At 47.1% G+C, this 72,089-nt stretch overlaps 3 protein-coding genes and 1 pseudogene across 3 annotated transcripts; 2 read left to right on the top strand and 2 right to left on the bottom strand.

Annotated features, from left to right (window-relative positions):
- Positions 1-9,984: 9,984 nt before the first annotated feature.
- LOC125528603 (putative F-box protein At1g14315) lies at positions 9,985-11,431 on the bottom strand. Its single transcript, XM_048693050.2, has one exon. The coding sequence runs from the start codon at positions 11,312-11,314 to the stop codon at positions 10,202-10,204; it is 1,113 nt and encodes a 370-aa protein (XP_048549007.2). The 5' UTR covers positions 11,315-11,431; the 3' UTR covers positions 9,985-10,201.
- Positions 11,432-34,710: 23,279 nt separating this feature from the next.
- Positions 34,711-35,184, top strand: LOC147961491 (putative B3 domain-containing protein Os03g0621600). Its single transcript, XM_087534456.1, has one exon. The coding sequence runs from the start codon at positions 34,711-34,713 to the stop codon at positions 35,182-35,184; it is 474 nt and encodes a 157-aa protein (XP_087390582.1).
- A 767-nt stretch (positions 35,185-35,951) lies between these two features.
- LOC147961490 (F-box protein At5g10340-like) lies at positions 35,952-37,036 on the top strand (annotated as a pseudogene).
- Positions 37,037-66,864: 29,828 nt separating this feature from the next.
- Positions 66,865-70,784, bottom strand: LOC125524178 (uncharacterized). The gene is made up of 4 exons (XM_087533822.1): positions 70,666-70,784; positions 70,423-70,559; positions 67,545-67,947; positions 66,865-67,188 (listed from the first exon to the last, which is right to left on the bottom strand). Exons 1-4 carry the CDS (start codon positions 70,782-70,784, stop codon positions 67,062-67,064), a joined length of 786 nt encoding a protein of 261 aa, XP_087389948.1. The 3' UTR covers positions 66,865-67,061.
- Positions 70,785-72,089: the final 1,305 nt, after the last annotated feature.

The following is a 72,089-nucleotide window of genomic DNA, read 5'->3' as shown; positions in this document are numbered from 1 at the left end:
GTATAATCTCCATGGTACTAATGAAACAAGGTTCATATCAACATCATGCTTGTTATTAATCCGATGTTCAACAATGAAATTAGCAACAATTTGGCCTTTCATGGATTTTAGAGATTCATAAGCCAAATCATATTCAATCAAAGCATAAGCCCACTTGCCAAATCTACCACTAAGAATTGGCCTATGCAACATGTATTTAATGACATCGGTTTGAGAGGCTACTACACAAACACTCGGCACTAAATAATGTCTCAGTTTTGTGCAAGCATAATATAAGCATAGACATAATTTCTCAATAAATGTATACCTTGTCTCTGCGTCCAATAAGCGGCGGCTCAAATAAGTGATGGCATGCTCTTTTCCTTCGGTCTCTTGAGTTAGAACAGCACCAATAACTCCTTCCTCTGCTGCAATGTAAAGTCTGAAGGGTTCCCTATGCTTGGGTGCTTTCATCAACGGAGGAGTGCACAAATAATTCTTGATCATATCAAATGCTTCTTGCTGTTTTGCCCCCCAAGTGAAATCAGCATCATTCTTTAACCAAAGGATAGGAGTAAATGCATCAACTTTCCCTGATAGATTAGCTATGAACCTTCTCAAATAACTGACCTTGCCAAGGAACTTTTGCATATCTCTCTTGCATGTTGGAGCGTCCACTTCCTGTATAGCCTCTATATTTTTGGGATCAATCTCTATACCATCTTCATGAATAATGAAACCCAAAAACTTGCCAGCTGACACGCCGAAAGCACACTTCAAAGGATTCATTTTCAATCCATACTTTTTCATTCTTTCAAAAGCTAAACGCAAATCAGCTAAGTGAGATTCAAAAGCATCCGACTTGACAACAATATCATCAATATAAACTTCAAGTATCACACCGAGTAAATCATGAAAAATCAAATTCATAGCCCTTTGATATGTGGCGCCAGCATTTTTTAATCTGAATGTCATCACTGTCCACTCGAATAAACCAAGGAAACCAGGGCATCGAAAAGTTGTCTTGTACATGTCCTCTTCGGCCATAAAAATTTGATTGTATCCGGCATTACCATCTAGAAAGCTAATAACCTTATGTCCAGAAGCATCATTAATAAGCATATCGGCTATTGGCATAGGATACTCATCTTTGGGTGTAGCCCTATTCAAATCTCTGAAATCAATGCACACCCTCAACTTGCCAGATCCTTTCTTCTCTACTGGGACAATGTTAGAAATCCACTCGGCATACCTGCAAGGTCGAATGAAATTAGCTTCAAGCAGTCGACCGATCTCTTCCTTGATCCGGTCATATGTTTTCAGATTAAATTTTCTGGCCGACTGTTTATAAGGTCTAAAACCGGCCTTTATAGGCAACCGATGCTCCACTAGCTCTCGGCTTAACCCTGGCATCTCATGATATTCCCATGCAAAGCAACAAACATATTCTTTCAATAGCTCGATTAACTTAGCCTTACAATCGGCTTTTAAATTTTTGTTTATAAATGTCGGTCAAGTGACTGAACCATCTCCAATATCTATCTCTTCTAATGGATCGGCTGATGTAAAACCTTGTCCAAGTTTATCCATGTCATCCAACTCCTCTATAGACTGATACATATCGTTCTCATTGGATCGATACTTTACAAGACGTTTTTGTAACCACTCGGAATTAGGATCCATTTAAACATATCATACCTTGGAGCCGATTGCATTCACTTGGCTTTAAAGAGACGGGCACAAAACCATTCTTGGTCGCGCTGAGAAAATCAAATTCTGATAAGTCACGTCCCGTCAAGCAAGTAGCGTTGGGATGTTGCCAATCCACCGATGCAACGGCCAAAGCAACACAGGCCGAGTTATCCGCATGAATAACTTCCACTTCATCATCAACCCACTGAATCAAAAACTGGTGCATAGTGGATGGCACGCACTGGTTTGCATGAACCCAATCGTGGCCTAGTATGACGTTGTAGTTACCTTGCACCTCAGCAACAAAGAATGCAGTAGCCAAAGTTTTGCTTCCGACTGTAAGCTCCACATACATTACACCTTTGGCTTCAGTTTTCTCTTTGCCTTCAAACCCGTTGAGCACCATATTGGTCTTGATCAATTCTTCATCAAGCAAACCCAATTTCTTGAAGACCAAATAAGGCATAAGATTTACCACAGCACCACCATCAACAAGCATCCGAGTGAGCGGCGACCCATTGATATGACCTTTGATATATAATGGTTTCAGATGCGTTACTGGTTCTTTTGGTTTCTCGAATATTGCGTTTTTAGGGCCAAAATCCAGCTGAGCCACCTCCCCTTCTTCATCTACAGCACGAAACTCAGCAGGTAAGTAATACACCATATTGATATCCATACCTTCATGAACCGGCGTGGACTCATAGTCCAACATATCAGCCTCCTCCTCGAGTGCATCCACAGATTCTGAAATTTGTCCAAGTGAAGGAGAAGTACGAAGTGTCGCAGACGATGTCATATCTGTTGCATCGTCCTCCTTTGGTGATGTAGGTATTGCTGTGATAGATGTAGAAGTTGTTGTATCTTGTATTTGTTTAGGCCTCCACACTTGTTTTGGTGGAACCATGGGTCGAGTGTCATTGAACAACTTATCCCTTTGTTTCTCGGCCTCCTGATCTGCCATCTCTTGACTCCTTAACCTTTGTAGTTTCCTCTTTTGTGTCTTTGTTAGCCCTGGAGGACACCACTTTGGCTGAGTGTATTTAGGATCTCTTTTCTTTACCTGGCTGGTGCTTGCCTCATGGTCATTAGCCGAGTGCTTTGGCGCGATAGCAAGTATCAGCTCAGTCGGATTGCTATGCACAATCGGCTGCTGTATGGCGAATGTTTCGGTGCCCAAGATAAGTGAGTTGACATCCATTTTCTCCTTGCCTTTTCCCGACTCAACTGCTGCAACACTTGGTGATTTAACACGCCATTCTTTTCGACTTTCCAGATGCATGAAGTTTCCACTCGGGCGCACCTTTTTACTCTGATGGAATCCACTCAGATGGATATCACTCGAATGGAATTCAGTCGGATGGAATCTGCTCGGCCACATTTTTTCACTCGGATAGCTTCCACCTGGGTGCATTCTTACACTCGGATAATTTCCATCCGGTCGCATGTTTTGACCAGCCGGCCGATAGTTACCGATGTTCAGTCGGCCTCTATATGAATAGTCAAGTCAATCCCAAACAGATTGCGTATGCTCTTCTAGAAACGGCACCCTTGGTCCACTCGGTTTCATATACTGACTGAACATATCAGCTGATGGTGACCTTGGTCGCTTCAGATGAGTCGGCCGATTAAAGCTAGAACCGGCCGACTGGTTGGTGTACTTGGACAGCAACATATCAAAAGTTGGCTTGATCCGCTTGTGCTGTACTTTAACTTCATTCCTTTTCCACTTGCCAATTTCTGGACTCTTGGGCTTGACAAATCTCACACGAGCATTTTCTTGCACTTGCAGTTGCCCCCCGAGTGTAGGATTCTTGATGGTGATTTTGATCACTTCCTTGCCATCGGGTTGCTTACCAAGCACAACCTGTCTCCCCAAGACCTTGTTGTCCTCCTTGTCTTTCCTGGGCTCACCAACAATGACATTAGCTTTATTAGCAGATTCGGCTACCTCTGGCCGAATGAGTAGCTTCTTCCCCTCCAAATCCATGGTATTCATTGGAAAAGGCTGTTTATCAACTTGCATCTCAGAAAAGTTCAATCATCCGTCATTAATGGCCGATTGTATCTGTCGTCGAAAAACATTGCAATCGTTAGTAGCATGAGAAAAAGAATTATGATACTTGCAATAAGCACGCCGTTTTAACTCTTCAAACGGCGGTGAAGTATGAGATATTCTAATAATCTTAGCCTGCAGCAAAGCATCAAATATTCTATCACACTTAGCAATGTTAAAAGTAAACTTCATCTCTTCATCACGATTCTTATGAATCGGTTTCAGATCATTGCAAGTAAAGGGTTTGGCCTTACATGGCCAAAAAAATTCAATAGCAAAAACATCACCCTCATCGTCCGAGTGATCACTATCATATTCCACCATATTCATCTTTGGACGATCGGCTTTGTATCTATGCACTTCTTTGAGATCTTTGCTTCGGCTTTCCTGAGCCAAAACCCTTTGTAAGACTTGGTTGATATTTAAGAACTCATAACCTTCTAGCTTTTATCTAATGGGAGTTCTCAAACCACTCAGCACTAGGTCCGCCAAGTCTCTCTCGGTTATCACCAAACTAAAACACCGGTTTTTTGTTTCTCTGAATCTCTTGACGTAATCGGAGACCGATTCATCATGCTTCTGTTTAACCGATGTTAGATGTGATAACTTGAGTTCATTGTCGCCGCTATAAAAGTGATCATGAAATTTCTGCTCTAGCTGTGACCAAACCTGAATGGAACCATGTGGTAAAGAAGAAAACCATGAAAATGCAGTACCAGTTAAAGATAAAGGAAACAAACGCACTTTCAACTCATTTAGTGAGCCTGCTTCACCTAGTTGTGCTAAGTATTGACTAACATGCTCCCATGTGGTTTTTGTGCCCTCTCCATTGAACTTAACAAAATCTGGAATCTTATATCCCGAAGGCCACTGGATGGCATCAAAGTACTCGGGGTACGGCTTTTGGTAAATCCGATTCCGAGGTAACTCAACTCCAAAATTCTCTCTAAGCATCTTAGCCATCTCCTCTCTAAGATTATCTAGACCATCATCCGTAGTGGACAATGAAGCTTGTGGCAGTGATATAGGAAGAGTATGGTTACTAGCTATAGGTAGGAATTGTGGCATGTATGTCGACCCATAATTTGGTAGTGGTCGAGTGGTTGTAGCTGTAGGTAGAGTTTGGTTCGGCGTCGCCACCGAACCTGTCATGCTCGTAATAGGATTAATGGGTGTAGCCACAATCTGATTTGTTTGGGTAGGATAATAAGTCATCGGCACGGGAGGCGCCGATGCAATAGGTAAAGTCAGATTAGGGTTTTGCACACTAGCAGCTACACCATTATTACCACTAGACGATTGAGATATATTCTTCTGAGCATTTGTATTTTCTATAAAAGTTTGATGGACTAGATTGTTACCATCAGCAATACGACTTTCAATCTCAGCCCACTGCTCAGGAGAAAAGGCAGTACTTACAGAAGGCTTAACCTGTTCAGTTTGAAGAGGAGGGAACTTGATTTCTTCAATCGAAGTGATGTTGCCTTGGCGATCTTTCTTGAATTTTGCAAGGAACTCCTGCAGGTCCTTCTCCTCGCGCGCCTTCTTGTACTCCTCATAGACTTGGCGATGATCGGCCGATATCTCATCAAGACTAGGCTTAATGATGTTATCGACGTCTACCTCAGATGGCTTGGGAAGATCGGACATGGTGGATGATGACGATTGATCTTCGGTCCCCAGCGGAGTCGCCAAAAAGTGTGTTGCACACGAACACGTCACGTGTACCCTTGACGCCGGGGGTGATGCACCGCGGCTCACGTCGAAGGAGACCCGACCGACAGTGCGATACGCAAGACAGTCGACGGGCGCTTTTGCAGACCCGAAAACCCCACACCCCCGGGAGGGACCCCGTCAGGGAGTGCAGCGGCTATGGGCTGCCCTAGGTCGATTCGCTCGCCCCTAGAGCCTCGGGATTCGCAGCTCTCAAACACGAAGAACAGCGAAGAACGAGATAGAAAAACGGTGGAGAGATAAAACATAGATGAAAAAGTAGTATATTGATTTGTTCGATTGTGTGTTGTTCAATCGGCCGTCACCCCCAACATATATAAGAGGCGGCTGGACTTCCCGTACAAGTAAAGGATTCATCTAGGCTTTCCTTACAAGAAAAATTACATCAATTCACGTCCTAGAGTCCTAATTCTATTCCAACTCGGATTCAGTCTGAATCTGGCCCAAACTCTGTCTTCCTTCTTGCGCGGGCCGCCGGGCTTGCATATGATCTCTGATCGAGACGGCCCAAATATCAAACTTGTGTGCCTCGACGATACGAACAACTCTCATGTTGATCACTTTTTCAAATAGGGTCATCTTGAATACTTTTCGAGGTCATCTTTATTTTCCAGTCGGACTCAGTCTTGCAGTAGACTGGATTATCCGAGTCTCGTAGTGAATTTGTAGGCTATATATTATCTCTGATGATGATGACTCCAAAATCAAAGTTTACCGTCTTGATGATACGCACAACTTCTGGATTGAACACTTCTTCATCCAAGGTCATTTTGATAAACTTTCGAGCACATGTTCAATTTCACTCGGACTTGAGCTCATCCACTCGGATATTAGATACTTTTACTCGGATCGTCCGATTGGACTTTTTCACTCGGAAGACAATCTTTCACTCGAATGACTATATTTCCACTCGGATGACTATATTTCCACTCGGAAGGCACTATCTTATTCAATAGGCAAGTTTTCGTCCCGATGGTAATCTTTTCACTCGAAATATTTTCACCTGGACGACAATTTCACTCGGATGATCGTATTTGCACTCGGATGACTATATTTCCACTTGGATAATAATAATTTCATTCGGTCAGCAAACTTTCACTCGACCGGTAAATTTTCACTCGACCGTAAATTTTCACTTGGATGGTAACTTTTCACTCGGATTTCCGACTGAAAACATAGCCCGATCTTGATTTGTCTCTCCAGGCCTCATACGACCTTGGATTGAGACGAATTATATATGAAAATCGATCGGCTCGACGAGACGAAACTTTTCCGTGTTGAAGGTTTTTCGATTCAAGGCCGCCTTGATGGCCGAATTACTCGTGCAACCCATCAGACAAGTGTCTGGCACCTCGCGCCATATTTCCGTTGAGGTTCGGTCTGCAGTGTATTGCCTCTAACTTTTGCATATGAACTCGGATTGAGATGATTTATATATCAAAACCGATTGCCTCGACGAGACGAAGATAATTCCTTAAGAATGCTCCTTCATCCGAGGTCATCTTGAAGACGTGATTGGCCAAAAACCACTCGGAACATTGAATTATCCCACTCGGAGTATAGTTTCGGTCCGCAAGATAAAGTCGAATGAATATAACCGAAACATCAAAGTGGTTCCACTCGGAGACGTGAATTTTTTCATGCTGAAAACCCGTTCACCCGAGACCATCTTTATTGCAATATGTATCTTGCCAAAATCAGGTATCAACACCTTCCCCGGTCAGCCAGCGGCAGGGTGCTCCTCCTTGCGACATGGCCGTCCTGCTTGGTGATGATGAGCCCGAATCCTAACAACTGCTGCCAAAGTTTCAGAGAAAATATCAGTTTCGTAAGCCGTAGCTGTAGCTGTTCGCCCTGTGTTCTCTGTGTCAATTTAGCTTCGCTCTCCCTTGCGAGATTTGGCCTTGTTGTTTGTTCCTGTTGCTCTTTTGCTGCTAGCTGAAAACCTGAAAGAATTGGGGGAGAAACTAGGAGAAGAGTTGGTTGGTGTTCTCTGTACATATTCCTGTATAGGCCACTTACATACTTGTATTACCTTCTTTGTTGCCCCATTGCACATACTTGTAGCTGTAGCTGTTAAAGTTCAGTTTCGTCAGTTGCACTCACCGTGGGATTTTCTTCAGTTAGTGAAATAAGCCAAGCTGCGACTTTGTCCTAGTTTGTTAGTGTAGCCCGCCGCTTTGATCGGATCATGGGATGGCATTGATACTAAAATGATCATGGTGGTGATGTAGGGTAGCGGGCGAAATAGGGAAGAAGAAATATAGAAAAGCTGTAAGTTGAACACAGCACCAAAACATCGAGTCTCCTGTTCATTGTTTTCTAACTGAGTTTGAGCTGGAGCTGACACCTCCCTCCTTCCTGGCAGCTTGGTAGCAATCCATGGAATAACAATCTAGCAGCAGCAGCAAAGTCTATGGGATAGTGAAATAGCATGACTGATCTATGGAATAACAACAGCAGCAGCAGCAGCTTGCTAAGAATTCATGGAATAACAAATAAATAAATTGTTAAACAAATAAACCCATTTGAAGAAGCAGTTAGAGCTTGCTGACTGTCTATTGGGTCTTCCTCTGAAACAAATAAACAAGCAAGAAAACAAGCATATTCACTGCATTCTATATACACATGGTCTCACCTTCGGAGTTATACAGCTGGTGCTGGTGTTCCAGTCCCCCCTTTGTACATCTTTTAGGAATTGACGTGATTGTCATCTTTCTTTCAGGGAACAGTGTTGCTGATCATTTCTGGCCGAATTCCGAGAAATCCTTGATTTCTTCTGGCCATACATATATCAGGTCAGCCTACCATATCCTTTGTTGTGACAAAATATTCTGGACATGTGCATTATTATCCACAATAGACTTGTGTTGAGAACAAAAAATTCTTGGAGCTATCATTTTTGCATTCAAAATCATAATTCATGGGAACCTGCTGCTGTCTAGAACTTCCATTCCTATTTGAAGATGTTTATATTGCTGCCATGTTGTTTTTTTCATCGGGTTTTCTTCAAAATGACATAGTTACTTTAAACTTGAGTGACATGCTATGGTTACCTTGTACCATCTGGCTCCCCTTGCTAATTCAGGATTTTATGCTAATCTTTTTGACATACATGGTTGTTTTTGACATGTGTGGTTGGTATCCTTGTCTCGATCTTGAAGTGATTATTATAAGATGTAGATGCTTAAATTGTTCTTGGTGACTTGCTGGATGTAATCACCATACTTTTATGTGGTATAATATATACTCCCTCCGTTCCGATTTACTCGTCATGGTTTTAGTTCAAATTTGAACTAAAACCATGACGAGTAAATCGGAACGGAGGGAATATATATTTGTGACTTGTCCTCATGGCAGTCTACATACCAATATCTAATTTTTGAGGAAAATGTTGCTGAGTACATGCCAAACCAAAGTGATCATGAGATAGGATGGTGTATATGCTCAAGTTGCTAATGATGAACCAAAGTGGTCATTACATAGCTAATTTTTTCTTTTTTATTGTGCAATTTGTGTGGAAGTGCATGTGTAACTCCAAATTCTTTGTGAATGTTTTTCCTTTTTATTGTTACAGGGTGGCAGAAAAACAACATTCCAATCAGGCCCTTATCGTTTTTGGTTTTGCGTCTTGCACATGCAAGTGGCTGGACTGACCGCACCCAAATGAGAATCGGAAAGAGTCCAGGCCATAGGGCAACTCCAACGACTTTGCTGTCTGTAGACTTTGGCCATCCAACGCCATGCATCAAACGTCCGTGGCGTGGTCCGGACGTTCACAATCTCACAAACCGGAAGCAAAGCTGGAGGAAGTTTGTAGGCGTGCAGACATCCACCATGTAGGCCTCGTCAACCTCGGCCCACAAAAAACCTTCTCCCTCGTTGCACAGATTGGTGATGAGGGGACTGTCATGACCATTCTCACAGAGAAGCCCGGCTTCATGGGCGAGTAGCGAGCACTGTACGCCATCCGCCGTGAGCGGTGGCAGCTCTATGTCAACGAGGCTGAAGGACGGGAATGTTGCCAGCGTTGGTAGCTCCGTGTTGTTTGAGCTGGGCCACAACAACTACGAGGCTGGATCGTCGACTCTAGCTCCATTGGGGAGGCGGCGTCGACGACCAGGCGCGGACTCAAACGAGTAGGACGTGAAACAAGACATGCCCATGTCCGAGGAAGAGTAGATTAGGGTCGGATACTTTTGCTATGAAAAGAATTTATAATATTCACGAAATGTCGTGTATGCCTTTATTTGGTTCACTGGATTGGATTACGAGCTTTCCTAATTTCATCTTTTGATTGTAAACAAGGGATTAGCAAATATTATTATCTGGTTTGCATGAGTTTCATGTCTTTTTAATTGTCCATTTGAGCTGTCACGTTACGTTTGCTTATGGCATGTTGGTGGATGTTTGGCGTGTCTGATTTTCATGTCCGGACGTTGGTGTGTCGGATTTGATGCACCCAGTTGGAGTTGCCCTGGACCAAATGACATGACTGGACACAAAAATTGGCTTGTACTTCCTCCGTAAACTAATATATGAGTGTTTAGAATACTAAAATAGTGATCTAAACGCTTTTATATTACCTTACAGAGGGAGTACCTGAGAGTCCACATCGTCTTAAGTTTTCCAAGGAGACACATAGCCAGTTTCCGTCAACTCTAAAGTAGTAGTATGATCAACCTTTTCAATAAAACAATCCAGAACGAGCACATGCAGTACAATCTATATAGCAACTGACTAGACGTTGGCCGGCAGAAAACTATCCAGATGCAAGCTGCAAAGGCTGATACTGCCGCCGTTGTCACCCGCGAGCATCTTGGGCGCGTCCGTGAATGTCCGATGACGAGGGTCATAGATTTGCAGCACCGCGAATTCGTCGAATTTAAGAGTGATGTAGAAGAGCAGTTTACCGTCATCACCTACTAGTATCCTCAAAGGCGTGATGGGGCTATACGCAGACGGGTCCATGGGGATCGAGTAAACCTTGATCCAGACCCCCTTGCAGGAATCGATTAGGAGCCATATGCCCATGGTTCCGACCTCCGGCAGGAGCATACACAGGGCCCCGTTGAGTTCCTGCAAGCTAGCGTCACACCGCTGACGTTGGCTACTCGGCGGGCCTCTGATCCCCCCCTTCCACTCCTCGCTCTCAAGATCGAAGCAGATCACGCTGTCACCGTTGAGCTGTGGAACTAAAATCAAGTAGAGGACACCCCTGACCACGACCGGGCGGCTGTTATACGAGATGCTGCTGCTAGGCAGGGGCTGCGCTTGCCTCCACCCCACGCCGTCTCCCACCGTGAGGATCTCACAGCTGCTGGGATTTATGCTCACCATCTTGTAGGCGCCCGACGGGGCGGCGCGGCCGAAGCCCATGAAGCCAAATTTGAGGTGAATCACAGTCTCCTCTCCGGTTGCGAGGTTGAGCAATGTGGCTATCCCCATCGAATAGCCGACGACGCACATCAGGTTGCCAGGGCTGCTGCACACAAGCCTTAGAATCGGATGAGCGTTTTTCATCACCTTGATGATGTGGCCGTCCATGTCGATGAGCCGCAGGGTCGACGGCTCGTCGCACGAGTTGGCGGCGATGGCGAGGAGCGGCTCCGCGCGGGCCTTGTGCGCGGCGACGAAGGCAGGGTCGTTGATGAGGGCGCGCCACTCCCGGCACACGGATTTGAACCGGCACGCCGACTTGACCGGCACCCACGACAGGATGTCGAAGACCACGTCGTGCGGCAGCCGGACGGGAGTGCCGCCGCCGCCTTCGGTCGCAGCAGGGGGCACGGGCTTCGTGGCGGCGCGCGGCGAGTTCCATGGGGGTCGCAACGCGGACGGCTTGATCCCCATGGCCACCGCCTACCTCTCACCCCCAGATGAGATCCAGATCGGGTCTTCCCAGCGCCAAGACACTGTTCGGATTGTGATACGTGGCCCGTGCTTCGCCGGCTCACCGCATATAATATCTGCCGGACGGATCGATCTGTGTCGTTTCGATTTTTGTACTCGTCCGTCCGTCGTCGATTTATAACCTGGTACTCCTCCGGTTCTTTTACTCTCCATATTAGAATTCTCTATAGTCAAACTTAATAAAATTTGACTATATTTATATAAAAAAATATCAACATCTGCCATGATAAAGTTATATAATATGAAATTTTAAGTCAGGACACATCAGGTGGTATTGATTTTAGATTATGAATGTTGGCACTTTTTTACAAAATTGATCAAACTTTATGAGGTTTGATTTTAATCAAATTTTATATGCAAATTAAAAAGGACCGAAGGAAGTACATATATGATAGATAGATACACGTCCTTCTGTCTGTGTCCGGATTGGACAAGGAACCAAGGCCCAGGACCGACGGCTCTGTTCTGCGTACAAGTACGATCAGGTGAGGAGCCGGCCTCCGTTGAAGAATCAAGGGAAAAGTTTAAAATAAACTTTAAACTTGTAGATGAAAGCTAAATTGAATTCTCAACTTGTAATTTTGGAAATTGGCACATTGAATTATTCAATCATGATCTATTTTAAACTTTAAAAGCGTTCCCAAACAGCGAAATCATTAATTAAGGAGTATTCGTTGCAAAGAACACTCCACTTTCCCAGGTCGCGACAAGTGGCGCACATGCAACACGCCACTTGTCGCAACCTGGAAGTTTTCCCTTTTTTCGTAGATCCGTTTATTCAAAACGTTTTATCTCTTCAACCGTGCGTCCAAATTTCGAACCGTTTTTATTATTGGATTCCTTGCGTCGAGATCTTCAAAATTAGATCCCATATTGGTAGATTTTGACGAATTTTTTTCACGAAAAAAACCAGACGAAAAAAAGCGGGCGAAAAAACCGAACCGGGAGCATGTTTTTTTTCCTTTCCGAAAGAGGCACGTCCGTATCTCTCGCGAAATCACAACCGTATCTCTCGTGAAAGCAAAACCGCGACTCTCGTGGAAGGAAAAAAACAAAAACCGCGTTTTTTTTTCGTTTCCAAGAGGCACGGCCGTGACTCTCGTGAAGGCACAACCGTGCCTCTCACGAAAGCAAAACCGTGCCTCTCGCGAAAAAAAAAACAGAAAATGCGTTTTTTTCATTTCCGAAAGGCACAGCCGTGACTCTTGCTAAAGCACAACCGTGCCTCTCGCGGAAGAAAAACCGTGACTTTTGCGAAAGGAAAATAAAAGAAAACGCGTTTTTTTGCGCAAATTTTTTATTCAATTTTTTTTGTTCGAAAAGCTAAGAAAGAACGGGGGGGAACCAAAACGTCAAAAAAATCCAAAAAAAACCGTTTAAAAAGCCAAAAACGCGTGCCGAAAAATAAAAAAACAAAATTCAAAGGAAGCGTCCAGAGCGCGACACGTGGCGAATGGCTGAGAGTGCGCCAAGTGGCGCTGATCGTTGCGAGGCTCCCGAAGGAGCGCTCGTTAACTAGTTGCTCCCCCCAAACAAGGATCGGCAACATGGCAGATCGAATCCTCGCATTGTTGTGTGGGCCGACCCAACAGACATGAAACAAGATTTTGAAACAAGATTTTGTTTATTTTTTTCGTTTTTTGGGGGAATTTATTTTTTCGTACAACGCAAAGTAAAAATACCGAAAGGATACGGTCACAACTGGTCTGGGCGAATAGACACGAGGCGATTTTTTTATTTTTTTGTAAAACACGCATAGTAAAAAACACTTTTTGTAAAACATGCACCGTAAAAAACACATAAAAAGAAAAAAACTAGGATTCGTACTCACAACCTAACGCTGCTGAATTTCTCCCACTAGCCACTACAATCATTTGACGTTGATGTTATGATCCGAGGCCCGAACATTTAAACCACATAGAGCAGCGCCGAGATTTAAATCATTTTTTGAAGGGCAAATAAATATTGAAAACGTGCAGGCCCGAACAATCTTTGAAATATCCGTTTCTTAAGTGGGAACAATTTTAGAAGATTCTGAATAACTTTTTAAAAATACGAACATTTATTTAAAAACAACCAATTTTGAAAAAGGGAACACCGTTTGAAACATATATATTTTTAAACATGGGAACAAATTTTCGAACCTGATTTTTTTAAAAAATAAATAAACAATTGTAAGAAATTGTCGTATAATTTTCTGAAATCTTTATGTCATTAATAAAATGTAATACACGTATTTGGCAAAATGTTACGGTGTCGCATTTAAAAAATTGTAATTTCGTGAAATATTTTTGTTAAAAAACTATTATTGGTATTTAAAAATTGTTCATAATTTTTTTCAGGAATGTTTCGAAAATTTTCAGGAACCTGTCTATCAGTTTTTTAATATATGAACGCTTCTAACAGTTTTTTAGTGCGACTATTTATAATCACTAGGAGCCATCAGGGTTATTGGCTAGGTGCCATCTGTGCTAGTGCGTTTTCCTGAATTCGAGTCTCCTAGCGAAACTTAATTTTGCTGCTTCTTATATTTTTAGTTGAAAAACACACACTACAGAGTATAGAGCAAGCGAGCTACTGTGCTGTTATTTTTGCGGCTGCTTGTATTTTTTGTTGAAAAAAAAATCAACAGAGTATAGAGCAAGCGAGCGACTGTGCTAATGCGCCGGCCCAATTTGTCCTAATGTCCAGCCAGCCCTTGCCACGTCAACAAATACCAGCTAAATACCGTCAAGGTTTAAAATAGATCGGGATTAGGAAGTTTGGTGTGCTGACTTCTGGGATTGCAAGTTCAGGGTTCGATTTAGTTTTCGCCTACAAGTTCAAGGTTTGTTTTGGACTTTTTCCAAGAATCAAATAAGTCAAATTCAGTAGTAGTATCCTCCGCGATCACAGCACTACTAGAAAAAGGGCTATAGATGGCATTGACACTAATGACGCACCAAACAAGCGGTGCGCCATTAGTACTAATGGCGCACCACCTTCTGATACGTCATTAGAGTTGAAACTACTAATGGCGCACCAGGCCCAGGGTGCGCCATTAGTATCAAATTTTTTTTTGAACTAGTGCGCCTGTCCAAACATACTAATGGCGCATCCAGACACAGTGCGCCATTACTAGTTGTAACTAGTAATGGCGCACCTGTCGGAAAGTGCGCCACTAATGTTGTTTTTTTATTATATTTTTTATTCCTTTTTTTGCAAAACTATTAATGGTGCACTGTTCCACCGTGCACCATTATTAGTTTAAACTAGTAATGGCGCACTGTGGGACAGTGCGCCATTAGTATGTTTTTTTTTTTTGCAAAACTACTAATGGCGCACCACCAGAAGGTGCGCCATTAGTAACCTGGATTACTAATGGCGCATTTAGAGTTGGTGCGCCATTAGTAAGTGGGCAGCAACAAGATATTTTGGACAGCCTCTCCTACCCACACTCACTTTCTCCCCACTTCATTCTCTCCACCTCCTCCTTGTCTCGGGTGCCTCATCTTTTTCACCTCATTTCCACCATAGATTCATTCAATTTAAGTGGTTAAATTACCTTGTTTTGATAGGTAAGTAAGGGGGGAAGCTATATTTATGTTGTTCTCCCTACAACAATGTGCACATGCACTTTTTATGGCCTAGCTAGATCTATGTATGTTCGTGGTGTTGCATATGTTTGTGGTGTTGCATATGTGTTTGTGTTTGGAGGTGTACCGGTATTTGAAATACGATAGTTGCCAATATTTTGCCGGAATGTTGATTCATTTCCGTTTCGGCGAGAATTTTGGCATTAAGCATTCTTTTTGGTCCTATTTTTAGGGAAAGTCATGCCAAATTTTTTCTTGGTTCTAAAATATCGTTTTGCTCTACCCCGCAGGCGACCATGGTCCGCACGATGACCGAAGGCATCGTGAATAGGTTTTTGAAGTCCGCGAAGGCCGAGATGCTTCAAAAGAATGAGACGGAGATAAGATGTCCGTGTCGAAGATGCAAGCTGAAGAGCCTTATTGCGGACCCGGAATCCGGGCAGGTGCGGGACCACCTACTCTTGCGTGGTTTCATGGATGGCTATCGGTGGCAAGGTGATGAAGATGACTACGAAGTCGTCCATGGGGGCCGGGCAAGAAATGAGGAAGGGCAGCAAGACAACCACCGCGGCTCGGGCGGGCGAGAAGACGAAGAATCCCCAGGAGATGATCACGACGATGATGCTGTACACAGTCATCATGTAGAAGATGCAGGACATGATGATGAGGAAGATGCCGGAGCAGACGACGGGCATGATCATGAAGATGATGATGCCGGCGGAGCAGACGACGCTGGACCATCGATGGGCTGGGTGCAGGACCCTCATATTCAAGAGCTGCTTCTCAAGTAGACGGATAACGCAAGAGCTGCCGCCCGAGAGAAAGCCAAGATGGATCAACTTGAGTTAGACGTGGTTACTCCATTGTATGAAGGATGCAGGCCCGAGGATACCCGCCTGAAAGTAACGCTCATGGCTCTGGAGATGAAGGTAAAACACAAAATGACCGACGCATGCTTCGACGAGAACATGTCATTCTGGCACGAACGTCTTCCCAAGGGGAACAAGTGCCCAACCAGTTTGGAGGAGGTGAAGAAAATCGTGTGTCCTCTGGATTCCGCACGTGAAATACAATGTGTGCATGAACAATTGCATCATTTATCGGGACGAGCACGCGGAGTCTACCATATATCCGGTGTGCGGCGTCACTCGATACAAGAAGAGGAAGAAAGCTCCTGAAAAGTGGTGTGGTACTTTCCGATCACTCCTCGTCTGCAGCGGTATTTCGCGGACCCTAAGGTAGCAAAGCTCCTGCGTTGGCACGCGGATAGGGAGGAGAAGAAGCGAGAAGATGACGCAAATGATCCGGAGATAGATAAAAAAGACAAGATGCTGAGTCACCCTAAGGATGCGAGCCAGTGGCAAGCGTTGAACTTCGAAGACCTAGAATTTGGGAACGATCCAAGGAACATCGTGCTGGGCGCGAGCACCGATGGAATCAATCCATTTGGCAGCCAGAGAAGCACACATAGCACCTGGCCTGTGTTTGTGTGGATGTACAACCTTCCCCCCTGGTTGTGCATGAAGAGGAAGTACATTCACATGAGTATGCTAATTGAAGGACCGAAACAACCAGGGAACGACATCAATCTGTATCTGGGGCTGCTGAAAGAGGAGCTTGACACGCTGTGGAAAACGCCAGCCAATACGTGGGACGCCGCAGAGAAAGAATATTTCCCTATGAGAGCCGCGCTGCTCACGACGGTGCACGACTATCTTGGTTACGGATATGTCACGGGGCAGGTGGTCCACGGATTTTCTGGATGCGTCAGGTGCATGGATGACACAACGTATCGCCAGCTAGATAGAGATCCCGGGTCTTCGAAAACCGTGTTCATGGGACATCGAAGGTGGCTTCGCGACGATGACCTGTGGAGAAAACACAAGGATCTGTTCGATGGTGAAACCGAACCCCGAGGACGCCCGCGTATGAGGAGCGGCGAGGAAATAGATGAGCTGTTGAAAAATTGGAAAGATTGCCCACTGCCGGGAAAGAAGCAAAAGGCGCCAGAGCCGGGAAAGAAGCGAAAGGCGCCAGAGCCGCTGCTGAAGGTATGGAAAACGAGGTCTATTTTCTGGGACTTGCCGTACTGGAAGATCCACCGTGTGCCTCACAGCCTTGATGTCATGCATATCACGAAGAACGTGTGCGAGAGTCTGCTTGGTACCCTACTCAACATGCCAGAGAGGACCAAAGATGGGCCGAAAGCAAGGGCAGACTTGAAATCAATGGGCATCAGGCAGGAGCTTCACGCTATATATGATGATGATGATGAGGCGAAGCAGGACACGGAAAGTCGTCGCAAAGGCAAAAAGGCCAAGAAGACCGGAAATGACTACCCTCCCGTGTGCTTCACTCTAAGTCAGGAGGAGATCGAGCAGTTTTTCACCTGCCTCCTAGGAGTAAAACTTCCTTACGGTTACGCGGGGAAGATAAGCAGATACCTAAACCCAGCGAAGCAGAAGTTCAGCGGAATGAAGTCTCACGACTGTCACGTGCTGATGACGCAGATACTTCCAGTTGCAATCCGTGGGATCATGGACGCGCACGTCCGTGAAACGCTATTTGGCCTATGCAACTTTTTCGACGTCATCTCTCGGAAGTCTGTTGGCGTGAGGCAACTCAGAAGGCTACAGGAAGAGATCGTGGTGATACTATGCGAGCTTGAGATGTACTTCCCGCCCGCATTCTTCGACGTTATGGTGCATCTACTGGTCCATATCGTGGACGATATCATCCAACTCGGGCCGACGTTCCTGCACAGCATGATGCCGTTCGAAAGGATGAATGGTGTCATCAAAGGATACGTTCGCAACATGTCACGTCCAGAGGGAAGCATAGCCAGGGGCTTTCTGACCGAAGAGTGCATCTCCTACTGCACGAATTATCTAGGCATCGAGAACCCCGTTGGTCTACCCGTCAACAGGCACCTCGACAGGCTCGCTGGATGGGGTCACCATGAGGGTCGCCGCGAAATGCATGTCGACTTCAAGGGTCGACTCGCCGACTTTGAAAGAGCAAACCTAGTCGCGCTACAACACATAGACGTGGTCGATCCTTGGGTGGTAGAGCACAAAACCTTTATTAAGAGGACGTACAATGACCGAGGCCAACAGAGGATGGACGGAGATATACTCAAAGAGCACAACTCATGTTTCACGCGTTGGTTCAAGCAGAAGCTTCTGTCGTACCCTTTACATGAGGATTCTTCCGCGGAAGAACAACTCATATTCGCCTTGTCACAGGGTGCCGAGCACAACCTGATGACCTATGAGGCGTACGATATCAACGGCTACACATTCTACACCGAGGCCAAGGACATGAAGAGCGATGGTTATCAGAACTCCGAGGTAATGATGGAATCCTACACCAGTAACGACAAGGACAGATACTACGGAAGGATCGAGGAGATCTGGGAGCTGAGCTACGCTGGAGAGAAGGTCCCGATGTTCGTGTCAGATGGGTGAAGAGCGTCCTAAAAGAAGACCGGTATTTCACCACCATGGTTATACCGGAAGCCAAATCCAAGACCGCGGGCGCAAACGTCACCGCGAAAAATGAGCCATGGGTACTGGCTTCCCAAGTGGACCAATGCTTCTTCATTACCAACCCGTCAAAGCCCAGTCGTGTTGTCGTGAGGAGAGGCAAAAGGAAGATCATTGGAATGGATGGAGTAGCCAATGAGCAAGACTTCGACAAGTACGGCGACCCGAGGATCGAACATGACGATGATGATGAAGTAGCAGCATACACCACAAGAAGAAGCAGGAGCACCCTACCTAAAGGACGTCCGTTCCATAGAAGAACTCCATTTGCGAAAAAGAAGGGCAAGAAGATTGTGAACAGATAGCTAGCTAAGATCGATTGTATTTAAATCGTAGCCTTCATTTCTCGATTGTATTTCATGGGCACTTTTTGAACTATCATGAATATTTTTAAATTTCATGGACACTCGATCTCGATCCCCCTCCATCTCGATCGCTATCCCACCTCGCCAGATCCGGTCCCCCTCGCCGCCGAGCACCCCCCGGTCCACCGGCCGCCGCCGACCCCCCGCACCCTCGATTCCCCTACTCAACCGCCGCCGCTGACCCCCCGCACCCCTCCCCTACTCAACCGCCGCCGCCGACCCCCCGCACCCTGCGCACCCTCCCCCGCTCCACCGGCATTACTGTTTGATGATATTTTTTAAAAAAATTATTACTGTCTTATAAAAAAAATATTACTGTTATGATTTAAACAAGTTTGAACATATTTAAACACAAATAAGTATCAAACAACATTTTAAATGCATAAAAAAATTGTGGAGCCTGGGAATCAAACCCAGGACCTCCTAGTGTGAGAACTGGCTGCTGACCAGTCGAGCTAGTAGAGGGAACTTGGTGTGGATCAGGTCAGGTGGAAGATAACCTGTTGGCTCGAGCAGAAATCAAAAAAAATACTAATGGCGCACCAGGGTGAGGTGCGCCATTAGTATGGATGTACTTATGGCGCACCGAGGGGTGGTGCGCCATTAGTATTGTGCCGCCCCATCCATATTTCCTCCCCAGCCCATACCTATCCCCTCTCTCTCCCTCGCCCTCGCCCTCGACCCCCTTCCCCTCTCCTCTTCCGACGCCACTGCCCCGCCGCCTCGACGCCGCCGCGACGCCGCCCCGTCGTCCTCGTTGGACGCCATCGCCCCGCCTCGTTGGACGCCATCGCCCCGCCTCGTTGGACGCCATCGCCCCACCTCGTTGGACGCCATCGCCCTGAGGCCCCGACATCGGCGCCGCTCTCCCCGTCGCCCCACCTCGTTGGACGCCATCTCCCTGCCGCCCTCGTCGCTGGTGGCCCGGACGCCGCCCCGTCCACACCACCGTCGCCGGAGCACCACCACCACCCGGACCTCGTCGCCTCCCGGACCTCGTCGCACCACCACCCGGACCTCGTCGCCCCACCTCGTCTCCCCGTCCACACCACCGCCCCCGTGAGCTCCCCCTCCTCCTCTCCCCCTCTCCCCCTCGCAAGCTGGATCTTCCTGCCGGTAGGAGGATTTCAACGGAGAGTGGCAGTAGATAGATCTAATCCCTGCAGTGCACATTTTGATTCAGTCATGTACTAAGCATTCAAATGTAAATCTGTTCAAGTGACAAAATTTATTAGATCCCTTAGCTAGTAGATGGATCTAATCCCTGCAGATTCAGTCACATTCAGATTCAGTCATGTACTTGGCATTCAAATAGTATAAATCTGTTCAAATGGCATAATTTACTTGCTGATAGATAGATAGCATATCCAAATACTCAGACATGTACTACTAATTTCTTTTTGTTACAATGCTGCTTGCTGAATGGAGTGATGGCATCAAATTGAAACATGGATAGAAAAAAATTGGCAACGCCGTAAGCAGAAATGTAAATTGTTGCTTCTGTTCTGCGTATTTATATTATGCTAGAATAACTGATTTGTGGTGACAGTGCTGCCTGCTGTATGGAATAATGACATTATACCGAAATATGGATAGTATAATTTAGCAGTGCCATATGCATTTTCATATTATCATGCGAGAATAACTGGTTTGAGGCTATTTTGTTTGTGTGATCACATCTTCATAAGTTGGTTAATTCAATATGCACCTAGCTTGATCATAGTTAATTTACCGAATTTTTTAACAAAAAGGAGATCCAGCATGCACAGTGTCCTGCACTATATACTCATCTTTGTATGCCCAGGCACATTGATGCACCGGCCCTGTAAGAAGCATCAGGGAAATAGAGGTTGGTTGTGGCAATTGTCACATTAGCCTTGCGCTCTCCGACCAAATGTAAGATATGCAACAAATAACGGACAAATACCTAACAGTTTTTTGGAGCTAGCGAAGAGATTAAAATCTATGTGAGATATTCATAGCCATGAAGCCCAGTAGCCTGTAGTTCACTAAACTTATAGCCCAAGACCCAATTTACATGCTATACCCTTCAGCAACATTGCTTGCTAGAACTACTGTCACATGTGCACTTGGCAGGTAACACTAACTAAACCTAGCATGCAAAAAGGATCACATGTTTTAGAGCAGTATCTTCTACTACAATCTGAGGGTTTTCTTAGCTAAATTAGGCTATGTTCGTTTTGTGTCAGCTACTTGCTGTCCATGTTAACTTCTTTTCATGGTACCCATAGATTTGACTTTCAGTGTTGGTGATTCTGCAGTTGCTGTAGACTACTATAGTGATGAGTGTCTAGCTTTTGTAATCTACACTTCTTGCATAAGGATTTGCATGTGCCTTTGTACCATGAGTAATTTGGGACTTGGGAATTGGTTCTTTCTTACTACAGTCTTGCTGCTATAGTATGGCTCTGTTCTTGGTGGAGGTTTCATTACTTGTTTTGTGTGGCTTAGGTTATATTTTAGTGGAATTTGTGTGATATGTTTGGCTGGACTCTGCTCTTTTCACAGTTATAGTGTTGTCACTTTACAGCTTGCATGCTTGCCATACCAGACCATCAGTGTTCCGCTGTTATGATAAACTGTTCAATTCTCTTTCCGCTGTTATGATAAATGTTGAATGATACTGCTTGGAGATGCATATACTGTTTCACCTCTTCACATGCCAATGTATTTTCCATGTTGTGATGGAGGCCTTTTTTGCCTTGTCCACCCTAGAGGCCCTTGAGTTTGCTGGAATGTCGATTAACTTCCGTTCCGGCAAATTCGGGTACTCCATATGTCCTATTTTCAGCAAAGGTCATGCTGAAATTTTCCGTGAATTTTAGCATGACTTTGCTAAAAATAGGACATATGGGGTACTTGTGACTAATGCATGGGTGTCGACAAACCATTAATTATACAACCTTGGCTTTTAGGGTGCCTCGGTGTCGATAAAAAACGAAATGATGAAAGCTTAGGCTTTTAGGGTGCCTCGGCATCGAAAAACCCTCAATGATAAAAGCTTAGCTTTTAGGATGCCTCGGTGTCGACAAACCCTAAATGATGAGACCATGATCTTGTTCCTTGACAATAACCAACTTTTTGACCAAACTTTGTTCCTATTTAGAGAGAAACATGGCCAACAACGATGAGGCCGGGGGTTCGGGTGGCAAGGCATTCTGGGAGCTGTCCCAGGAGATGGAGGAACAACCTCACTTGTATGAGGACGCCGCCTTCCCCACCGATCCTGAGACCACTGATGGTGCCGCCGAGGATGACCCCACTGATGCCACCACTGATGGTGCCGCCGAGGATGCCACCACTGATGATGGCGGCGCACGCACAGATGGCAGCCAACCGAAGAGGCAACGGAAGGACCGGCGCCCGACCGTGCTCCGCACCCTCAAGGAGGAAGTTACTGAAGTGGACTCCGACGGGAATCCAACGGCGCCCGAACGAATAGTCAAGGGGTACTCGCTTCAGCTCGGGTGCATTCTCTGGAGCACCGTCTCGATCAACACCGAGAACCTGAGGCATCCTGACCGAGGGAATTTGCGCAACCTCCTCTTCACGAAGCTGCACGAACGATACAAGTTCCCCGCTGAATTTGAAAACACAAGCCTCAAAGGGAATAAAGTGAACAATGCTTCCCTCACGAAGATGAGCAAGGCCCTGTCTACTTGGAAAAGCAATGTGAAGAGAATGATCGAGAAAGGTGAGAGTTATGAGAAGATCAAGGAGAAAAATCCTTCGATCACCGAAGATGACTACAACGACTTCAAGATCAATTGCTCGAGCACCGCAAACTCCGAATCAAGTCAGTGGGGGAAAGAAATGCGGGAGCTGAACTTAGGGGAACACACACTCGGTCCCGGCGGTTACAGAGTGGCGGAGCCTATATGGGACAAGGAGGAGGCGGACCGTGCCGAGCAAGGCCTACCGCCCCTCTTCGATAAATACGGTGACAAGCAGACCAGGAACTTTGTCAGGGCCCGGTACAAGAAGGACCCGAAAACAAAGGAGCTTACCACGGATCCGAAGACCAGGGCGCTTGAGCTTGTTCTGGTAAGGAATACACCCCCGCGTAATTAGCTCCATATGGTTGCATTCTAATTAATGAAGCCAAATTTCTAAATGGTTCACATTCCTTCCGTAGGCGACTGAAAGCAGTAGCGCGGGGTCGACTAAGAGCAACCCTTGGGACACCACTCTAAATAGGGCGTTGAATGTAATGAAGAACAAGGATAAGCTCAGTAAGCCGACGTCAGTTGGTCGTGTGGCCGGCAAAGGCTTGTCGACAAAATGGTCGTCATACTATAACACTGGTGGGCGAAAGGAGAAAAAGACCAGCTCGGAAAGCCAGGCGCACGAGGTTCAAGAACTCAAGGCACAGGTGGCGCGGATTCCAGAGATTGTCCAAGAGCAAGTGCAACAACAACTCGGAGCGACGATCACCGCCATTGTGCCTACCTTGATCGAGGGGTTGAGTGCGTGGATTGCGGGCGGCCAACAGGGGCCGCCCCCGATTCCTAGCTTCACGGCCAGCAACTCACAGAACGCGATGGCGGGGCCATTGGTGTCTCCGGCGGAGGCGGCATTGGTGTCTCCGACGCCGGCATGGGAGCTTAATGCACCCGGGTGTACGCCGGCCGCCACCTCTGCAGCAAGCGGCCCCTCCGTCAACTGCACGCCCGCCGTTGGCGGTGCCTCGACATTAGCCGAGCTCGACGCCATCATCACGGTAACTAATTAAGCCTCTCTCGGCCGAGGACTTCATCTCCTTGCCTTTGACTGGGCATCCCTGACGCCCTACATGTTTTCGCAGGGCGCCGCCGACGTTCCGTGCACTCTCCTGCACTTCGTGAACAACGAGTTGGTCGATGTCGCCAAGGGCAAAATCGTTCAACCGGGCAACCCCTTGTTCCACGGTACCCAGATGCCACCCAACTTGTTTAGGGTTCAAATGGTTCGGGTGCTGCCAGGCTACGACGAGTTGTTACCTCCGATTCGACCCGTCGGGGCCGACGATGATGACATGATGACCCTCAGCGCCTGCCTGAGCTGGCCCCTGCTTTGGCCGAAGAGCCAGATTCATTTGGGGGTGGGGGACACCACCCCAAAGACAGCACCGCCAGTCGTGCCGGCACCAAGTTGGCCCCATGGCAAGACCGCCGCAACGGTGCCGGACATCCCTATGCCACTGGATCCAAACATGCATATGGCACAGGATCAGAACAATGACGACGACGATACATTTGGCAACATCGATCAGTACTTTGCCGATCATGGGTACGGTGGCGACTTCATGGGGCCTCCTTCTCAAGAACCCAACCCAACAAAAGACGTGCGCGATCTAGCTGGTACCGCGGAGAAGCCAAGTTGCAACAGGCGTCGTCTGCAGTTCAGCTCTCAGGAGACGCCTCCAGCTGCCGACTTCACCGAGCCTCAGATAGGCGAGGTGCGAAATATTATCAGCCCCAACACACTCAAGAAGGCGGTCTGTGAGCAGAACTCGGTCCCATTACAGGAGAAGAAGAAGGCACGCAAAAGAAAGACTAACAAGGGTGCGGGCCAGCCGGCACCGAGTACGATCCGTGCTCAGGATGGGCCACCTTCACCTGAGGATTTAATGAGGAGGCTGCATGTGGCGGGTAGGCCGATGCTACCGAGAAATATGCTCGATGCTGCAACCGGTGCTATGCGGAGTCTGCATGACAGTGTTCTTTCTTTGGAGAAGCGGCGTCTCAGAGAGAAGGATGTGGCATACCCGGTTTTCGCGGCCAAGGTGCCAGAGGGCAAGGGCTTTGTGGATAACTCCATCGGGGGTACGATCGTCCTGCGGTTTGATGACATCCACGCTATGTTGAACCTTCATCTGCTGCACTACACCTTCGTTCGGCTATTTTCGCTAAGTATGGAGATGCGGATCATTCGCGACAAGACCCCGGACATCGTGATAGTCGACCCCTTCTACATGCGTGCCAAGATCCTGGGCAGCGCTGGGGACCGGCAAGTCGCGAGTTCTTACCTCGAAGGCATCATTCTGGCAAACCAAGATAAGGATAACTTCCTCGTGCCTTACTTTCCCGAGTAAGTCCTCCCCTCAACCGCCTCGTAACATATGAATTCTTAGATTTCGATCATTTTTCTTTTAACATTCCGTGTTTTCTGCAGTGACACACATTGCACGCTCATCCTCCTAAGCCCCAAATATTCCATGGCCACGTATTTCGACCCGGACCGTCATTCGAACGTAGACTACACAAATGTCAAGAAGGTTCTTGATGATGTTCTCCCCGGCTACGCCAAATCTGGAGGCACCTTCACCAGGCCTATTCGTAAGTACGGCAAGCACGTGTTCTCCCACAATACGACGTTCTGCTGCGTCAAGCAGCCGCCTGGCGGTCAGAAGGGTGCCTACTACGCCATCCATCACATGCGGGCGATCGTACGGGACCAGCATCAACTTCTGCTACCGAGTAAACTCAAAGATTGGGCCGCGAGCGTGTCGGCAATCCAGGACGCGAACATCAGACAAGAATTCTTTCGCATCCAGTCGGAGTTTGCGGAAATCATCCATCAAGATGTCCTTCATACCTCGGGGCAGTTCTACCTCAGAAATCAACCGTCCAACAGTGACATCGACACAATGCTACAAATGCAGGCTGACAACGACCGTTATTTCATGACTCCCACGATAGACGGCGGCTTCATCCACGCTTCGGTCGCTTGAGTCGAGTCGAAAGCAGTGATGCTGTGTCTAGTTCTGAAACATCGATTGGCTCATGTTGTAATTAAACTTTAATGAACTTGTAGTATGTCGCTTTGGTTTCGAGAGTCATTCAACTTAGATGTAATCGATGCTATTAATGTCTTGCTTTTCTCTTCCGATCATTCTGTTGCATACTTATATATTGCTTATGTATTGTCTGTGAATTGGTACTAACGTTTCGTTTGGCTAGTGCATAGCGATGCCGTCGTATGTCATGTACAAGGGTAAGGTTCCCGGAGTCTACGACGACTGGGAGGAGTGTCGGAGACAGGTTCACCGATTCAGCGGTAACAGTTACAAAGGGTACACCACTAGGGCCGAGGCCGAATCTAGATACGCCCGCTATCTAGCGGGAGAGGGGAGGGAGCGTTGGAGGAACCGGATGAAGACGAGTTTCATCATGATGATGCTCATCGTGATGACCGCAACTCTCTTCTATGTGATGGTAGGTTAGATGATCGATATCGACTTGTAATGTGAAGACAAACTCGCTACCCGCGGTCTCGAGACTTGTAATATAATGTTCTATCTTTGTTCGGTCTTTTCAATTCAGAGACTAATATGATGAATTGTATTCGGAGACTAATATGATGAATTGTATTCAGAGACTAATCTTCTATTGTATTCGATGAATCTGTTGTTGATGTGTGCTGTCTATATTTTGTCCAATTATACATTTTGTAACCTGTGCAAAAAACAGAAAATAAAAAAATAAAAAAGCTAATATTCATACTAATGGCGCATCACATCACAGTGTGCCATTAGTATGCCAAAGGATACTAATGGCGCATCATTAAAGAGTGCGCCACTAGTATGCCGAAGTTACTAATGGTGCATCTTGTTGTTGTGCGCCATTAGTATGCCAAAGCACCTGGGTATACATGGCCCCCTGGGAGGCATACTAATGGCGCATCACATCACAGTGCGCCATTAGTATGCCAAATGATACTAATGGCGCATCATTAAACAGTGCGCCATTAGTATGCCGAAGTTACTAATGGCGCATCTTGTTGTTGTGCGCCATTAGTATGCCAAAGCACCTGGGTATACATGGCCCCCTGGGAGGCATACTAATGGCGCACTGTTGTGTATACTAATGGCGCACGCGCCATTAGTATACCAGATACTAATGGCGCACCAGTGGTGCGCCATTAGTAAAATATACTAATGGCGTGGCACTAATGGCGCACCTCTAATGCGCCATTAATGGCCAAATTAGGTGCGCCATTAGTAGGCCTTTTCCTAGTAGTGCAGATTGGGAAATAAAAATGTACCGTCACTTTTTTTTCCAAAAACCTTCCAATCTATCCATCTTCAATCATGGCAGTACAACGAACACCAGAAATAAAAATTACATCCAGATTTGTAGACCACCTAGCGACGACTACAAGCACTGAAGCGAGGCGAAGGCGCGCCGCCATCATCGCCCCTCCATCGTTGGAGTCGGTCGCAACTTGTTATAGTAGACAGTCGGGAAGTCGTCATGCTAAGGCCCCATAGGACCAGTGCACCAAAACAACAACCGCCGTCAATGAAGAATAACGTAGGTAGGAAGGATTCAACCCGAAGACACACGAATATAGACGAACAACGACGAGATCCGAGCAAATCCACCAAAGATAGATCCGTCAGAGACACACCTCCACACGCCATGCACCGCCGGAAGGGGGACTAGGCGGGGAGACCTTTATTCCATCTTCATGGAGCCGCCGCCGTCTCGGCTTCCTGAGCAGGGCACAAACCCTAACAAGACACGAAAAATGATTAAAAACGTACCCTCACTTCAGTATGTGGCATCAACTCAATCCAAAAGAGATTGGGGTTTATTCAATAAGAATGCAAGAAGTTTCGTGCCATGCTTGAGAGCATTGAAGCCCATCCCGTCAGTGGCCTAGGCGTGGGCTACTTGCTATGAACTTCTTCTCTTTGTTTCAATGCCATGTTCATGTTTGTTGCATTATGTGTTGGTCCCTATTACATTTTGGCTTTGATTGTGTAGGCATTCCAAACTTTGGAAGACTTCAAGGCCCGACATGCGAACAAGCCATTCACCCTCATCCATTGTTGGACGCTCATCAAAGATTATCCCAAGTTCAAAGATCAATATGCTGCTCTAAATAAGAATGGATGGTCGGCAACCGTGGTTTGGGATGGAGATGGAGTGAAGAGGCCGAGGGGCAAGACCAACTCCAAGGTGGACAAGAAGCGTGATGCGTCATCTTTCGCCTTGAAACTTTGCAAGGCATGATGACCCAAAAGGAAGTAAGGGACGAGAGGAAGCCCAAGAAAAAGAGGAGAAAATGAAGGCCTACATGGAGCTCCAAACAAAGAAGCTCGACATGAAAGAGGTCGTCAAGAGTAGGAAGCTTGACGTGGAGGAGGTCATCCAAGGAAGAAGCTCGAGATCGAGGCCACCAATGCAAACAACAAAGAAAAAGAGGTGGCGCTAGCTTTCATGACCGTGGACTTGAGCAAGATGTCCTCGGAGAAGAAGTTGGTTCGAGAAGAAGCAAAAGGAGATGCTCTATCTAGATGATTGTGCCACGGCCAAGAGCGATGTCATTTTGTATATCGGCATGAACTGGGGCCGTGAGACATGAACTTTGGCCGTTTTTTCTATGTTGGCAAATGTGCCGACCGCTAGCATTTGTTTGCCGGCGTGAAAACTATGGGGGATGATGATTTTTTTGTCGGCTGTCATAGGTTGAAATATCGTGGATGTCGATTTAGGCTTGAACAAATGCGGAATAAACCTAGCGGTTAATTTGTCAAGCACAAAACTTACAACAACTAGGCTCACCTATGTGCACCACCAACTTATGCTAAGCAGGATAAACTACTAGGTGATAGCAAGATATATGACAAGAAACAATATGGCTATCACAAAGTAAAGTGCATAAGTAAAGAGCTCGGGTAAGAGATAACCGAGGCACGCGGAGACGACGATGTATCCTAAAGTTCACACCCTTGTGGATGCTAATCTCCATTTGAAGCAGTGTGGAGGCACAATGCTCCCCAAGAAACCACTAGGGCCACTGTAATCTCCTCACGCCCTCGCACAATGCAAGATGCCGTGATTTCACTAAGGGGCCCTTCAGGGCGGTCACCGAACCCATACAAATGGCAATCCTTGGGGGAGGTCAATGAACCCATACACTTTGGCAACCCTTGGGGGCGATCACCGGTACCCGTCAAATTGCTCGGGGCGATCTCCACAACCTAATTGGAGAGTCCGACGCTTTCCCGGAGCTTTACACCATAATGATTGAGCTCCGAACACCACCAACCGTCTAGGGCACCCAAGCACCCAAGAGGAACAAGCTCAAGGGTACCAAGCACCCAAGAGTAATAAGCTTCTCAATTTGTAACTTCACGTATCACCGTGGAGAACTCAAACCGATGCACCAAATGCAATGGCAAGGGCACACGGAGTGCCCAAGTCCTTCTCTCTCAAATTCCACCGAAGCAACTAATGCTAGGGAGGAAAATGAGAGGAAGAACAAGAAGGAGAACACCAAGAACTCCAATATCTAGATCCAAGGGGTTCCCCTCACATAGAGGAGAAAGTGATTGGTGGAAATGTGGATCTAGATCTCCTCTCTCTTTTCCCTCAAAAACTAGCAAGAATCCATGGAGGGATTGAGAGTTAGCAAGCTCGAAGAAGGTCAACAATGGGGGAATAACACGAGCTCAAAGGATAAAGTTCATTGGGGAAGAAGACCCCCTTTTATAGGTGGGAAAAATCCAACCGTTATGCTCACAGCCCGCACAGAGCGGTACTACCTTTCGTCCTCACGGTACTACCGCTAGGGGTAGCGGTACTACCTCAAAGGGTAGCGGTACTACTGCTTGCGAGTGGTACTAAAAAATTACATTCATGCCTACCACTGCTGGACTTGTGACGAGTTTTTGGTCCGGAGCGGAAGTAGCCACGGAAGTAGCCGCGGTAGTACCGCTCAAGCAGTAGTACCGCTGCAGCTTTTAAGAGGGCACCAAAACTAACACAACTTCTGCAAACGAACTCCGAATTCAACGAAACCAAGTTTGTTGGAAAGCTAGTGACAAGGGCTAACACAATATTGATAGAAATAACAATAAGAAGCAAATTAGAAAAGGCCCATAATAAAATGGTGAGAACCCTTCCTCGAATAAGACTGGTAGAACCTCCAACACCGAAAACGCAATAGAAGAAGCATGTGAACTCCGTTTTCGATGAACTCGAGCTTGTCATCTAGATGACCATAAGCTCTAAAACTCACAAAGAGAACCAAACAAGAACCAAGAAAGATGATGCAAGCATGCAATGGTTTGATCTCTCTACGAACGATACGATCAAGCTACTCACTTGAGAGCCGCCCTTGATAGTACGACAAACGATCCTATAACCCGGTCTCCAAACTACCACCATGAGACCGGTAGAATAGAGAACCTATCAAGGCCAAACCTTTGCCTTGAAAAAAGTCCACTTGAGCTAGATGTAGACGATCTTGACTTCCTCAAGTAGGACCACCTTTCTTGATTGCGTTGGCTCGGTGAAGACTAGTAGATTGCTCCCCCATACTCCATTATGGGTGAGCCACTTTTCGGCACATCTTCACAAGTACATTGTCACCACAATAGACGGCAATATTCAAGCACTTGATCTCTTCGTGATGCATCACTTGAACATGCACACCGCAACCTAACCCCACAAAGAACTCTCACGAAGACTATGGGTTAGTACACAAAGCGTAATGGTCAATGCTTACCATACCATGGGATCACTTGATCCCTCTCGGTACATCTTCTACGCTTTGTGATTTGATCAACTTGATTCACTCTTGACTTAGTCTTGATCAACCTTGAACCTTTCCAACTCTCTTCATTTGGATGATGCCTTGAAGGTAAGCATGAATGATCACACAATCTTCTTCTTCAAGACATGCTTGCAATAGGCTCAACTCTCACATGACCAATCTTTAGGTAATTCCTTGAATAGCACCTTGGTCGACACAAACGCTCCTTGAAACCAACACATGTACTCCAAGAAAAGCCTATGGACAAAACCTTCAAATATAACTCAAGGCAACCATTAGTCCATAGAGATTGCCATCAATTACCAAAACCAAACATGGGGGCACTGCATGTTCTTTCAATCTCCCCCATTTTGGTAATTGATGACAATCACTTTCAAGAGAGTTTATACAAGGAATTATGCATCACCATGCAATGCAACAACCAATGATGCATGAGTATAAGATGCAAATGCTTAGGAACAAAACCAAAGCAAGAAGAAAACTCTGAAGACTTCTCCACGAAACTCTCTGAAACTTCTCCCCCATTGGCATTTAAATTCTAAAAAAAATAAAAAAAGATCAGAAACACATGAAACCTTGCTTGATGTAATGTCATGCCACCAAGATGACGTGGTAATTTTTTTGGCATGGTTGATGAAAGTTTGGACATACACCCCTCACAAACCGAAGCAACTCACTAGAAGGCTCGTGGTTTCGAGAGGGAACAATGCATGTTTGATGACGAGCGGGAGATACCTTCCTCTTACGGCCTTCATTTTTTTTCTACATTTAATATGCACTAATACAACCGTCATGTGAAAATTAGGAAAATTTCAGGGGTCATTGACCTTTTAAAGACATTTAAGTGATTTTCTAGCCATTTAATGACCGTAATTCAAATTTGAACTACATGTACATGCAACAGCTAACCATAACGGTTTGAAAACAAAATCATATTTGTGTACTTGCGTGCGAGTTAATTCCATGTGCAGTAAATTAGAAGGAATTTTCAAACATATTGGTCTCATGGCACGGACACATGCATGGAGTGCCATGGCATTTTAATTCTAGAAAATTAAAAAATGACCAGAAAACATGAAACCTTGCTTGATGTAATGTCATGCCACCAAGATGATGTGGTAAAAAAAATTGGCATATTTGACAAAAGCTTGGACACACACCCCTCACAAACCGGAGCAACTCACTAGAAGGCTCGTGGTTCCGAGAGGGAACAATGCATGTTTGATGACGAATGGGAGATAGCTTCCTCTTACGGCCTTCAATTTTTTTCTATGTTTAACGTGCACTAATACAACTGCCATGTGAAAATTTGGAAAATTTCAGGGGTTATCTGACCTTTTAAAGATATTTAAGTGATTTTCTAGCCATTTAATGACCGTAATTCAAATTTGAACTACATCTACATGCAACGGCTAACCATAACGGTTTGAAAAATTATATTTGTGTACTTGTGTGCGAGTTAATTCCATGTGCATTAAATCAGATGGAATTTTCAAACATATTGGTCTCACGGCATGGACACATGCATGGAGTGCCATGACATTTTAATTCCAAAAAATTAAAAGATGAAAAGAAAACATGAAACCTTGCTTGATGTAATGTCATGTCACCAAGATGATGTAATGTCATGTCATGGTGTGAACGTGCCAGTGCACCAGGCGTGTGGCACTAACAGCATCCCGTGCCTCTGCCATACCTCGACGTCACCCTGCCGCACGACTGGCATCTGGATCCAGACAGGATCCAAGTGCCGGCGGCGCCGCAGTCGGCTAGGGCGCACGCGGAGGAGGTGCTGCGCTGGCGGGCGCTGCTAACACGGGAGCAGTGCCACGACGACACCTACGCCCTCGACTCGCCGAGCTGGAAGCGGTGGTTCGCCTTCGAGCACGAGGAGGCATCGCGTCGTGCGCGAGGTCGACCGCAGCTTGCCGCCGCACCCGCTCATCGTCCGCGAGGAGGACCAGGCGGCCCTTGTGGCGATCTACTGCGGGAGCGAGGAGGACAAGCTGCGCAGGGTGGAGGCGGCGGAGGAAGAGGAGGCCCGGTACGAGGCAGCCATGGCGCAGACCATTGCCCTCTCCGCGGCGGCGACTGCGTGGTGCTGCCTGTCGCCCCGCCGTCCCCTCCTCGATGCCGCATCAAGGCCGACCCGGAGGCGCAGCCGGAGCCGTCCCCGATCGAGCGCTACTGTTGGACGGGAGTACTGCGCGAGTGGGTGTCCGCGCCACCGGTTTGGATGAGGGCGACGCCAATGCAGGATGCGGCCTACCTCGAGATGTGGTGCCAGTGACGGCTGGCCGAGGAGCGCTGTCGCGGCGAGTACGAGGAGATGCTCGAGCGCGACCTCAAGGAGGAGCAGCGCGAGGCTAACGAGGAGGCGCGCCAGGCCGCGGCTGCACAGGTGGCCGCACAGCCCCCCGCGCCGGCACTTCCCGCCCCAGAACAGCTCCCCGCGTCAGCACTGCCCGCACCGGAACAGCTGCCCGCGGCCTACATCACCGCTGCCTGGAACACCATGTTCCCCTGGGCCGGCCTTGCGCCGACGCTGGTCGACCTCACCGACCCCGAGGAGGAGGAGGAGGACGACGCCTAGGGCTGCGCGCCGCCTCGTAGTTTAGGTTGTTTTTTTCTTAAATGCTAATGTGGACACGTGGAGTCTTGCCGGCCTTCATGGCCAGCTGTAATGTTTAATTAATGATATTTTTTAAATATGCACGCGTTCTTTTTTTTTTCTAGCGTCGTTAAAATGGGTCGGGCCAGCGTTGGGCGCATGCGCCGATCCAAACGCGGAAGCAAACGTCCATGTCCGCCTGGCCGACCCAAACGGACAAAAAGCAGACAAAATCGCTGTCCGTTTGGGTCGGCCCGTTGGAGTTGCTCTTAGGGCGTGTTTGGTTACCCGCATCGAGCCCAACCAAGCCCGTGCGGGATGAGTGTGGGCTGTTTGGTTGCTTAGTTTTACTATTGGGCCTGCATAGCACGATGTTTAAAGCAGCTCTGGCCTGCCTCGCTGGAAACGCACGAATCGGCAGTTTCTCCAGGGACAGACCCGAGCGGTGCACGTGGGCGGGCGTGGCTGCACGCGCGCGGCCATCCTTGAGAAGTCGCGTTGCTTCCCGAAGCACTGACAATTATTAGCCTCACCGCCCCTCACCGCTCCCTCTCCCCACTCTTCCCCACTCTCCCAACTCTCACCGGCGGCGGCGGATCGGAGCAAGAATACCACCGGACTCCATCAATGGTGGTAAGCACTTCTCTCTCTTTGACATGCACGCTAGATTCGATCCACGGCGATAGATTCGATCCACGGCGGAGGGGAATGGGGAATAGAGGTAGATAAGCATAGGGGTAGTTCATACTAGTTCTTAGCAGTTCATATGAGTTCATACATGCAAGATCGGAATGCATAAGGTAGATTTCGGGATTGGGGGATAGGGGAATAGGGGGAAAGGGGGTACATAACGGACACCGGCTGACCGCGGAGGCTGGTCGAGCCGCTGGCCTTCATCTTCTTCTTCATCGCCGTGCGGGCTGGCGGGTCATCCTCGTCGTCCTCGGCGGAGTCGAGGTCGATCTGCCAGGTAGGACAGACTGGCTCCGACGCCCTAGCTGGCATGTGCACCGCCTCTTCTTCCTCCTCCTTAGGCTCCCCGCCGATGACCGCCGGCGGCGCGATAGTCGTCTCCCAGTACACTGCGGCACGGCGGTCATTAGGAGCCCAGTAGGTCTTATACTTGCGCCACTTCTTCCTCTGTTTAGGGTCGTTGGAGACGGCCTGATTCATGGTCCAGCGAATGATGTCAACTGCCATCGCGCCCTTCCTGGGTCAGGAATCAGCGTCTTCAGCTCTTCTTTAGTGGCCTTCATGACCACGACATTCGATTCGTTCTGCATGTCAGCCATGGAGCCGAAGTTCGAGCACACCTCCATGGTGTTCTCGAACTTGGTCCGCTCACCAGCCGTCCACCCGAGGAAGAAGGCCCTCCAGCCAATACCCCAAGGGAAGGGGTTGGCATTGGAGCTAGAGCTGGAGCTCATGGCGATGGGGAGGAGGAAGGTTGATAGTGAGAGAAGAGAGGGGGTGGGTAAATAGTTGTGGGTAGGGTGAGTAAATATAGAGGGATGGAGAGGAGGAGAAGAGTGACAGTCATGCCATTTTAACTACAAGCTCTTGAATTAGCCATGAACTCTGTGCAATGCCTGACTCCATGACTTGTGTGCAGATCGAGGACACAGAGGTGCTCCCGGCCGTTGATAGCATAGACAAGCAGCCCCTTCACCCAATGCCCGACGAGGTTGAGCTGCCACCCACCGTCGAGGAAGACCCAAAGATGCCTGAGGGTGGCGACGACGAGGGCATGGAGGAGCCCCCCAGCAACAAGCGCCGCAACTACGGCCACTACCATCAGGAGGATGGCCCAACTCACTTCTGCAAGGTCATCCTTGCACCGAAGCTTGAGTGCATCCCCATGCCCCTGGACTGCACCAAGCACTTCGTCGCGGTGCGGACGGAGTTCAAGCTCAGGAATAACACCGGCTGCTCTTGGAAGGTGATGGTCAAGCTGATGAACGGCAGGGTGACCCTGGATCAGGGTTGGGCCACCTACGCAGCCGTTCATCAGATCAAGATTGGCTACATGGTGACGTTCAAGCTCCTCACTCCCGACACTCTCAAGGTCATCATCTTCGACGACGATGGCATTGAGGTCGTCAACAAGTGCGGGAAGCACGACGACGCCTTCGCCGCCAAGGAGTAGGGCCGGGCCACCTCTTTCGAGCGTACTATCGAATTATGCTAGTTGATGGTTTATGCGTTGAACTATTATATCTGTGGTACTGCTTATATCTGAATTATGCTAGTTGATGCTCTGTTTATTGTCTATTGTGCTTATGATGTGTGCTGCCGAAGTGTGGTGGTAACCTCACCAACTAGCCAAAGAGGTTACCACACATCAGGCCTTGCATACAACCAAACACCATGCCTTGGGTTTCTGGACTAACATGCAGGCAACCAAACACCAGACAGTGTGGTTCAGCCCCATGCAGGTAAGAGGGCATGCAGGCAACCAAACAACATGCATATGATGCATTTGAGGCTGCATTTGCATAGCCAGGCTGAGTAGAGAAGTGTATGCGATGCAGGGATTGTTGCACACGGCAACCAAACACACCCTTATTGATTCTTCGCGGAGGTTGGCTCCTTAGGTAATCGCATTTGCATGCGTTTCCATGGGCCGACACACACGAAAATAATATTTTTTATGGGCCACACGAAAATAATTGATGAGAACAGAGCTGTCGGTCCTGGGCCTTGTTCCTTGTCCAACCCGGACATGACTTGTCAGTCCACGTACGGGAGGACATGTATCTATCTATCTATCTATAAATCTACGACGTACGAGCGAGTTATATAAAAAAGGAAATGACAGATCCGTGAGCCGGTGAAGCACGGGCCACATATACTCGATCTGAATCTGGGGGTGAGAGGCGCCATGGGGATCAAGCCGTCCTCGTTATGACCCCCATGGAGCTCGCCGTGCGCCGCCACGAAGCCCACCCCCCTGCTGCGACCGAAGGCGGCGGAACTCCCGTCCGGCTGCCGCACGACGTCGTCTTCGACATCTTGTCGTGGGTGTCGGTGAAGTCGGCGTGCCGGTTCAAATCCGTGTGCCGGGAGTGGTGCGCCCTCATCTCTGACCCTGCCTTCGTCACCGCGCACAAGGCTCGCACCGGGCCGCTCCTCGCCATCGCTGCCAACTCGTGCGTCGAGCAGTGGGCCCTGCAGCTCATCGACATGGACGGCCATATCATCAAGGTGATAAAAAACGCTGATTCGATTTTAAGGTTTGTTTGCAGCAGCCCTGGCAGCCTAATGTGCGTCGTCGGCTATTCGTCGGAGAAAGTGAATGTGCTCAACCTTGCTACCGGAGAGGCTACTGTGATTCACCTCAAATTTAGCTTTATGGGCTTCGGCCGCGTCGCCTCGTCGGGCGCCTACAAGATGGTCAGCATAAATCCCAGCAGCTGTGAGATCCTCACGGTAGGGGATGGCGTGGGCTGGAGGCAAATGCAGCCGCTGCCCAACAATATGTCGTATAATAGTTCCCCTATCGTGGTCAAGGGTGTCATGTACTTGATGTTAGCTTCGCAGCTGAACGGGGACAGCGTGATCTGCTTCGATCTGGAGAGCAAGGAGTGGAAGGGGGAATCAAAGGCCCACCGAATATCCAACTTCACCGGTTTGACATTACCTTGGAGGAACTCAACGGGGCCCTGTGTATGCTCCAGCCGGAGGTAGGAAACGTTTACCATGGAACCATGAGCATATGGCTCCTAATCGATTCCCGCAAGGGGGTCTGGATCAAGGTTTACTCGATCCCTGTGGACCCGTCTGCGTATAGTCCCATCATGCCTTTGAGAATATTACATGATAACGGTAAACTACTCTTCTATGTCACGCGTAAATTCGATGAATTCGCGGTGCTGCAAATCTATGACTCTCGTCATCGGACATTCACGGACGCGCCCAAGATGCTCGCGGGTGACAACGGTGGCAGTATCAACCTTTGCAGCGTGCACTTGGATAGTTTTCTGCCCGCCACCGTCTAGTGCTATATAAATTGTATGTGCTCCTTCTGGATTGTTTTATTGAAAATGTGAGTTTCTCAAAAGAAAAAGATCATACTGTTTTTCAGTTGATGAAATTAGGACATCGCGGGTGATCCACGAACACTTCAGTTCCACGCTCTGGAAGACCACCAGAGGAGACCTCCCCATCGACTAGGACTCAATCTACCTGCCCACACTGCACACGGCCGGCCTCGACAACCCATGCACCGAGGAGGTATGGAATGCGATCAACAAGTCCCACATGAGAAATCGCCGGGGCCGGACGGCTTCAATGACACCTTCTTCCATGCATGCTGTCCGGTCATCAAAGCGGATGTTATGGAGGCCTTCAACCAATTCTACCACTTAGTAGGGGTTGACATGGCGACGATCAACAACGTGATGATTGTTCTGCTGCCAAAGAAGAACGGGGCGGCGGTGATCACAGACTATAAACCAATCAGCCTAATTGTTGGTGTCAAAACCGGCGGATCTCAGGTAGGGGGTCCCGAACTGCGCGTCTAAGACGGATGGTAACAAGAGGTAGGGGACACGATGTTTTACCCAGGTTCGGGCCCTCTTGATGGAGGTAAAACCCTATGCCCTGCTTGATTATTCTTGATAATATGAGTAGTACAAGAGTTGATCTACCACGAGATCAGAGAGGCTAAACCCTAGAAGCTAGCCTATGGTATAATTGTATGTTGTCCTATGAACTAAAACCCTCCGGTTTATATAGACACCAGAGAGGGCTAGGGTTACACAGAGTCGGTTACAAGGAAGGAGATCTACACATCCGTATTGCCAAGCTTGCCTTCCACGCCAAGGAGAGTCCCATCCGGACACGAGACAAAGTCTTCAATCTTGTATTTTCATAGTCCAACAGTTCGGCCAAAGGATATAATCCGGTTGTCCGGATACCCCCTAATCCAGGACTCCCTCAGTAGCCCCCGAACCAGGCTTCAATGACGTCAAGTCCGACACGCAGTATTGTCTTCGGCATTGCAAGGTGGGTTCTTCTCCAAATTTTGAATGTTTGTTAAGCAGTGTCCGGCCCCATAAATGTTGGACCTCTTGGCTTCTGTGCCCAATAAGGGCTATCTCCCACGCGTCGAATGAATATGAGGAGTCAGGGCGTTTTTACATTCGCCCCCCTAGCCAGATAAATAAATTGTCTATTAAAGGGATGGGATTCTTAGATCCAATCCATATCATCCTCCCCCAGCGAGAATCCATCGGAGCGTGCTTCGGAAAAATCCACTCCAGCATGGCCGACCTTCGCAGCTCCTCCTCCCGCCTCCGTAGCCCTAAGCTCGGTGATTGGGAGAGGTGTTCTGTCCCACACAGTCGATTAGTCGAACTGCAGACTAAGGGATTTCTCCCTCCAGCGTATATGGTTCCCGTCCGAGCCGGGCTCGCCACCTACAATGGCGGGGAGCAAGCGGAGATCTTCCCCAGCCCCTCTACGGGGGAGCAGGTATGCCTTGTTCCTTACTTATTAAGGGGACTCGGATTTCCAATTCATCCGTTCCTTCGTGCGCTCCTGGAGTTTTACGGCCTCCAACTGCATAATTTCACCCCTGCTTCCGCATTACACATCGCCGGCTATGTTGCCCTCTGCGAGTTATTCCTGGGCTGCGAGGCTCATTTCGAGCTGTGGAAAAGGTTATTTTGCCTCGTCCCCCGCACACAGGAGGGGTCACTTTATCAAGTGGGCGGAGCCGAAATATGGCGCATCTTCGAAACCGGATACCTGCCCGGTACTCCGAAGAAGATGCCCGAGGACTGGCCTTCAGAATGGTTTTATATGGAGGACGTCCCCCTTCCGCACCCTGTTCGGCGGGGTCTTCCTGAGTTCAACAATGCTCCTCTGAAGAAACGCCGAAGTTGGCGCCCACGGAGCCCCCAGGAGGAAGACAACGGAGAAGTCCTTTACCTGATAAACCAGATTAAAGCGCTGGCTCAATCAGGATTGACAGTAATCGAGGTTATGTCAATATGCATAATGCGGGGAGTGCAGCCACTTCAATATCGAGGGCACCCCCTGTGGTGTTTTAACGGGGAAGACGATGCCAGCCGTTGCGGGCCTAAGGGTCCGGACAACGCTGCTGCTTTAGCAAAAATCTTGTCTGAGCTATTCAAGGGAGAGGAAGAGGAGTTCGTCCGCATCAAGCCACGGGATGGATTCTCCATGTACAACCCTCCAAGCTGGGTGAGTTATATCCCCTTACTCCCATTCTTCCCACATTCTTTGTCGTAGGTACTCACCTTGCCATTTTACGACAGGAACTGCGAAAAGCCATAAGGGAGGTCAACAACCCATCCCCACAACCAGAGGACCCCGACCGGGCCCTCGGTCCTGGACTCGAAGAAGATCCGGACATATTCATGGAGCTGATAGACCGACAGTTCTATCAATTGAGCTGTGATGACGCCATGGTGGCCATTACGGCTGACTATCCCGGACTGCTCCCTGCGTCGCTCGTAAGAAAAAAAAATCCCAACTCCAAAAACTAGGATCCCCTTTTAGATACTTCACCTACCATATACATATGGTGTTTTACAGGGAAGGCATTCGGGACGCCATGCCGAACCCACAGCAACTCGCCAACAAGAGGCACCGAGGCCGGGTAGGCCAAAAAGGAAGGCGGTCAGGACGGAGACGCCGGCGCAGAGGTATGACAAAAACCCTGCTCCATGGTTGTCGTCTTTCTCAAAATTTAATGACGTCCATGTTTCTTTAACAGAAAAAACGCTCGCCGGAATATGTCCGGTGAGGCTGCCGATCATGCTTCCACCAGTCGGGCTCCAGGACCGGACATAGAGGCGGAAGCCGACATGGGGGCAGACGCCGGATACTCCCCCTACAGAGGATGCGGATAGGCTATCCGCTACAAATTCAGAAGTGGAGGGCGCCATGAATCATAGGCGTCGCCGGGCCGTACTCCGTGACGCTTGCTTCTCACGAGAGGCATTTGATGCCTTTAATTCTGGAGACGCGTACCTCCGTGCTGCTCAAAATGGTCTAGCCAGGGCCACGGACCAGTATGTAAGGGATGTACGGGTAAGCAAATCAGACGATTATATGTATCAGTAGCCCCTGAGACTTGAAACAGTTAGCATAACTGATTTGAGGATCATCTATTGTGCAGGTTCTTACAGAGAAGAATACTCGACTGTCACAGGAGCTGGAGGAATGCAAGACCCAACTTCGGGCCGCCGTTGCCACACTCAAGGAACCTAAAAAGTCCTCAGCTGGTAACATTTCTTTCAAAGAATGATAGGTACCATATAGCGTGCGGTGTGGCTGCAGATCTAACAATAGATATTGCAGATGAATCCAGAGAGAATCCGGAGGACCAGCATGTCATACGACAGCTAAAGGCTGGCGAACGCGTGCTGACTGAGGTTAGGCGGGAGAAAAACAATCTCCAAGACGCCAATACCAAGTTGAGCATGGAACTGAAGGATGTTCAAGCCCAGCTTGTGGACTCCGAGAAGGAGAATAAGCGGCTTCGATGCGGCATTTTCACTAAGTGCTTGGATGAACCCTTAAAAGGGGGGCGGCGGAGAAGCTGGCTAACAGAATTATGTCTGCAGGTATGCTGACGGGTCGTCCCGCTGAGGAGATGCCCGGGTCTGCGGGTGATCTTCTACCCGAGCTCTCACGACTGCACGAACAAGTTCGGCGGGTGATGCAAGGTATTGCCCAGGCCTTGTGGCCATACGTCTCCCTGCCAGAAGGAATTGGAGAGCTTGCGGAGAAGCTCAAGGGAGCACAGCGGCGCTTCCGATTATGGAAGACATCGGCCTACCGTCAAGGTGCCAGGGAAGCCTGGGCCATGGTGAAGACGCGGTATACCAATGCTGACCCAAACCACATGGCTGAGGTCGGACCTGTGGAGCCCGTTGGGAAAGAGATCCCCGTTAGCTTAGTGTATGGGCAAGTAGAATTAGCCGCAAAGTATTCCCAACAGGATTGTAGGCTAGAAGCCTGTTGGATGGCATAGAAGAGGAATTTAGTCAGTCTACATGACTATGTAATTAAAGTGACATGTATAATGCCTTCTAGGCGGATTGTAAATCATTTGTCATGGCGGACCTTTTCGCTTCAACCTCAGGACCCGATAGTCCGGAGTGTGTCCGAATACCCGCTCAGTTATATAAGAACCGGGGTATGCGTGGAAACCAGGCGTAGGGGTCATTAGTGCTTGAACTGACAAGTATCCAACTAGTTATGTTATATTACATGGGTAGTAAGAAACATCTTCTAGGGAGAATAGTTCCGTTAGGGGTTCCTTTCCCTGGGTACGCATGCCCTAAAGTGCATGTCCGGACTGCGAGAGGAAATGCAGGAAAAAACATCTGGGGGCACATATGGAAAATAAATAAAAATCATCTTTTGTTCACCGACCGAGTATTCCCTTAAGAACGCTAGCTTTCGGCTTCACCTAGTCTGAGGTACACATCCGGCTGACCCGGCAGTAACAATCACAGAGGTGCTCCCCTTATGCCCTAACAGAATTAACGGGAATGTAGGGCATAAATACAAGAGCCAGGCAACCCAGCTTGGCCAAAACTTAAGTCATATCGATGCATATAATGGTGAAGAAAAGGTACATGCGGAAGAATAACACATGTGCGGGGCATGAAGCCCAGATAAATAATTAAGCTTTTGTGTAAGAAGCCCCCATGTTTCACTACTAGGGAAAAGGCTAGCAGCAGTGTGGGTTTTAGGTGTATCAGTAGCGCGGTGACCGACGCTACTAATAAGGCGCTATAGCTAACACGTAGCAGTAGCGCGTGCTCACCAGCGCTACTGCTACACAAGTGTAGCAGCAGCGCGCTTAATGGAAGCTCGCTACGGATAATAGCTATAGCACGCTTCTCCTGTGCACGCTACTGCTACTACCGCGCTGCTACTAACTGTTCTCCACTCGCTACTGCTAATTTTAGTAGTTTTTTGTTTTTTTGGCATATTTGTTTTGTATTTGAACAGGCTTTATAGAAGAATCTTAAGCACATACAAATGTCATCATGATACACATACAAATGCCTGCGAGACCACAAATGTAATCATAGCATATACATACAAATAGTCTCATCATAATCATCATCCAACACAAAGTGGTATCTTGTCATCATCTCGAAAATAGCGATACATGCAAGTCTCGAATACTTGCAACTACAACGTCATCCATCTAAACAAAGGTATACGCGAGAAGAGCTATTACTATGAGTGAGAGCGGAACTATGCAGTACATGAGGTGGCGGTTACGAGTCCTCTCTCGCGCTAGCGTGAACCTCAAGTAACTAGCTTCTCCTTCTTGTCTGCTTTTGAAGCCTTTATGGCTGGTGCCCGAGAACCCATTCACTTGTGCCTGACACTCATGGCACTCGTTGTACACCCCCGGAACCTTCCCTTTGTACACGACATAGCACTTCCATCTCGCCATCAAGAAACTAGGTACCTGTTAGAGATGCATGTTCATGAAGAGGATGTACAATCATATATATGCAACAAAATATACTAGAGCAACACCGAAAAAGAAAGGGTTAGCAACTAGATGCAACATACAGTATGGAAATTAATTAACTAGAGGTACGCAGGTCATCGTGCGCAAACTAACAAAGTAGCGTTACGCAAGTTCGGCAGGGACCATGGACATCACAAAGTTTCATCGCTACAAAAAGTATACAAGTTCAACCGACACATATCATCATCATCGGCATCATAAATCACTAGAAGTTCCATCCTTCCATATCATCGAGGATGGACCCTAGCTTCTTGAACGGCGTGAGGTCTAGACGTTGCATGCCTATGCGAGTTCGGACGTCAGCTCGCGATATAGGGCCGTGGTGGAACATCCCCTTCTCATCGACGACTTCTTTCATGATGATCGTCGCAATGTCGCTTTGGATGCGAAAGAAGTCATCTCTAAGTTTATAATCCGCTTCTCCATGAGATTCTAGCCACTTGTGGATATGATCATCATTTCTGCTTTTCATGCGAAGCTTTTGGTGATCCGTGTTGAACTGAATCATGAGATGGACGATGTAGAATCCATCCTTCTTGCTTGGTTTTGGGACATGGATGCAGGAGAAGTTAGTTTTATGCGCGAAACCCATCTTCTTGTTCCTTTGTTTCCTGATCTGCATGTGGCCACCTCTAATGCTGAAGCCTTGGAGAGCATCATCTAGAATATTCATTATGTGGGTGTACTCTTTTTTCTCGTAGTCTCTGGAAGGGTCAAAATACACGGCGTGGGAGACTTGCGGGTAAAGAACGATAAGGATGGCGCGCTGATTGCTGCGGGGAAAAGACACCTCAAATTATTCCCCATATGAGAGAGAAGGAATGATTGAAATGTACGAAAGGGTTATCCGGAACTGACTTACTTTGGATGATAAGGCATGAGGACAATTTCCCGGTCCTTATTCTGTACTATGAAGTTTTGGAGGTACTCCCTAGCAGTTTCACGCTCAAAGTCGCCGAGACTCAAGAAAGACTCGTGCATGTAGTACGGATCCGCCACACAGATTTGCGAGACTTCTTCACTCTTCATGACGGAGCTCATATGTAGCACAAAAGGCGGACGATTGTAAAATCGAGCCGCCTTGTCAGAAACATCTCAAAGATATGGTCAAACTGTAGGAAGAACACCTCCGCGGGCCGTGTGTCAACGTAGCACTTCCCCTCAGGCACACGAGCCACGTATGTCGGATATCCTGGATCCTTTGAGGCTAGTAGGCTTTTCTCAGTCGACAACACATGGTCGTGCAGTCTCCTGAGATCCCCTGATAGTGCCTCCAGCGGTTTCGGCGGTAGCATCGGCTCGCCCGTGAGATGGAACATGGCCGCACCTTTCACGGGTACACGCTCTTCAGAATGCATCGTCTGGCTGCTTTGTGCTCTGGCTTGTTTGGAGGCAGTTATCTTCCCCGATCTCTTCCTCTCCTTTTTCTTGGGCACACCTTCCAGACCCTTCCAGACCCTTCCTTAACCCCTGCCCCAGGGTTCCCGGGCTAAGCACTGTACGACCCCCGGATAGTTGAGCCTGTGTTGAGGCGACATCTTCAGGCGTGTCCTGTGAGGAATTCATGAAGAGAGACTTTTTGCAATCCTTCCAACGACCTTCCTGCCCGGGCATATCATCCATATCCTCATTAGCATGCTGATAGCCCGATTCGTCATATGGTTGACTCATCAGATCTATGTCACAGTCATACGTGTTTGTATTGAGGAAACCCATAGGTTCGACCTCCGTCTCATCATCCATCTGTTCTACAGGACTGATTACATCAGCCAGTACTATTGCACCCCCTTCATCACATCGTCCGCCGCTCTCACTCGGCACTACAGGAGCTGGTAATTGCGTAGGCGGGGTGGTGGTCTCCGCACATGCTTGTTGATGTGTGGTTATTGGTGTGCTCTCGGCCGGCTCCAAACGAATAAGATTCTTTGGCCATAGCAGCACCCAACCCTTGTAGTTTCCAATCCGTGGCGGGGTCTCGTCGTCCTCTCCCACGGGATATAGCGGAGGAGGCAAATTCTCGTGCCCTGATTTCACACTCGACAAGTTAACCCTGAAGTGCCCAATGGGGATCGGCTGGTTGTGGAACATGGGTTGCATGGGGTTCATTATCATCCCCTTTCCCACGTCCACCTTTTGGCCTTTGATCAAGTAGGCTATGGTGCACGGGGTTTCTTTGCCCTGCAAACACATATGTCTGTGGCATAAAACATCCGAAAGGCAACGAAAATGGAATATTCTATATATATATATATATGTTGGTGCGACATGTAATTACCGTGATGGCGTCGAGCTCAGCCAAAGACGAAGACCCACCTAGCGCGCCAGAGACTGAGGACGGGCTGCTATGAGCGGGAGTGACTGCGAGAGGAGGCCCGGTTGCGTGAGCAAGTGATGGTGCAGTGTTGTTGTTGTTCATGGAGTTTCTCCCGACAAAACTGGGCATCGGGAAATCATGTACCGTCTTGTCTGGATTTTCCTTCGTCCAGTTGATGATAGCTGGAACCAAGTTAGTAGAGAAATCATTTCTGCAGGCAGTTACAACTGCATTGACTGCCTGCTATAGCAACTCATTTTTCTCCTCGGCTGTTTTTTTCACGTCCTCAGCTGCTTTTTTCTCGACCGCAAGCTTCACCTTTGCGTCGATATCCGCCTGACTAAACTTCTTTTTCTGCTTCTTGGCCTCCGGGCCCTCGTTGTAAAACACCTTCCACGTGGCGCCGTCTCCAGCACCGTGCACACGACCATATTGCGGCCGCTGGCCCAAAGGGAGTCCCTTAAGTTTGTTCAAGGCCCGGTTGAGAGGGGTGTCCCACTTGGGCCTCGTCGGAGAAGTAGGGCTTTCGGCTGCAAGCTGGTGATGCTTCTCCAATAGTCTAATCAATTTCCTCGTGATCTGGTCCGTGTAAAAAACCTTTTTATCCTTGTCCCACTTGTAGCGGGCCCTAATGAAGTCACGCTCCAAGGGGTTGGTGAACTTCACGAAGGGGTCTGGGAGACCCGCGGCTTCATGTTCCGCGTCCTCCTTATCCCATATGGGCCTTTTACCGAGGTAGCCACGGCTTCCGAGGCGATGCTTCCCCGTGTTCCTTTGCTGAAGGCTCTTGAATTTCGCAGCCTTAGCCTTGGCTGCCTCGGTAGCACAAGTGTCCTTGAACTTTTCGAACTCCTCTTCCGTAAGTGTCGGATTTTCCTCCAGAATCTTGGACATGGGTTCGTCAGCCTCAATAGCTCGTTTCACCCTCCCTTTCCAGGAGGCCAAATCATTGCTAAACATGCCCATGGCGTGATTGTTAATCTTTTTCATCTTCGGATCATCCCACGGCTGTTCTATGTTATCATCCCGGTCGGGGAACTTGAATCTCTTGTGCAACTTCGTTAGGAGCAACTACGTCAAATGTTCTTTACTCCTTAAGTCATCGTCGTTGATGCTCGCACATTCCCGTAGGATGCATCCTAATTGGTTCCCATAGCACTTGTGAGGTTCTTCCGACTCTAATGGCTCAAACTTGCCAGGTGCCATCTTTGTGATCACAAGTCGTCCAATCCCTAGTTTGTTAGGTTTTTGTATCCTCTGCTTCTTATGCTTCCTCTTTTCGATAGCGGCATCGGCGCCGGTACCTTCCCCGCCGGTCTCGGCGCCGCCGTCGGTGCCGGCGCCGTCGGTGTCGATGTCGGCGTTAGTACCATCATCGAGGCCGACCTACAAACCTTGCTTGGCAGTCAAATAGTCAAGGTACTTTTGTTGACCCTCATAATCCATCTCGTCTGCATCTTGGTCAGAAGGCTCAGTTTCTTCGTTGTTCGACATGTTTCCTATGATTAAGTGTCCTCGTTTATTTCTAAAATTATGAATAAATGAGAAATGACATAAAAAACAAATCTATGTGCCAGCACTCGATATGCCAACTATGTAGCACAAATCATGCCTTTATTCACGACAAATTTCGGCATGACCTTTGCTAAAAAATGGACATATCGAGCGCCTGAAATTCACCGGAACGGAAATGAATCAACATTCCGGCATAACATAGGCCACTCGGATCATTTACCAAAATTGAACCAAAACATCACATGTCCAAATGACATGTTCAAATTCCAAACATGACATGTCCAAAACATGACATATCCGCGTATCACATGTCCAGTTCAAATTTGCATATAAATTTAGCCTACATAAATTTGCTTTAACAAGGGATGTTGATTTGGACAATTGCTAAATTCATAACTAAATAGATAACCTAATTAACCTACTACCCTAACTAAAACCTAAGTAAATTAACCGAAGAACCCTAGGTAGCAGAGAGGGGGGGGGGGTTTACAGAGGGTGCAGGGGCGAGGAGGAAGGCCCGACGACGGCCAAGGTTGGGAGGGGAGGAAGCAAGGGAGGGAGGCGAGGGCCGACGGGTCGGGGGCGAGCGCGCCGGGGTCGGGGCGAGCGCCGGCTTGGGGCCTGGCGCCGGGTCGGGGGTGAGCGCTGGGGTCGGGGGCGAGGGCCGGGTCGGGGGCTAGCGCTGGCCGGGGTCGGGGGCGAGCGCCGGGGCGCGGCGGTGCGATGGGGCGCGGCGATGCGATGGGGGAGAGAGTGGGGATTTGGGGGAAAAAGAGGCAGGATGAAGCAAGGAGAGTGAGAAATTTTGGGTTAAGTGGACGTAGCAGTAGCGCGTTTAGACAAAACGCGCTGCTACTACCTTGACTAGCTGTAGAGCGTTTAGACAAAATGCGCTGCTACTACCTTCACTAGCTGTAGCGGTTTAAATAAACCGCGCTGCTACTACCTTCACTAACTGTAGCGGTTTTATAAGGAAATCGCTACTGCTAGCTTGACTATAGCTGTTTTATAAGGAAATCGCTACTGCTAGCTTGACTGTAGCTGTTTCTCCCACTTTTATTTCCCGAGAGCAGTGAATGAAGGGAAGGTGATATAAATTGCATCATTTGACGGTTAAATATGTATACAAAATAGGAACATATATATTACATCATTGGACCCATGCATAATAATGGCTAAGTGTGTATACAAAATAGGAACATATATTCATATTACATCATTTGACCGATAACATACAAAATAGGAACATATATTCCTCAGCGCTGACTTTTTCGTTTTTGAGTCAGCTTCTTTCCCTTCTTGTTCGTCGAAGAATAATTGATCCCCTCATTGTGACTTTGCCTTTTCCATGGAGTACGATTTTTCTTAGGTAATGTAGTATTGATTCTTCTTTTGACGTATACTTCATCATCATCGTCATCTTCCCTCATTGGGTTGCCGTATTGATCATAGTCTTCCTCGTTGGCGACTCCATTCATTCCAATGATGTTCCTTTTGCCTCTCCTCACGACAACACGACTAGGATTGCATGGGTCAGTTATGAAGAAGCATTGTGTCACGTGCTTAGCGTGTAGCCATGGCTCGTTTTTGGCGATAGCGTTCACGGTAGCGCTCTTGGCGTCGGGTATAGTCATGGTAGTGAAAATCCGGTTTTCTCTTTCGACATTCTTAGCCCATCTGACATGGAACATCGTCGTGTTGTGCAGTCCAGAGTAGTCAAGCTCCCAGATCTCCTCGACCCTTCCATAAAATCGTTCAGTTGCACCGTTGTCGCTGCCGGTCATGCATTCCATCATCACCCCTGAGTTCTGATCATCACTGTCCATATCTTTGGCCTCCGTGTAGAACGTGTATTCGTTGATATCATATACCTGATAGGTTACGAGGTTGGGAGAGGGGCCATGTGCTAAGGCGTATATGAGCAATCCGTCCTTAGAGCCCTCCTCCGGGGGATTAGCAATAATATGCTCTTTGAACCAATGCAGGAAAGTGGAGTTGTGCTCTCTAGTAACTTCGGCGTCCGTCCTGCATATCCCCCGGTCACGATACTTCTTTGCGATAATTTCTTTGTGCAGTGCCATGAAAGGATCTACCTCGTCTAGGTGTTGTAGCACTACCAATTTGCTCTGTCAAAGTCGCTGCATCAATCTGAGTATGCCACGTGCAGTTCCCTACGACCGTTGCAGTGACCTTCTCCTTCGAGCCTCCCATCATGCTTGTTAACGGGAAAACCAACACTAACACCAGGCAGCTGGTCTGCGCCATATAGAAAATTCTCACAGAAAGAGATGCACTCTTGTGTCACATAGCCCTGGACGATGCTTCCATCCGAATGGGACATGTTACGAATGAATCCTTTGATGATCCCATTCATCCTCTCAAACGGCATCATTTTGTGCAGGAATGACGGCCCCAGGTCTATTATGTCATCCACAATATGGACACACCGATGCACCATCACGTCAAAGAACGCGGGCGGGAAGTACATCTCAAGCTCATTCAGTATCACAACGATCTCTTCCTGTAGCCTTCGGAGCTGCTTCACACTGATCGCCTTTCGAGAGATGACATCGAAAAAGTTGCAGAGACCAATAAGCGTGTCACGGACGTGCTTGTCCATTATCCCTCTAAGGGCAACATGTAGTATCTGCGTCATCATCACATGACAGTCATGGGACTTCATCCCGCTGAACCTTTTCTTGTCTGTGTCTAGATATCTGTTTATCTTGCGACAGTAACCGGAACTAACTTTGACTCCTGTAAAGCACTTAAAGAATTGATGGATCTCATCCTGACTTAAGGTGAAGCAAGAAGGGGGGCAATAATCCTCTTTCTTTATTTTCTTGCCCTTCTTCTCCCATGCCTCTGTCTCTGTCTCGTCTGACATTTTACGGGGCGGCATGTGCAGATCTTCCCTGATTTTCAAATCTTGCAAGTCTTTTCTTGCCTTCGGGCCATCCTTGGTCTTATCCGGCATGTTCATCAGTGTTGCGAGCAAGCTCTCAAGGAAGTTCCTACAGATATGCATTTGATCAAGGCAATGAGGTGCATCGAGTTTGTGCCAGTACTCCAAGTCCCAGAACACAGACCTCGTCTTCCATACCTTCAGCAGCGGCTCCGGCGCCTTTCTCATCGTCTTTCCCGGCGCAGGCCACTTCTTCCAGTTTTTCAACAGCTCGTCGATTTCAGCACCACTCCGCTTACGTGGAGGTCCTCGATGCTCAACGTGACCATTGACTAGATCTCCACGGTTTCTCCATGGGTCGTCCTGTTCGAGCCATCTTCGATGCCCCATGTACACGATTTTCCTAGACCCACCATCTTTCCTTGACGTTAGCTGTTGAGACGTCGTATCATCCATGCAACGCATGCATCCGCAATATCCATGGCACACCTGGCCTGCCACATATCCGGAACCGAGATAGTCCTGCACTGTCGTGATCAGCGCGGCTCTCATGTTGAAATACTCACCTTTGCTAGCGTCCCATGTCTTGGCCGCTGTTTTCCATAACGTGTCTAACTCCTCTTGAAGTAGCCCCAGATACAAATTAATATTATTTCCTGGTTGTTGCCCTTGAATAAGCATGCTCATGTGAATGTACTTCGATTTCATGCACAACCAGGGGGGAGGTTGTACATCCATACAAACACGGGCCATGTGCTATGGTTGGTGTTCTCGTTGCCAAACGGGTTCATGCCATCGGTACACGCGCCGAGCACGATGTTCCTTGTAGCACATTCAAAATACTGATAGAAACTTTTCAACACTCTCCACTGGCTTCCATCATTGACGTGTCTCAGCTTCGGATCATCTCCATCGTCGGGCTTCTTCCTCTCCGCGTGCCAGCGCATTAGCTTTTCTTCCTTGGGATCTACAAAATACCTCTGGAGATGGGGAGTGATCAGTAAGTACCATACCACTTTCTGGGGACATTTCTTCCCGGCCTTCTTGTATCGAGAAGCATTGCACACCGGACAACTTGTTTTTTCCGCGTGCTCCTTCCGATAAATTATGCAATCATTTATGCATGCATGGTATCTAACGTGTGGCAGATCAAGAGGGCACACGATCTTCTTGGCCTCATCAACACTACTAGGACATAGATTACTCGCGGGAAGAACATCCTTTAGGTACTTGAGATGCTCATCGAGGCTAGTGTCGGTCCATTTGTTTTTAGCCTTCGTCTTCAGGAGTTGGAGTGTGAAACTCAAGCGGGTCACCTCAGGATTGCAACCATCATACAATGGAGTGTTCGAGTCTACCACCAGTTGCTCTAGCTTAGCCTCCTCTCTAGAAGCAGCTCTCTCAGTACTCCTTGTGAAGCAATGCTTGAACATGAGGGTCCCGCACGATTGAACTTAGTACCGACGAACTCTGCTGTGTGGAGTCTATGTCGTTCTCTCCGCCGCCATGTCCGGCCCCTTCTCCGCCGCCATGTCCGGCCTCTTCCCCGCCGCCATTATCGATCATCTCTTCGTCTTGCCCCATGTCATCATTGCCTGCCCCGTCGGCATCCTCAACATCGTCATCCTCATCTTCAATTATCCACCGAGTATAGCCATCCATGAAACCAGTCATGAGCAGGTGCGCTTCTACACGACCATCGTCATGGGGGTCGAGCCAAACTATTCCTTTGCATTTTCGACACGGACATAAAACCTCTGTCCGGTTATTTTCTTTCATGTCCTGCACCGCCGACCGCAACCACCTGTCCACCATCGTTCCACTGACCATCGTCAACTCTGCACGGTAATATAATAAACAAATTGATTATAAAAATGCGTGCATGCATCAAAGTCATACAAAAATTCGGCATGACCTTCCTTAAAAATAGGACATATATAGATCTAGAGTTTGCCCGGAATTCGCCGAGACAGAAATAAATCGATATTTTGGCAAAACATAGGCAACTCAAAAGCACAATTTGGCATCAACTCATGCCACACACACAATTTCTATAAACATATCACACACACATAAACATATTTCCATTTTGCAAAAGCATGAAATTTTAACCACCTATATCTCGAGATCGAGCACACGGTGGAGATGATGATGTAGGGAGATCAAAAGTGCATAAAGCTCTTCTTGACAAAGATAGATCTAGTTAGGGGGCAAATAGGTCACTTAACTAAATACTACATCTACCTAGCTACCTAATTTGGGAGGAGACAACTTCAACTAGTGGAGGGGGAAGGAAAAAGAGAAAGGAGATGCATTAATGGAGGTGTTGTAGTTAGGTAGGAGTAATGAAGAGAGAGAAAGGTAGGTAGAAGAGGGAGAGTAATGGGGGAGAAGTATTGAGGAAGAAGAAGAGTGAGAGTGGGAGAGGTAGGGGAAAGGGAGAGGAGGGGTAGGGGGAGGGGGAGGGTGGGTGGGTGCGGGTTAGCAGTAGCGCGGGACGTAAACCGCACTGCTGCTAAGAAAGTAGCAGCAGCGCGCTTTAGGTACAAGCGCTACTGCTAACCGGGACCAAAAGTGTGCCAGATTTGAAAATTAGCAGCAACGACCTTAGAAAAACCGCACTACTGCTACAGCTATAGCAGTAGCGCGGCTCGCGGCACCGCGTTGCTGCTAAATGGAGTTGGGTGGGCACTGTCGGTCCATATTTGTAGCAGCACGGGTTACGCCGAACGCGCTACTGCTAAGCACTTGTCAGTAGCGGGTTTTCCACACCCGCGCTACTGCTAATTAGCAGCAGCACTCCTTTTTGAGCCGCGCTGCTGCTAAGATTCTGTGTATAGGGTTTTCCCTAGTAGTGTATAATGGGCGCGGTTAGCACGTCAATAGTGTGCAAGCGGGGCACAAGTTGGCCCTTGAAGGCCTTGAGAAAGAATAAAAGAAAGAAAGAGAAAAAAGACAGATAATGTATATGAAAAAATGGACAGAGGAAAGAGACGAACATAGAGTCCGGCGCTAGGCGTAGAATCTTCGGAGTCTGGCTGCGTTCCATGGGTTCGGCTCAAGTCGATTATTCGATGCATCCCACAGACGGTACGCTCCACCGGTCAGAACTTGATCAATAATGAAGGGACCTTCCCATTTGTGCTCGAGCTTGGTTTTTTTGCTTCTCCGGCAGGCGTAGAACTAACTCGCCAACGTTATAAGTTTTGGCCCGTACTTCTCTGCTTTGGTATCTGCGAGCCTGTTGCTGATAGAATGCGGAATGGGCTTTTGCCACGTCGCGCTCCTCCTCCAGGGTGTCCAGACTGTCCTGCTGATTGAGCTCGGCTTCTCTTTCTTCGTACATCCGCACTCGAGGTGAGTAATGAATTATGTCGCAGGGCAGAACCACCTCTGCGCCGTACACCATAAAGAAGGGTGTGTATCCGGTAGTACGATTCGGCGTGGTCCGCAACCCCCAGAGTACGGAGTCGAGCTCCTCTACCCAGTGCATGTTAGACTCCTTTAAGGACCGCACTAGTCTGGGTTTGATGCCGCTCATGATAAGACCATTTGCTCGCTCAACTTGGCCATTGGTTTGTGGGTGATAGACAGAAGCATAATCGAGCTTGATGCCCATGTTGCTGCACCAGAGTTTTACCTCGTCGGCCGTGAAGTTCGTGCCATTGTCAGTGATGATGCTGTGGGGGACGCCATAATGGTGTACAACCCCGGATATGAAGTCTATCACCGATCCAGATTTGGCCGTTTTAACAGGTTTGGCTTCTATCCATTTGGTGAATTTATCCACCATGACCAGTAAGTATTTTTTCTTATGGGTTCCCCCTTTAAGGGGTCCAACCATGTCAAGCCCCCAGACCGCGAAGGGCCAGGTAATGGGGATTGTTTGGAGGGCGGTGGGTGGCATGTGGCTTTGGTTTGCAAAAAGCTGGCAACCAACGCAGCGTTGGACCAAGTCCTGTGCGTCTGCCCGGGCCGTCGGCCAATAAAAACCTGTACGGAAGGCCTTGCTTACAAGGGCCCGGGCTGTGGCGTGGTGGCCGCCGAGTCCGGCGTGAATTTCTGCCAAAAGCTTCCGCCCTTCCTCTCCAGAGATGCACCTTTGAAGGATTTCGGTAGTACTTTTTTTATACAGCTCGCCCTCGTGGACCCTATAGGCTTTAGATCGCCGCACTATGCAGCGTGCCTCATTTTGGTCCTCGGGAAGTTCCTGCCTAGTTAGGTAGGCTAGGAATGGTTCTGTCCACGGGGCGATGATGGCCATTATTACGTGGGCTGAAGGTGTTATTTCGGTGGTAGAGCCTCCGATTATGTCAGAGTGTTCGGCATCGGGTATTTTGGCCGGGTCCGGACTATTGTTACCGGTGTCCCCTTCCCATACCACAGATGGCTTAAACAACCTCTCCAAAAAGATGTTGGGGGGATCGCATCGCGTTTTGCGCCGATGCGGGCGAGGATATCCGCCGCCTGATTGTTTTCCCGAGCCACATGGTGAAATTAGAGCCCCTCGAACCGAGCTGACATCTTTAGGACGGCGCTTTGATAGGCCGCCATCTTCGGATCCTTGGCATCTAAGTCTCCATTTATTTGGGATATTGCGAGGTTCGAATCCCCACGCACCTCCAGGCGTTGAATGCCCATGGAAACTACCATCCGAAGACCATGTAACAGGGCTTCTTATTTAGCTGCGTTATTGGAGTCTGTATATAGTATCTGCAGTACGTATTGGACTATATCTCCGGTTGGGGATGTCAGGACGACGCCAGCCCCCAGACCAGCCAGCATTTTGGAGCCATCGATGTGCATGATCCAATTGGAGTAGGTGCCGTACTCTTTAGGTAGTTCGGCTTCCGTCCATTCGGCGACAAAGTCGGCCAATACTTGCGATTTAATGGCTCGCCGGGGTTTGTATGTTATGTCGAACGGGAGGAGCTCAATGGCCCATTTGGCAATCCGGCCCATGGTGATAACCCACAAGTATAGGGGATCGCAACAGTTTTCGATAAGTAAGAGTGTCGAACCCAACGAGGAGCTAAAGGTAGAACAAATATTCCCTCAAGTTCTATCGACCACCGATACAACTCTACGCACGCTTGACGTTCGCTTTACCTAGAACAAGTATGAAACTAGAAGTACTTTGTAGGTGTTGTTGGATAGGTTTGCAAGATAATAAAGAGCAAGTAAATAAAATGTAGGGGCTGTTTAGATAAAGAAATGATAAATTAAATATAGCGAGTGTGGAAAAGTGGTGGTAGGAGTTTCGAAATTGCCCCTAAGCAATTGACTATGTTACTAGACCGATAGCAAGTATTATGTGGGAGAGGCCACTACTAGCATGTCATCCCTGACTTGGAATTCTATGCACTTATGATTGGAACTATTAGCAAGCATCCACAACTACTAATGTTCATTAAGGTAAAACCCAACAATAGCATTAAGATATATTGGTCCCCCTTCAATCCCGTATGCATCAATTTCTATGCTAGGTTGAAGCTTCTGTCACTCTTGCCCTCCAATACATAGTCCTATCAACATACAACTAACCCTATGGTGTGATCCACGCGTGCAATCATATGATGGGCACCAAAGGACAACAACATAACCACAAGCAAATTAAATCAATCATAGCAATTCATCAACCACCGATAGGACAACGAAAATCTACTCAGACATCATAGGATGGAAACACATCATTGGATAATAATATGAAGCATAAAGCACCATGTTCGAGTAGAGGGTACAGCGGGTTGCGGGAGAGTGGACCGCTGTAGATAGAGGGGGGAAGGTGATGGAGATGTTGGTGAAGATGGCGGAGGTGTTGGTGAAGATCACGGTGATGATGATGATGGCCACGGCGGCGTTCCGGCGCCACCGGAGGAGAGGGGGAGAGGGGCCCCCCTTCTTCCTCTTCTTCCTTGACCTCCTCCCTAGATGGGAGAAGGGTTTCCCCTCTGGTCCTTGGCCTCCATGGCATGGGAGGGGCGAGAGCCCCTCCGAGACTGGATCTATCTCTCTGTTTCTCTCTAGTTCTGCGTTCTCCTCTGGCTCTGTTTCACCGTTTCGTATATATATATATGGAGATCCGTTACTCCGATTGGCCTGAAACCTTCGCCGTGATTTTTTTTCCGAATATTAGCTTTCTTGCGGCAAAAGCAAAGCGTCAACCGCCTTACGGTGGGCTCACGAGGGTAGGGGCGCGCCGTAGGGGGGGCGCCCCCTGCCTCGTGACCACCTCGGGCACTGGTTCACATTGATTTTCCTTCCGAATTTTCCATATTTTCCAAAAATAAGCTCCGTCCGTTTTTATCCCGTTTGGACTCTGTTTGATATGGATATTCTGCGAAACCAAAAACATGCAACAGACAGGAACTAGCACTGGGCACTGGATCAATATGTTAGTCCCAAAAATAATATAAAAAGTTGCCAAAAAGTATATGAAAGTTGAATAATATTGGCATGGAACAATTAAAAATTATAGATACGACGGAGACATATCAACATCCCCAAGATTAATTCCTGCTCGTCCTCGAGTAGGTAAATGATAAAAAAGATTATTTTTGATGTGGAATGCTACCTAGCATAATCTTGATCGTATGTCTAATCATGGCATGAATATTAAGACACGAGTGATTCAAAGCAATAGTCTATCATTTGACATTAAGACAATAATACTTCAAGCATACTAATAAAGCAATCATGTCTTTTCAAAATAACATGGCCAAAGAAAGTTATCCCTACAAAATCATATAGTCCGGCTATGCTCCATCTTCACCACACAAAATATTCAAATCATGCACAACCCCGATGACAAGCCAAGCAACTGTTTCATACTTTTGACGTTCTCAAACCTTTTCAACTTTCACGCAATACATGAGCGTGAGCCATGGACATAGCACTATAGGTGGAATATAATATGATGGTGGAGGAGACAAAAAGGAGAAGATAGTATCACATCAACTAGGAGTATCAACGGGCTATGGAGATGTCCATTGATAGATATCAATGTGAGTGAGTAGGGATTGCCATGCATCGGATGCACTAGAGCTATAAGTATATGAAAGCTCCAACTGAAACTAAGTGGGTGTGCATCCAACTTGCTTTCTCATGAATACCTCGGGCATTTGAGGAAGCCCATCATCGGAATATACAAGCCAAGTTCTATAATGAATATTCCCACTAGTATATGAAAGTGATAACTCAAGAGACTCTCTATATGAAGAACATGGTGCTACTTTGAAGCACAAGTGTGGTAAAAGGATAGTAACATTGCCCCTTCTCTCTTTTTCTCTTATCATTTTTTGTTTTCTTTTTTTTCTCTTTTTTTGGGCCTTCTCTTTTTTTATTTATTTTTTCGTCTGGAGTCTCATCCCGACTTGTGGGGGAATCATAGTCTCCATCATCCTTTCCTCACTGGGGCAATGCTCTAATAATGATGATCATCACACTTTTATTTACTTACAACTCGATATTACAACTCGATATCTAGAACAAAGATATGACTCTATATGAATGCCTTCGGCGGTGTATCGGGATGTGCAATGATCTATCGTAGCAATGATATCAAAAAACGGACTAGCCATGAAAACATCATGCTAGCTAGCTTACGATCATGCAAAGCAATATGGCAATGAATCCTCAACTCATGTATATGATGATGATGGAAGTTGCATGGCAATATATCTCAGAATGGCTATGGAAATGCCATAATAGGTAGGTATGGTGGCTGTTTTGAGGAAGGTATATGGTGGGTTTATGGTACCGGCGAAAGTTGTGCGGTACTAGAGAGGCTAGCAATGATGGAAGGGTGAGAGTGCGTATAATCCATGGACTCAACATTAGTCATAAAGAACTCACATACTTATTGCAAAAATCTATTAGTCATCGAAACAAAGTACTACGCGCATGCTCCTAGGGGGATAGATTGGTAGGAAAAGACCATCGCTTGTCCCTGACCACCACTCATAAGGAAGACAATCAATAAATAAATCATGCTCCGACTTCATCACATAACGGTTCACCATACGTGCATGCTACGGGAATCACAAACCTCAACACAAGTATTTCTACAATCCACAACTACCCACTAGCATGACTCTAATATCACCATCTTTATATCTCAAAACTATTGCAAGGAATCAAACATATCATATTCAGTGATCTACAAGTTTTATGTACGATTTTATGACTAACCATGTGAATGACCAGTTCCTGTCATCTCTCTAAATAGATATAAGTGAATCAAGAGGGTTTTAATTCTTTATACAAAAGATATTTCCACGCTCTAACAAATATAAGTGAAGCAAAAGAGCATTCTACAAATGGCGGTTGTCTAAGTGAAGACAAACAGGCAATCCAAACTTCAAATGATATAAGTGAAGCACATGAAGCATTCTATAAAGCCATACTCAAAAGATATAAGTGAAGTGCAATGATCATTCTATAAATCAACCAAGGACTATCTCATACCAGCATGGTGCATAAAAAGAAAAATAAAAACTTAAATGCAAAAGACGCTCCAAGATTGCACATATCGCATGAATGAAACGAATCCGAAAACATACTGATACTTGTTGAAGAAAGAGGGGATGCCTTCCCAGCATCCCATGCTTAGACGCTTGAGTCTCCTTGAATATTTACTTGGGGTGCCTCGGGCATCCCCAAGCTTGAGCTCTTGCCTCTCTTCCTTCTTCTCACATCGAGACCTTCTCAATCATCGAACACTTCATCCACACAAAACTTCAACAGAAAATTCGGTAAGATCCATTAGTATAATAAAGCAAATCACTACTCCAAGTACTGTTGCAAACTAATTCATATTTTGTTTTTGCATTGTTTCTACTGTAATATAACTTTTTCATGGCTTAATCCACTGATATAAATTGATAGTTTCATCAAAACAAGCAAACTATGCATCAAAAACAGAATCTGTCTAAAACAGAACAGTCTGTAGTAATCTGAACATTCACCATACTTCTGATATGTGAAAAATTCTACAAAAATTAGGAAAAATAAAAAATTTGTACAGGAAAACATTTCAAAGAGAATCAGAACCATTTGATGTTCCAGCTAAAATGTAAAATCGCGCACTACAGCCAAAGTTTCTGTCCTGCACCGTACAAACCATCAAGCAAATGTAAACATCCTAAAAGCAAACATTGGCACATTATTTTTATAATAAAATGGAATTGTAGAAGGGGATAATTATTTTTGTTGAAAAGTTTCTGTAATCAAGATTCACAAAGTTTCTGTGAGCATGAACAAAGTTCAAGGCTAGCTCCCACTTCAACAATGCTTGTCTTTCTCACTTTCACTTTCCTTTTTGAAAAAGTTTTGGGTTCCCCTCTTTATTTTTGTTGTTTTTAAACTATATGAAAGCACTCAACAGAAATAAATGACTCTCTAAAACTTCCGGGTTGTCTCCCTGGCAGCGCTTTCTTTAAAGCCATCAAGCTAAGCATATAGTGCTCAAGTAGTGAATCCACCCGGATCCCAAGGTATATCAAAGCCAATTTTAATTAACAATGATTTGTAATTTAGTAGCAAGCACAAAGCAACATATATCAAGCAATGACGAAGTCTAACTCTCTTCCTATGCATCGGCATGTCATAAAAGAACAATTCATGCACACCTAGTAAAGGCCAATGCATAGTATAAACAGTTTCTTGCAATTTTATCATATTGGAAACATAGAGAGGTGGAGATATAGTTCCTCTCTCATAATGATTGCAAGTAGGAGCAGCAAGCACATGCATATTATATTCATCAAAATCATCATGTGCAACGGTAAAAGGCAACCCATCAATATAATCCTTAATAAGTGCAAACTTCTCCGATATAGTGTAGTCGGGAGAATTCAAAAAGATAATAGGACTATCATGCGTGGGTGCAATAGCAAAAATTTCATTTTTTACATAAGGAACTATAGCAAGTTCATCTCCATAAGCATAATTCATATTGGCATCTTGTCCACAAGCATAGCAAGCATCATCAAAAAGGGATATTTCAAAAGAATCAACGGGATCATAGCAATTATCATAGCATTCATCCTTCAGTAAGCACGAAGGGAAATTAAAACAATGTATGAGTCGAAGAGTTACTCTCATTAGAAGGTGGGCACGGGTGATCAATCCGCTCTTCCTCCTTTTGTTCTTCGCTCTTCTCCTCATCTTTCTCATCCAATGAGCTCACAGTTTCATCAATTTCTTCTTCCATAGACTCCTGCAAAACATTAGTCTCTTCTTGGACAACGGAGACTTTCTCAATAAGCGCATTAATTTCGTAATTGTATTCATAATTCTCATAGCAATATTTGAGGATAGCTAAATTTTCAGATCTATAACAAGCATCATCAATATGATCAAACTTTTTAAACATAGATTCAATTTCATAAGCACCCATAAAAGCAACAAATTCTTCTATTTGTTCCACATCATAGCAATCATATATACCTCTAGCATAAGAAGCCAAGGTTTCATTATCATTAAATTTGCATGAAAAGGGGAGGTGTGGAGAATTCATCCTAGAGCAACAAGTATAATCATATTCCGAGCATAGTTGTCCAACATACCACTTCAATATATAAATTTGATCCCATAATAGTTTCCCTTTTTGTGTCAAGCGGTAATCCCTAAAGTATTCACGTTGATCCAACGTTACTCCCATTACATAATTGAATGGGGGGTTTTCTCAGGATTATTAAAGTAGTACATAATATCTTTCACATAAGCAGCATCGAGGGTTTTAGGAGGTTCCCCATCTCCATGAGGAGAAAGCACACCTAATTTTTTTGGTATTTCGTGTTCCATATCCATAACTAAAGATAGAGAACAACTAAGAACAGTAAATAAAAATTACTTAGTGATGAAGAAAAAGAAGCACACACGAGAATATTCACCCCACGCTATTGCTCCCCGGCAACGGCGCCAGAAAAAGGTCTTGATAATCCACAAGTATAGGGGATCGCAACAGTTTTTGATAAGTAAGAGTGTCGAACCCAACGAGGAGCTAAAGGTAGAACAAATATTCCCTCAAGTTCTATCGACCACCGATACAACTCTACACACGCTTGACGTTCGCTTTACCTAGAACAAGTATGAAACTAGAAGTACTTTGTAGGTGTTGTTGGATAGGTTTGCAAGATAATAAAGAGCAAGTAAATAAAATGTAGGGGCTGTTTAGATAAAGAAACAATAAAGTAAATATAGCGAGTGTGGAAAAGTGGTGGTAGGAGTTGCGAAATTGCCCCTAAGCAATTGACTACGTTACTAGACCGATAGCAAGTATTATGTGGGAGAGGCCACTGCTAGCATGTCATCCCTGACTTGGAATTCTATGCACGTATGATTGGAACTATTAGCAAGCATCCGCAACTACTAATGTTAATTAAGGTAAAACCCAACCATAGCATTAAGATATATTGGCCCCCTTTCAATCCCGTATGCATCAATTTCTATGCTAGGTTGAAGCTTCTGTCACTCTTGCCCTCCAATACATAGTCCTATCAACATACAACTAACCCTATGGTGTGATCCACGCGCGCAATCATATGATGGGCACCAAAGGACATCAACATAACCACAAGCAAATTAAATCAATCATAGCAATTCATCAACCATCGATAGGACAACGAAAATCTACTCAGACATCATAGGATGGAAACACATCATTGGATAATAATATGAAGCATAAAGCACCATGTTCAAGTAGAGGGTACAGCGGGTTGCGGGAGAGTGGACCGCTGTAGATAGAGGGGGGAAGGTGATGGAGATGTTGGTGAAGATGGCGGAGGTGTTGGTGAAGATCGCGATGATGATGATGGCCACGGCGGCGTTCCGGCGCCACCGGAGGAGAGGGGGAGAGGGGCCCCCTTCTTCCTCTTCTTCCTTGCCCTCCTCCCTAGATGGGAGAAGGGTTTCCCCTCTGGTCCTTGGCCTCCATGGCATGGGAGGGGCGAGAGCCCCTCCGAGATTGGATCTATCTCTCTGTTTCTCTCTCGTTCTGCGTTCTCCTCTGGCTCTGTTTCACCGTTTCGTATATATATGGAGATCCGTAACTCCGATTGGCCTAAAACCTTCGCCGTGATTTTTTTTCTGAATATTAGCTTTCTTGCGGCAAAAGAAGAGCGTCAACCGCCTTACGGTGGGCTCACGAGGGTAGGGGCGCGCCCTAGGGGGGGCGCCCCCTGCCTCGTGACCACCTCGGGCACTGGTTTGCGTTGATTTTCCTTCCGAATTTTCCATATTTTCCAAAAATAAGCTCCCTCCGTTTTTATCCCGTTTGGACTCCGTTTGATATGGATATTCCGCGAAACCAAAAACATGCAACAGACAGGAACTGGCACTGGGCACTGGATCAATATGTTAGTCCCAAAAATAATATAAAAAGTTGCCAAAAAGTATATGAAAGTTGAATAATATTGGCATGGAACAATAAAAAATTATAGATACGACGGAGACGTATCAGTGGCGTCGTGGTTGTTTATAATATCATTAAGTGGCACTTCCGAGGCTACTTTAATCGAACACTCTTGAAAGTATTGTCGCAGCTTCCGGGATGCCATGAATACCGCATAGGCTATCTTTTGATAATGTGGGTACCGTGACTTGCATGGAGTGAGGACAGTGGATACATAATATACCGGCTTTTGAAGGGGGAATTTATGTCCGTCCGCTTCTCGTTCGACGACGAGCACTGCGCTTACAACCTGATGAGTTGCCGCAATGTGCAACAGCATTGGTTCGCCGATGTTTGGCGCGGCCAGGATTGGGTTGGTTGCCAGTATGGCTTTTATTTCTTCCAATCCAGCTGTGGCAGCGTCCGTCCACTCGAAGTGTTCGGTGCGCCGATGGAGGCGATAAAGGGGTAATGCCTTTTCTCCTAAGCGGGAGATAAAGCGGGTTAGAGCCGCCACTCATCCAGTTAATTTCTGGATTTGTTTGAGGTCTGTTGGGGTAGCCAACTGTGACAGAGCTCGGATTTTGACCGGATTAGCTTCAATTCCTCTACTAGAGACAATGAAGCCCAGGAGCTTTCCGGCTGGTACGCCGAAAACGCATTTTTCCGGATTGAACTTGATGTCGTATTTTCGAAGGTTGTCCAATGTGAGCCTCAAGTTGTCTATTAGAGAGTCGACGTGTTTGGTTTTGACGACCACATCATCTACGTATGCCTCTACTGTTTTGCCGATCTGTTTCTCCAGACATGTCTGAATCATGCGCTGATATGTTGCGCCGGCATTTTTTAGCCCGAAAGGCATTGTGTTGAAACAGAAGGGGCCGTATGGTGTGATAAATGCCGTTGCGGCTTGGTCGGACTCCGCCTTCTTGATTTGGTGGTAGCCGGAGTATGCGTCGAGGAAACACATTGACTCGTGCCCTGCGGTAGCATCGATAATTTGATCAATGCGGGGGAGGGGGAAGGGATCCTTTGGGCAGGCCTTGTTGAGGTCCTTAAAATCGACACACAGGCGTGAGGATTTGTCCTTCTTTGATACCATCACCAGGTTTGCTAGCCAGTCCCTGTGTTTTATTTCTCTAATGAATCCGTCCTCTAATAACTTGGCTAGTTCTTCTCCCATAGCTTGTCTCTTAGGTTCAGAGAAACGCCGAAGAGTCTGCTTGACCGGCTTGAATCCCTTTAGAATATTGAGGCTGTGCTCGGCCAGCCTGCGTGGGATTCCTGGCATGTCTGAGGGGTGCCAGGCGAATATATCCCAACTCTCGCGCAGGAACTCTTGTAGTGCGGCGTCCACGGCGGGGTTTAGCTGTGCCCTGATGGAGGCTGTTTTTGTACGGTCCGTTGGGTGGACTTGGAATTTGACTATTTCATCCGCTGGTTTAAAATAGGTGGACTTGGATCTCTTGTCAAGTATCACGTCGTCCCTGTCCACTGTGGAGCGTAGCGCAGTTAACTCGTCGGCCGAAAGGGCTTCGGACAATGCCTCGAGGGCCAATGCGACTGTTTTGTTTTCGGCGCGGAGCGCTGTGTTCGGATCACTAGCGAGAGTGATGATTCCGCTGGGCCCGGGCATTTTGAGCTTCTTGTACCCATAATGGGGTATGGCTTGGAAGATCGTGAACGCCTCCCGTCCTAAAAGGGCGTTGTATCCACTACTGAACGGGGCCACTTGGAATGTAATTTCTTCGGACCTATAGTTCTCCAACGTGCCGAATACCACATCTAGTGTGATTTTCCCGGCACAGCGTGCTTCCCGACTGGGGATGATTCCTCTGAAGGTTGTGCTGCTTTGCTCAATGCGGTTCCAGTCTATTTCCATTTTTTGAAGAGTTTCCTCATAGATGAGGTTCAATCCACTGCCGCCGTCCATGAGTACTTTGGTGAGTCGAAAGCCATCCACAATTGGATTAAGGACCAGTGCAGCTGGTGCTCGGGCTGTTCGGAATTTAGGTTCATCACTGGCATTGAAGGTAATAGCCGTGTCACTCCATGGGTTCATTGCTGCCACGTGGCAGATTTCGGCAAGGCTGCGGAGTGTTTGCTTGAGCCTATTATTTGATGCGAAGGTTTCGAAGACTGTTAATACCGTATTGTTATCCACGGGATGATGCTCTGTGGTATTTGGGATGAGAAGATCCTCACCACTTTTGCCACCTGCCGGAGTACCCAACATGCTCTAAGGCTGTGTGTTGGTGTGGTATCCGCTGTACTATGAATTTTGCAGGGGCCGTTGAGCCATCCCTCCAATACGGTTCCATGCCCTGTAGAGGGTTTTTGTTTCTTTGTAACTAACTCGGGTGTCTTATGATAGTGCACCCTTTTACTTCGGACTGGGTGTATATTCCGAGCCGGATTATCCCAAAATTTCGTTTTGGTTTTCCAAGCGATTTCCATCGCGCAGTACTTTTGTACTATGGATGCCAAGTCAGCGAAGCGTGATATGTCACGGCGACTTAAGGCGATAAGGATTCCCTTGTCCGTGCAATTATTGCAGAAAAATGAGACTGCGTCTTCCTCGCAACAGTCCTTAACCTTGTTCATCACAAGGAGGAATCTGGCCCAATAATGATGTACTGTTTCATGAGGCTCTTGCCTGATGTGGGAAAGATCGTTTATGTCTGGGTGGGTGGGTGGATTTGAGTCCGAACCCCTACCTGATCTGAGACCCAGGGGCCGAGGAGTTTCCGATCTTGGAAGTTTGGATTCCGGGATGTTGCCCGATAAGTCTGGCCCGCTACCTGACTCTAGGTTCAGGGATTGGGTGATGTCCTCCCGTAAATGGGTGTCCGACTCGGAGAGTTCAGGAATCTGGACATAGTTAGTCCTCAAGATAGAGGAAAAATCGCCGCATTGTTCCTCCACCACCTCAATATGATGGGTGACCGGTGGAGAGTTAATCTCCCTTTGATCGGGTTTAAGCCCAATCCGATCATAGTCTGTAGCGACTCCCAAGGCAGCGATACGATCCAAGAGCTCGTTTAGGGAAGAGAGCTCCATTGGATCCATCTGCTCGGCAAATTATGAGCCGACGTGGAGGCTGTTTTTGATGACCCGAGAAGTCATCGTCGACGAAACGGCCGAACGGGCGGTCATGATGAAACTGCCTAGCCGGAGAGTTTGGCCGATAGCCAGGGCTCCCACGGCGGTAATGTTGTTTTTAACAACGAGACGAGGCATCCTTCCTTACGGCGACGGCATAGTGGAACTCTCAATGAAAGCACCAATGTCGGTGTCAAAACCGGCGGATATCGGGTAGGGGGGCCGACCTGTGTGTCTAAGGCGGATGGTAACAGGAGGCAGGGGACACGATGTTTTACCCAGGTTCGGGCCCTCTTGATGGAGGTAAAACCCTACGTCCTGCTTGATTATTCTTGATAATATGAGTAGTACAAGAGTTGATCTACCACGAGATCAGAGAGGCTAAACCCTAGAAGCTAGCCTATGGTATGATTGTATGTTGTCCTACGGACTAAAACGCTCCGATTTATATAGACATCGGAGGGGGCTAGGGTTACACAGAGTCGGTTACAAGGAAGGAGATCTACACATCCGTATTGCCAAGCTTGCCTTCCACGCCAACGAGAGTCCCATCCGGACACGGGACGAAGTCTTCAATCTTGTATTTTCATAGTCCAACAGTCCGGCCAAAGGATATAATCCGACTGTCCGGATACCCCCTAATCCAGGACTCCCTCACTAATACACTCAGTTGCAAAGCTCATCCCCAAGGTCCTTTCCATTAGATTAGCGGCCGTCATCCACTCCATAGTCTCCCCGGTGCAGACATCCTTCCTGAAAACAAAGTGCATCCACAACAGCTTCCTCTTCGTCCAGAACACCATGCGCGCTCTCCATCGCCATAGGACACGAGGTTTGTTCATGAAACTAGATATTGCGAAGGTGTTTGACACGGTATCATGGGATTTCCTACTCAAACTACTCCAGAAGCTTGGGTTTAGCACGTGGTGGCGCGACTGCTGGCCCGACTTCTTGCTACAACCTCCTCGGCGGTCTCACTGAACGGCACGGCGGGTGCAAGAATCATCCATCACCGCGGGCTATGGCAGGGCGACCAGTGGTGGGCCCACCTCAATTCAAGGGTATTCACTTGAATACCCATTATTTTTGTGAAAAAACTAGGTATATATCTATATACTGTGTTATATAAGGAAAATCGATACTGACACTTCGGAGTGTGTAAGTTAAACTTTTCAGCCCAAAAAGAGAGGCAGCCCATTGTCTATTTCACCTCAATACGACGACATGGCCCATTGGCCCAAGTCACTCGCACACATCGCCCAGAAAAAATTCCATCTATCAGAGCCAGGCACACGAACCGGCAGCACCGCCCCTGTTCTCTGGTTCTCGACCCAAGCGGCCAAGCCACGAACCGCCTGATCGGCACCGCACGATGGCCACGGTCCAGAGCTGCTGTCGCCTGATCGATCACAGGTACACGTGGCGGTGACTGCAGCATTGACGCGACGGACAAATACATCTTTGAATCCCTAATCCCCTGCCCCTTTTGGTTTGGAACTTTCTAATCTCTGTTGTAGGTGGCGGGTAGCAGGATAGCAGGAATCGATCTAATTTCAATGCCACAACTCGAATTCAACTATCGAAGGTATAATCACTAATTAGATGTACTAATCCTTTGACCCAGAAATTGGGCTCTCTCCTCTCATGCCGATTCATAGTCCGTGTTCTAACTGAATTTATCTATCACTGTCAAACTGAATTCAGGCGCTAGGCAGGGGCTGTGTTTGGTTGAGCTGTAGATTCTGAAAAAGCTGCTGTGAGCTGTGAGAAAGCTGCTGTGAACTTTCAGCTGTGAAAAAGCTGAAAGCTATTTGGTTGAAACAACTGTGAAACTATAGATTTGACTATGAATTGTCTTTAATGCGCCTGAGAGCATGAGAGAGTCTTTATATGCTAATTGGCCGCAGAACACTGATACTGCAAGTTAATTGACATATACTCCCTCCGTTTCTTTATGTAAGCTGTATTATTTTGGGCACGATGACCAAGGCGCACAATTATAATTGGCCGTAGAGACTGTTTATATGCTAATTGGTCATAGAACACTGAGAGCAATTTATTTTCATACACGGATGATATACAATGTAGCTCTGGATCCAATTGAGCCAATGACAAGACAAAAAATTAATTAGATAAGTTGTATAAGAAATCTGACCATAATCAGCTCAACTACTAATAAACACTAAAGTTGCTGGTGATCTCCTAGCTTTCATCAATCGCTCATTTAGCATCTGAGCTCATATGCAACAAGCCAACAATCATGCTGAATTAACAATCTTGAAGGCAAACTTTGCTATGCAATGTTCTTCAAGAAAATACTTTATATGCAATGCTTCACAAACTCTCTTGTTGTCGTTACATAGATCGCCAGATTTTACCTGCAATCTTTGAGCACAGGAGGTCAAGAGTCGTGTGTATTCGATCTCAAACAGACAAGAAACTCTATACTGACGACAACATGAAACAACAACGCCATGGGCATGTATCGCTCCTGCCCTCATGTGAAAATATGGCATCCATGTACTAACAATGAATCACATGCCAACTAACCATTCTGTACACACATCTCCCTCTTGCACCGACAGAACATTATAGAACGAACAATATTCTTCCTATAGGCGTTCTCACAAACACCTTGCAAGCATACTCCATACCGTTTACTGAACAAACACAAGATGATGGAGGGAGGGAGGGGGATGAGGGAAGATGGAGGAAGGAGGGAGGAGGAAGGAGGTTGCTACCTGCCGGCGTAGCTCCTGGGGCGGCGTTGCTGTGCAGGAGCGGCGGCTGCCGGGTCCGACGGCCCTGCTGGAATGGGGGCGGCTGATCCAGAGAAGTGCTTGAGGCGCGGTAGAGGGGGTCCAGTGTGGCGGCGGACGTGGGAGGAAGCACCGGCGTAGGTGCGGGGGCGGTGTTGTTGGGCTGGAGCGGCTTCGGGGAGCGACGACGCTGCTGGGATGGGGAACGGCTGCTCGAGGGAGGCGCTCGAGGCGGGGCAGAGGAGGGTCCGGCGTGGCGGCGGACGCAAGAGGGGACGCCGACGACGGAGGGTAGGCGGCGGCGCCGACGGCCGAGGGTAAGCGGTGGCGCTTGCGGCGGCTGCCCGCGCTCTGGACGAGTGGAAAGAGACGGGGACGAGGCCCTCTCATGTCGTTGTGGTGGGTTCACGTTCGCTGGGAGAGAAAAATCGAAAGGTTTTCCACTTACCAGTGGCAAAGGTGGGTAAATACCACGCAACTATCTGGGGACAGCTAAAAACGCCAAGCTGAAGTTGGGGGTACACCGACTGCGACAATTGCACTACGAGGAAGCTACAACTTTTACAACTTCTGCTTCTCATTTCCACCCTTTGGCTAGCTTATAGCTTTGAAAAGCCAGAAGTTGGATACAAAAGTCCAACCAAACACAGCTTAAGTAAGTTAGATGGGGCAAAAATACTTGAATGATTGCTTGGTCACATTCATTGAAAGAGATTTCTTCTTGCAAGTTAAGGATGAGGACATCATCACCCATTTTCAAAGCATCAAGGATCGCAAAGTTATCTTGTGATTTGTATGTTTTTTTTATCATTTACTATTTCCGATCCTCTATATATTTTAGATTTTGCCATGATATGTTGAACAATACCAAGTCATGATCATTTTTTGTGATTATAATATATTATGTGGTATCTTTTATATAGTTTAGAACTAGTACAATATGCTTCTGTAATTTATTATACACCAAAAGGAAGGCTATAGACTTCTGTTTTTCTAAAATTTGAATAAACAATTTTGAATTTCTGGGCCCGTCCCTGAGGGCGACCCACTGTCTCCATTCCTCTTCATTCTGGCCATAGACCACATCACCTGATCGAGGCGGCGGTTGAGCAGCAAAATGTGATGATGATGATGATGTCTATACCTCTTTCTTGTTGGTTCAATTTCCTTATGGAAATGATTGATGACACAGTAAACTCTACCACCATGGACACCTGGCAATTTTATTGGAATAATACCAAATATTCTAACAAAGAATCTACCTAGAATACATTGGAAATCCATCTGATGCTCCAAAACCCTTCCAATGGATCCAGAAGCCATGCACATTGCCCAAACAAAAAAATTCTTTTGGCTATTATTGCAAGATAGGTTGAATACCAGAGACCTTCTATTGAGAAAGAACTTCAACATAGAGACTAGCAGATGTGTATTATGTGAGGATGAACCTAATGCGCATCTAATGAACCTATTTTTTAGTTGGGATTTCAGTCAGAACTTCTGGTTGGATTGGATTCCAATGGAACATTGTTTATGACCTCACGGAAATGTTAATGGATGGAAGACAAGAAATAACACCTAATGTTTCAAAGAATGCCTAATAGCAGGATGTTGGAGCTTATGGAAACACAGGAACAACATAGTTTTGAGAACAAGACCAAGAACATGGATTGCTGTATTGCATGCTTCAAGGAACACTTTGACACCATCATAAAGAAAGCTAAACCTAGCTTGAAACAGGGTATGCAATCATGGCTAGATTACTTGTAGATCTTACATTTTTGATCTTTCAAGCTGTACAACCATATGTAACTGTTCATCATTATTAATGAAAAAATAGAGTTACAGTGGGTATTTTAGCCACTATGTTTGCCAAAAAAAATTTTGCTAGGCAATAGTGAATCCGATAGATGACAATGATCTAAGTTAGCCCACTAGCCTCTCTTCGATAGATAGATTCTAAGTTTAGTATGTACGCCTTTTATTTTAAAAACTGGCATGAACTCATTATATAAGACCAAAGGAAACCAAATGTCTAGATGGGCATACCAAATAAATAAATTGTATGTAAGCATAGCTGAATTGGTGATATGCTACGTTCGTTAGTGATTATTTTCAATACAATGCATATGTTGAATTTATTACTATATCTAACTTTAAGCACATTTGCAAATGATACAATTTCCAGGTTCTAGAAATATGCACACATAATAATACACTAGATATCACTATTAAAATATTAGTTGGACATTATTCGAACACCTCTCACATGATATTTAATGAAAATAAACTATACATCAACATTTGCACATACATACAAATATATAGGCCATATGGAATTTTTTCAATTGTCACAATCTTTTTAGAGATAACTTATGTAAGATCACCTAATTCAAATTTAGCATAAATAAAGTGACCGGTCATATACATTACAACTCACAACGAAGAACACTTGTTAACTATACCAACTAAATTATGTGATTAACTATAGCAACTAACATTAAAATTATACTCCTTAATAGTATAGTAGATAACAATAAAAATAAATAAGTATACAAGTTTGGTATAAAATATTAGTTCTATTTCACCCCATATCTTCTTGCGACTATTTGCATGCATCTTGTATAATAACATTGCAGTAGTCCTAGCACCCAAGATATATACCACTTAAAAGACCATATTTTCAGTAGGCATACTCCAGTTGCCATGGCAACTGCACGCACATGACATTACCCTCCTCCTCCCCTTCCAGGCCGGCCTTCCAGCCCCTTCCCCCAGGCCTTCTCGACCCCTCCCCTCCAGGCCTTCCTGCCCCCGTCCCTGCCCCCACCTCCCCAGGCATTCCTGCCGCCTGGCCTACCTGGCAGTGGGTGAATAGATGGCTGGAAGGACGGTCGCACTTGAAGAAGTTTGAACAGACCCTTCTCATGGTGATGGTGGAGGTCCATCCCGATCCCGAAGATAGCATGTCCCTCATGGAGAATGTAGGTGGTCATCCTATGAATTTGAAGAGAGAAAATGAGTGAGATAATAGAAATGCAAATAATCTCTTTGTCCCCCTACACCGGCTTGTCTCAAACTCCAGTGTCCCATCTTCGTCCACCTGATCCGCTGCCTCATCTCCCTCTCCCTCTCACCGTGTCCGCCCTCTTCCCTCTTCGATTCGACCCCGCGGCCTCCCCCACACCCTTCCCACCGGCCACCAACCTCTTTCTCCGCCATCACGTCCCCGCCCTCAGTCGCCGCGGAGATCACAATGCAGGAGCAGTTACATACCCGGAATGACACGATCGGGCTCCGCGGCCGCCTCTGCACTATATCCGGCGAACTCCCGACACGGGCTCCCCAAAATGAGAAGGCGAGGGCGAGGGGGACTTTGGCAAGGGTCAGAGCCTCTTCACTCGGGCAAGTGGACCTCGCATCGCTTGCTATTAGCGTAGCATGCGCAATATGGGCCTGGCCCAGCTGGCGCAAGTATAGAAGAGCTAGCGAGAGAGCACTCATTTTATTTTATTTTATATTGATTTAGTTTAATTTTAATTCAAACGTCACTAGCACAAAAATGATTTGGATTCAAAAAATAGTGAATTTGAAATAAGTTAGCGAATTCAAAAATGATTTGGCTTATAGGTGAACGCCAAATAGTGATAGGATGGGCGTGGCACCCGTCAAAGTTAATTTTGAAAGAAAGCAATGGCGAGTCCTAAAGCACGCTCGCCACTACTAAGCTAGTAGCTGTGGCGGGCGACGAAGATTACCCGCCACAGCTTTGTGTTTTCTAATTTCTTCCCGACTGGCAAGCTACTGTGGCGGGTGAAGTCCTGCGCCCGCCATAATTCCCTCACACACGTGTGGCGGGCAGCTTTAGTCGCCCGCCATAGCTATATTCCGCAGCCAGGCGCCAACCGTTTTCAAATATTTTCTAACCGAGGGTGGCGGGTTTTTGCAGTCGCGTGCCACAACTATATTTGGTCACGTAGCTACCTCCCATGCTTATACTTGGGTGGTGTGGGCTACTCCTCGCGCCCGTCACTGCTCTACGAGACACTATCTACCCCGCGCCACTTGAATCTCATTCTACACCCAAACCCTTTCTCCCCTCCTCTCTCGCCGCCGCCGACATGGTGGTGTCGTCCGTCGCCACCGGCGAGTTCGTGGTTCCCCACCTCGAATGGTGTCGAGGAGCCAATCTTCCCCGTCGCCTGCGCCGTCCGTCCCGCCTCGAAGTTCGTCGGCGTCGCCATGCAATGCTACCTCGAACTACTTCCCCGTGTCCGTCTGCTACCTCTTGAGCACTGCGTTGGTTTTCCCCGAAGAGGAAGGGATGATGCAGCAAAGTAGCGTAAGTATTTCCCTCAGTTTTTGAGAACCAAGGCATCAATCCAGTAGGAGGCTACGTGCGAGTCCCTCGTACCTGCACAAAACAAATAAATCCTCGCAACCAACGCGATAAGGGGTTGTGAATCCCTACACGGCCACTTACGAGAGTGAGATCTGATAGATATGATAAGATAATATTTTTGGTAT

The sequence above is a fragment of the Triticum urartu genome, chromosome 7A, assembly GCF_056163025.1.
Source record: "Triticum urartu cultivar PI428250 chromosome 7A, HENAU_Tu73, whole genome shotgun sequence".
NCBI lineage: Eukaryota > Viridiplantae > Streptophyta > Magnoliopsida > Poales > Poaceae > Triticum > Triticum urartu.
The sequence above is the reverse complement of the archived record's forward strand: the minus strand, read 5'-3'. Positions and strand labels throughout refer to the sequence as shown.

Excerpts from the sequence above, each read along its gene's own strand:
- LOC125528603 (XM_048693050.2), bottom strand. The coding sequence starts at position 11,314 with ATGGGGATCAAGCCGTCCGCGTTGCGACCCCCATGGAACTCGCCGCGC.
- LOC147961491 (XM_087534456.1), top strand. The coding sequence starts at position 34,711 with ATGCCCGACGAGGTTGAGCTGCCACCCACCGTCGAGGAAGACCCAAAG.
- LOC125524178 (XM_087533822.1), bottom strand. The coding sequence starts at position 70,784 with ATGGCGGAGAAAGAGGTTGGTGGCCGGTGGGAAGGGTGTGGGGGAGGC. Across the intron at positions 70,560-70,665 it reads GAGATGAGGCAGCGGATCAG|GATGACCACCTACATTCTCC; the intron begins GTGGACGAAGAT and ends TCAAATTCATAG. Across the intron at positions 67,189-67,544 it reads CCCAGGAGCTACGCCGGCAG|ATTGCAGGTAAAATCTGGCG; the intron begins GTAGCAACCTCC and ends CTGTGCTCAAAG.